Source organism: Lepus europaeus, chromosome 21 (genome assembly GCF_033115175.1).
Source record: "Lepus europaeus isolate LE1 chromosome 21, mLepTim1.pri, whole genome shotgun sequence".
Classification (NCBI taxonomy): Eukaryota; Metazoa; Chordata; class Mammalia; order Lagomorpha; family Leporidae; genus Lepus; species Lepus europaeus.
This window is the reverse complement of record NC_084847.1, coordinates 30,790,270-30,862,358: the sequence shown is the minus strand read 5'-3', so window position 1 is coordinate 30,862,358 and position 72,089 is coordinate 30,790,270.

The window sequence follows — 72,089 nt, the reverse complement described above, 5'->3', positions numbered from 1 at the left end:
ATATGACTGGATGAAACCGGAAATATCCGGTTTTGTTTTGGCTTACTCAATCCCATATTGCCACAGCCTCTGTGTTTGTGTTTTCTGGATATTATCAATGGTCATTATTGTTTGGAACGTTTTTTTTAATCAGGGAGCATTTAATTTTGTACTGGGAAACAATCACTGGTTCCACATGCAGAAACCAGTTCTTCTATTCGTATATTCTAGGGAGAAAACTAGAGGAACTGCGGCAAACGGACATGATATTTCTGTTTGTATACATGACATTTTATGCACTTGCCTAACGAAAGGACTTTGCTTTTCTCCAAAACCATTTTTACTATGATTTGCTTCGTCTATTGCATACGAATTCCACACCACTTTGTCCGGATATGACAGCATGAAACCGGAAATATCCGCTTTTGTTTTGGCTAACTCAATCCCATATTGCCACAGCCTCTGTGTTTGTGTTTTCTGGATATTATCAATGGTCATTATTGTTTGGAACGTTTTTTTTAATCAGGGAGCATTTAATTTTGTACTGGGAAACAATCACTGGTTCCACATGCAGAAACCAGTTCTTCTATTCGTATATTCTAGGGAGAAAACTAGAGGAACTGCGGCAAACGGACATGATATTTCTGTTTGTATACATGACATTTTATGCACTTGCCTAACGAAAGGACTTTGCTTTTCTCCAAAACCATGTTTACTATGATTTTCTCGGTCCATTGCATAGGAATTCCACACCACTTTGTCCGGATATGACTGCATGAAACCGGAAATATCCGGTTTTGTTTTGGCTAACTCAATCCCAGATATTGCCACAGCCCCTGTGTTTGTGTTTTCTGGATATTATCAAAGGACTTTATTGTTTTGAATGTTTTTTATCAGGGAACATTTAGTTTTGTACTGGGAAAACCTCAGTGGTTCCACATGGAGACACCAGCTCTAAACATTTGTAATTTATACGGAGAATGCAGGAGGAACTGCAGCAAACAATCATGATATTTCTGATTGTATACATGACATTTTATGCACCTGCCTAATGAAATGACTTTGCTTTTCTCCAAAACCATTTTTACTATGATTTGCTTGTTCTATTGCATACAAATTCCACACCACTTTGTCCGGATATGACTGGATGAAAGGGGAAATATCCACTTTTATTTTGGCTAACTCATTACAGATATTGCGACAGCCTCTGTGTTTGTGTTTTCTGGATATTATCAAAGGACTTTATTGTTTTGAATGAATCTTATCAGGGAACATTTAATTTTGTAATGGGAAACTCTAATTGGTTCCACATGGAGACACCAGCTCTACACATTCGTATTTTCTAGGAGAATGCTAGAGGAACTGCGGCAAACAAACATGATATTTTTGTTTGTATACATGACATTTTATGCACTTGTCTAACGAAAAAACTTTGCTTTACTCCAAAAGCATTTTTACTATGATTTGCTTGGTCTATTGCATACAAATTCCACACAACCTTGTCCGGATATGACTGCATGAAACCGGAAATATCCGGTTGTCTTTTGGCTAACTCAATCCCTGATATTGCCACAGCCCCTATGTTTGTGTTTTCTGGATATTATCAATGGTCATTATTGTTTTGAACGTTTTTTTTTTAATCATGGAGCATTTAATTTTGTACAGGGAAACAATCACTTGTTCCACATGCAGAAACCAGCTCTACACATTCGTATTTTCTAAGCGAGAAGCTAGAGGAAGTGCGGCAAACAAACATGATATTTCTGTTTGTATACATGACATTTTATGCACCTGCCTAATGAAATGACTTTGCTTTTCTCCAAAACCATTTTTACTATGATTTGCTTGGTCTATTGCATACAAATTCCACACCACTTTGTCCGGATATGACTGGATGAAAGGGGAAATATCCGGTTTTGTTTTGGCTAACTCAATCCCAGATATTGTCACAGATCCTGGGTCTTTGTTTAGTGGATATCATCGAAGGACTTTATTGTTTTGAAAATTTTTCTTATCAGGGAACATTTAAATTTTGTACTGGAAAACACTCAGTGGTTCCACATGGAGACACCAGCTCTACACATTCGTATTTTCTAGCGAGAAAGCTAGAGGAACTGCGGAAACCAAACATGATATTTCTGTTTGTATACATGACATTTTATGCACTTGCCTAACGAAAGGACTTTGCTTTTCTCCAAAACCATTTTTACTATGATTTGCTTGGTCTATTGCATACGAATTCCACACCACTTTGTCCGGATATGACTGCATGAAACTGGAAATATCCGGTTTTGTTTTGGCTAACTCAATCCCAGATTGCCACAGCCTCTGTGTTTGTGTTTTCTGGATATTATCAATGGGAATTATTGTTTTGAATGTTTTTTTTATCAGGGAACATTTAATTTTCTACTGGGAAACAATCACTTGTTCCACATGCAGAAACCAGCTCTACACATTCGTATTTTCTAAGCGAGAAGCTAGAGGAAGTGCGGCAAACAAACATGATATTTCTGTTTGTATACATGACATTTTATGCACCTGCCTAATGAAATGACTTTGCTTTTCTCCAAAACCATTTTTACTATGATTTGCTTGGTCTATTGCATACAAATTCCACACCACTTTGTCCGGATATGACTGGATGAAAGGGGAAATATCCGGTTTTGTTTTGGCTAACTCAATCCCAGATATTGCCACAGATCCTGGGTCTTTGTTTAGTGGATATCATCGAATGACTTTATTGTTTTGAAAATTTTTCTTATCAGGGAACATTTAATTTTGTACTGGAAAACACTCAGTGGTTCCACATGGAGACACCAGCTCTACACATTCGTATTTTCTAGCGAGAAAGCTAGAGGAACTGCGGCAAACAAACATGATATTTCTGTTTGTATACATGACATTTTATGCAATTATCCAACGAAAAGACTTTGCTTTTCTCCAAAACCATTTTTAATATGATTTTCTCGGTTCATTGCATAGGAATACTACAGCACGTTTTCCAGATATGACTGGATGAAACCGGAAATATCCGGTTTTCTTTTGGCTAATCAATCACAGATATTGCAACAGCCTCTGTGTTTGTGTTTTCTGGATATTATCAAAGGACTTTATTGTTTTGAATGTTTTTTATCAGGGAACATTTAATTTTGTACTGGGAAACTCTAATTGGTTCCACATGGAGACACCAGCTCTACACATTCATATTTTCTAGGAAAAAGCTAGAAGAACTGCGGCAAACAAACATGATATTTCTGTTTGTATAGATGGCATTTTATGCACTTGCCTAACGAAAAGACTTTGCTTTTCTCCAAAACCATTTTTACTATGATTTGCTTGGTCTATTGCATACAAATTTCACACCACTTTGTCCGGACATGACTGCATGAAACCGGAAATATCCGGTTTTGTTTTGGCTAACTCAATCCCAGATCTTGCCACAGCCCCTGTGTTTGTGTTTTCTGGATATTATCAAAGGACTTTATTGTTTTGAATGTTTTTTATCAGGGAACATTTAATTTTGTAATGGGAAACCCTCAGTGGTTCCACATGGAGAAACCAGCTCTAAACATTTGTAATTTATACGGAGAATGCTAGAGGAACTGCAGCAAACAAACATGATATTTCTGTTTGTATACATGACATTTTATGCAATTGTCCAACGAAAAGACTTTGCTTTTCTCCAAAACCATTTTTACTATGATTTTCTCGGTTCATTGCATAGGAATTCTACAGCACTTTTTCCGGATATGACTGCATGAAACCGGAAATATCCGCTTTTGTTTTGGCTAACTCAATCCCAGATATTGCCACAGCCCCTGTGTTTGTGTTTTCTGGATATTATCAAAGGACTTTATTGTTTTGAAACTTTTTTTTATCAGGGAACATTTAATTTAGTACTGGGAAACCCTCAGTGGTTCCACATGGAGACACCAGCTCTAAACATTTGTAATTTATACGGAGAATGCTAGAGGAATTGCAGCAAACAAACATGATATTTCTGTTTGTATACATGACATTTTATGCACCTGCCTAATGAAATGACTTTGCTTTTCTGCAAAACCATTTTTACTATGATTTTCTCAGTTCCTTGCATAGGAATTCCACAACACTTTTTCCGGATATGACTGGATGAAACCGGAAATATCCGGTTTTGTTTTGGCTAACTCAATCCCAGATATTGCCACAGCCCCTGTGTTTGTGTTTTCTGGATATTATCATTGGTGATTATTGTTTGGAATGTTTTTTTTTTAATCAGGGAGCATTTAATTTTGTACAGGGAAACAATAACTGGTTCCACGTGCAGAAACCAGTTCTCCCTATTCGTGTATTCTAGGGAGAAAACTAGAGGAACTGCGGCAAACAAACATGATATTTCTGTTTGTATACATGACATTTTATGCACTTGCCTAACGAAAGGACTTTGCTTTTCTCCAAAACCATTTTTACTATGATTTGCTTCGTCTATTGCATACGAATTCCACACCACTTTGTCCAGATATGACTGCATGAAACCGGAAATATCCGGTTTTGTTTTGGCTAACTCAATCCCATATTGCCACAGCCTCTGTGTTTGTGTTTTCTGGATATTATCAATGGTCATTATTGTTTGGAACGTTTTTTTTTTTAATCAGGGAGCATTTAATTTTGTACTGGGAAACAATCACTGGTTCCACATGCAGAAACCAGTTCTTCCTATTCGTGTATTCTAGGGAGAAAACTAGAGGAACTGCGGCAAACGGACATGATATTTCTGTTTGTATACATGACATTTTATGCACTTGCCTAACGAAAGGACTTTGCTTTTCTCCAAAACCATTTTTACTATGATTTTCTCGGTCCATTGCATAGGAATTCCACACCACTTTGTCCGGATATGACTGCATGAAACCGGAAATATCCGGTTTTGTTTTGGCTAACTCAATCCCGGATATTGCCACAGCCCCTGTGTTTGTGTTTTCTGGATATTATCAAAGGACTTTATTGTTTTGAATGTTTTTTATCAGGGAACATTTAATTTTGTACTGGGAAAACCTCAGTGGTTCCACATGGAGACACCAGCTCTAAACATTTGTAATTTATACGGAGAATGCTAGAGGAACTGCAGCAAACAAACGTGATATTTCTGATTGTATACATGACATTTTATGCACCTGCCTAATGAAATGACTTTGCTTTTCTCCAAAACCATTTTTACTATGATTTGCTTGGTCTATTGCATACAAATTCCACACCACTTTTTCCGGATATGACTGTATGAAACCGGAAATATCCGGTTTTGTTTTGGCTAACTCAATCCCAGATTGCCACAGCCTCTGTGTTTGTGTTTTCTGGATATTATCAATGGTCATTATTGTTTTGAACGTTTTTTTTTTTTTCATCAGGGAACTTTTAATTTTGTTCTGGGAAACACTCAGTGGTTCCACATGGAGACATCAGCCCTACACATTCGTATTTTCTAAGCGAGAAACTAGAGGAACTGCGGCAAACAAACATGGTATTTCTGTTTGTATACATGACATTTTATGCACTTGTCGAACGAAAAGACTTTGCTTTTCTCCAAAACCAATTTTACTATGATTTTCTCGGTCCATTGCATGCAAATTCCACACCACTTTGTCCGGATATGACTGCATGAAACCGGAAATATCCGGTTTTGTTTTGGCTAACTCAATCCCAGATATTGCCACAGCCCTTGTGTTTGTGTTTTCTGGATATTATCAAAGGACTTTATTGTTTTGAACTTTTTTTTTTAATCAGGGAACATTTAATTTTGTAGTGGGAAATACTCAGTGGTTCCACATGGAGAAACAGCTCTAAACATTTGTATTTTCTCCGGAGAATGCTAGAGGAACTGCAGCAAACAAACATGATATTTCTGTTTGTATACATGACATTTTATGCACCTGCCTAATGAAATGACTTTGCTTTTCTCCAAAATCATTTTTACTATGATTTGCTTGGTCTATTGCATACAAATTCCACACCACTTTGTCCGGATATGACTGTATGAAACCGGAAATATCCGGTTTTGTTTTGGCTAACTCAATCCCAGATTGCCACAGCCTCTGTGTTTGTGTTTTCGGATATTATCAATGGTCATTATTGTTTTGAACGTTTTTTTTTTTCATCAGGGAACTTTTAATTTTGTTCTGGGAAACACTCAGTGGTTCCACATGGAGACATCAGCCCTACACATTCGTATTTTCTAAGCGAGAAAGTAGAGGAACTGCGGCAAACAAACATGGTATTTCTGTTTGTATACATGACATTTTATGCACTTGTCGAACGAAAAGACTTTGCTTTTCTCCAAAACCACTTTTACTATGATTTGCTGGGTCTATTGCATGCAAATTCCACACCACTTTGTCCGGATATGACTGCATGAAACCGGAAATATCCGGTTTTGTTTTGGCTAACTCAATCCCAGATATTGCCACAGACCCTGTGTTTGTGTTTTCTGGATATTATCAATGGTCATTATTGTTTGGAACGTTTTTTTTTAATCAGGGAGCATTTAATTTTGTACTGGGAAACAATCACTGGTTCCACATGCAGAAACCAGTTCTTCCTATTCGTGTATTCTAGGGAGAAAACTAGAGGAACTGCGGCAAACATACATGATATTTCTGTTTGTATACATGATATTTTATGCACTTGTCTAACGAAAAGACTTTGCTTTTCTCCAAAACCATTTTTACTATGATTTGCTTGGTCTATTGCATACAAATTCCACACCACTTTGTCCGGATATGACTGCATGAAACCGGAAATATCCGGTTTTGTTTTGTCCAACTCAATCCCAGATATTGCCACAGCCCTGTGTTTGTGTTTTCTGGATATTATCAATGGACTTTATTGTTTTCAAAATTTTTTTTTATCAGGGAACATTTAATTTTGTACTGGGAAAGACTCAGTGGTTCCTCATGGAGACACCAGCTCTACACATTCGTATTTTCTAAGCGAGAAACAAGAGGAATTGTTTCAAACAAGCATGATATTTCTGTTTGTATACATGACATTTTATGCACTTTCCTAAAGAAAGGACTTTGCTTTTCTCCAAAACCATTTTTACTGTAATTCTCTCAGTCCATTGCATACAAATTCCACACCACTTTGTCCGGATATGACTGCATGAAACCGGAAATATCCGGTTTTTTTTGGCTAACTCAATCCCAGATATTGCCACAGCCCCTGTGTTTGTGTTTTCTGGATATTATCAATGATCTTTATTGTTTGGAACGTTTTTTTTAATGAGGGAGCATTTAATTTTGTACAGGGAAACAATCACTGGTTCCACATGCAGAAACCAGTTCTTCGTATTCGTGTATTTTAGGGAGAAAACTAGAGGAACTGCGGCAAACAAACATGATATTTCTGTTTGTATACATGACATTTTATGCACTTGCCTAAAGAAAAGACTTTGCTTTTCTCCAAAACCATTTTTACTATGATTTGCTTGGTCTATTACATACAAATTCCACACCACTTTGTCCGGATATGACTGCATGAACCCGGAAATATCCGGTTTTGTTTTGGCACACAGATCCTGTGTCTATGTTTTCTGGATATTATCGAAGGAATTTATTGTTTTCAAAATTTTTTTATCAGGTAACATTAAATTTGTACTGGGAACCTATAATTGGTTCCACATGGAGACACAAGCTCTACACATTCGTATTTTCTAGCGAGAAAGATAGAGGAAATGTGGCAAACACACATGATATTTCTGTTTGTATACATGACATTTTATGCACTTTTCTAATGAAAAGACTTTGCTTTTCTCCAAAACCACTTTCACTGTAATTTTCTCAGTCCATTGCATAGGAATTCCAAACCACTTTGTCCAGATATGACTGGATGCAACCCGAAATATCCGGTTGTTTTTGGCTAACTCAATCCCAGATACTGCCACAGAGCCTGTGTTTCTGTTTTCTGGATATTATCGAAGGACTTTATTGTTTTGAAAGTTTTTTTTTTATCAGGGAACATTTAACTTTGTACTGGGAAATACTCAGTGATTCCCCAAGGAGAAACCAGCTGTACGCATCATATTTTCTAGGGAGAAAACTAGAGGAACTGCGGCAAACAAACATGATATTTCTGTTTGTATACATGACATTTTATGCACTTGCCTAACGAAAAGATTTACTTTTCTCCAAAACTACTTTCACTGTAATTTTCTCAGTGTATGGCGTACGAATTCCACACCACTTTGTCCAGATATGACTGGATTAAACCAGAAATATCCGGGTTTTTTTTCGCTAACGCAATCCCAGATTGCCACAGCCCCTATGTTTGTGTTTTCTGGATATTATCAATTGTCATTATTTTTTGGAAAGTTTTTTTTATCAAGTAACATTTAATTTTGTACAGGGAAACACTGACTGGTTCCACATGGAGAAACCTGCTCTACACATTCATATTTTCTAGCGAGAAAGCTAGAGGAACTGCGGCAAACAAACATGATATTTCTTTTTGTGTACATGACATTATATGCACTTCCCTAAAGAAAAGACTTTGCTTTTCTCCAAAACCATTTTTACTGTGATATTCTCCATCCATTGCATACAAATTCCACACCACTTTGTCTGGATATGACTGGATGAACCAGAAATATCCCGTTTTGTTTTGGCTAACACAATCCCAGATATTGCCACAGCCACTTTGTTTGTATTTTCTGGATATTATCAAAGGACTTTATTGTTTTGAATTTTTTTTATCAGGGATCATTTAGTTTTGTACTGGGAAACTCTATCGGGTTCGACATGGACACACCACCTCTGCACATTCGTATTTTCTAGGGAGAAAGCTAAAGGAACTGCGGCAAACAAACATGATATTTCTGTTTGTATACATGACATTTTATGCACTTGCCTAACGAAAAGACTTTGCATTTCTCCAAAACCTTTTTTACTGTGATTATCTCGATCCATTGCATACGAATTCCACACCACGTTGTCCAGATATGACTGGATGAAACCGGAAATACCCGGTTTTGTTTTGGCTAACTCAATCCCAGATATTGCCACAGCCCTGTGTTTGTGTTTTCTGGATATTATCAAAGGACTTTATTGTTGTGAAACTTTTTTTTTATCAGGGAACATTTAATTTTGTACTGGGAAACACTCAGTGGTTCCACATGGAGAAACCAGCTCTAAACATTTGTATTTTCTCTGGAGAATGCTAGAGGAACTGCAGCAAGCAAACATGATATTTCTGTTTGTATACATGACATTTTATGCACTTGCCTAAAGAAAGGACTTTGCTTTTCTCCAAAACCATTTTTACTATGATTTGCTGGGTCTATTGCATACAAATTCCACACGACTTTGTCCGGATATGACTGCATGAAACCGGAAATATCCAATTGTGTTTTGGCTAACTCAATCCCAGATATTGTCACAGATCCTGGGTCTGTGTTTAGTGGATACCATCGAAGGACTTTATTGTTTTGATAATTTTTCTTATCAGGGAACATTTAATTTTGTACTGGGAAACTCTAATTGGTTCCACATGGATACACCAGCTTAACACATTCGTATTTTCTAGCGAGAATGCTAGAGGAACTGCGGCAAACAAACATGATATTTCTGTTTGTATACATGACATTTTATGCACTTGCCTAAAGAAAGGACTTTGCTTTTCTCCAAAACCATTGTTACTATGATTTGCTTGGTCTATTGCATACAAATTCCACACCACTTTGTCCGGATATGACTGCATGAAACCGGAAATATCCGGTTTTCTTTTGGCTAACTCAATCCCAGATATTGCCACAGCCCCTGTGTTTGTGTTTTCTGGATATTATCAATGGTCATTATTGTTTTGAACCTTTTTTTTGAATCAGGGAGCATTTAATTTTGTACAGGGAAACAATCACTGGTTCCACATGCAGAAACCAGTTCTTCCTATTCGTGTATTCTAGGGAGAAAACTAGAGGAACTGCGGCAAACAAACATGATATTTCTGTTTGTATACATGACATTTTATGCACCTACCTAACGATGGACTTTGCTTTTCTCCAAAACCATTTTCACTGCAAGTTTCTCAGTCCATTGCATATGAAATCCACACCACTTTGTCCGGATATGACTGAATGAAACCGGAAATATCCGGTTTTGTTTGGCTCACTCAATCCCAGATATTGCCACAGCCCCTGTGTTTGTGTTTTCTGGATATTATCGAAGGACTTTATTGTTTTGAAAGTTTTTTTTTTAATCAGGGAACATGTAATTTTGGACTGGGAAACTCTAATTGGTTCCACATGAAAACACCAGCTCTACACATTCGTATTTTCTAGGGAGAAAGCTAGAGGAACTGCTGCAAACAAACATGATATTTCTGTTTGTAAAGATGGCATTATATGCACTTGCCTAACGGAAAGACTTTGATTTTCTCAAAAACCATTTTTAGTGTGATTTTCTTCTGTTAGTATAGATGATATTTTATGCACTTGCCTAATGAAAGGACTTTGCTTTTCTCCAAAACCATTTTTACTGTGATTTTGTCTGTCCATTGCATACAAATCCCACACCACTTTGTCTGGATATGACTGGATGAAACTGGAAATATCCGCTTATGTTTTGGCTAACTCAATCCCAGATATTGCCACAGCCCCTGTGTTTGTGTTTTCTGCATATTACTGAAGGACATTATTGTTTTGAATCTTTTTTTTTATCAGGTTACATTTAATTTTGTACTGGGAAACTCTAATTTGTTCCACATGGAGACACTGGCTCTAAACATCCGCATTTTCTGGGAGAAAGCTACAGGAACTGCGACAAACGAACATGATATTTTTGTTTCTATACATGACAATTTATGCACCTGCCTAATGAAAAGACTTTGCTTTACTCCAAAACCACTTTCACTGTAATTCTCTCAGTCGATTGCATACGAATTGCAGACCACATTGTACGGATATGACTGGATGAAAGGGGAAATATCCGCTTATGTTTTGGCTAACTCAATCCCAGATATTGCGACAGCCTCTGTGGTTGCGTTTTCTGGAAATTATCGAAGGACTTTATTGTTTTGAATGTTTTTTATCAGGGAACATTTAATTTTGTACGGGGAAACTCTAATTGGTTCATCATGGAGACTCCAGCTCTACACATTCGTATTTTCTAGGAGAAAGCTAGAGGAACTGCGGAAAACAAACATGATATTTCTGTTTGTATAGATGGCATTTTATGCACTTGCCTAACGAAAAAACTTTGCTTTTCTCCAAAACCATTTTTACTGTGATTTTCTCGGTCTATTGCATACGAATTCCACACCACTTTGTCCGGATATGACTGGATGAAACTGGAAATATCCGGTTTTGTTTTGGCTAACTGAATCCCAGATTTTGGCAAAGATCCTGTGTCTATGTTTTCTGGATATTATCGAAGGAATTTATTGTTTTCAAAATTTTTTTATCAGGTAACATTAAATTTGTACTGGGAACCTATAATTGGTTCCACATGGAGACACCAGCTCTACACATTCGTATTTTCTAGCGAGAAAGATAGAGGAAATGTGGCAAACAAACATGATATTTCTGTTTGTATACATGACATTTTATGCACTTTTCTAATGAAAAGACTTTGCTTTTCTCCAAAACCACTTTCACTGTAATTTTCTCAGTCCATTGCATAGGAATTCCAAACCACTTTGTCCGGATATGACTGGATGCAACCCGAAATATCCGGTTGTTTTTGGCTAACTCAATCCCAGATACTGCCACAGAGCCTGTGTTTCTGTTTTCTGGATATTATCGAAGGAATTTATTGTTTTGAAAGTTTTTTTTTTTTTATCAGGGAACATTTAACTTTGTACTGGGAAATACTCAGTGATTCCCCAAGGAGAAACCAGCTGTACGCATCATATTTTCTAGGGAGAAAACTAGAGGAACTGCGGCAAACAAACATGATATTTCTGTTTGTATACATGACATTTTATGCACTTGCCTAACGAAAAGACTTAACTTTTCTCCAAAACCACTTTCACTGTAATTTTCTCAGTGTATGGCGTACGAATTCCACACCACTTTGTCCAGATATGACTGGATTAAACCAGAAATATCCGGGTTTTTTTTCGCTAATGCAATCCCAGATTGCCACAGCCGCTATGTTTGTGTTTTCTGGATATTATCAATTGTCATTATTTTTTGGAAAGTTTTTTTTATCAAGGAACATTTAATTTTGTACAGGGAAACACTGACTGGTTCCACATGGAGAAACCTGCTCTACACATTCATATTTTCTAGCGAGAAAGCTAGAGGAACTGCGGCAAACAAACATGATATTTCTTTTTGTGTACATGACATTATATGCACTTCCCTAAAGAAAAGACTTTGCTTTTCTCCAAAACCATTTTTACTGTGATATTCTCCATCCATTGCATACAAATTCCACACCACTTTGTCCGGATATGACTGGATGAACCAGAAATATCCCGTTTTGTTTTGGCTAACACAATCCCAGATATTGCCACAGCCACTTTGTTTGTATTTTCTGGATATTATCAAAGGACTTTATTGTTTTGAATTTTTTTTATCAGGGATCATTTAGTTTTGTACTGGGAAACTCTATCGGGTTCGACATGGACACACCACCTCTACACATTCGTATTTTCTAGGGAGAAAGCTAAAGGAACTGCGGCAAACAAACATGATATTTCTGTTTGTATACATGACATTTTATGCACTTGCCTAACGAAAAGACTTTGCATTTCTCCAAAACCTTTTTTACTGTGATTATCTCGATCCATTGCATACGAATTCCACACCACATTGTCCAGATATGACTGGATGAAACCGGAAATACCCGGTTTTGTTTTGGCTAACTATAACCCAGATTTTTGCCACACCCCTGTGTTTGTGTTTTCTGGATATTATCGAAGGACTTTATTGTTTTGAAAGTTTGTTTTTTTTTAATCAGGGTACATTCAATTTTGTACTGGGAAACTCTAATTGGTTCCACATGGAGACTCCAGCTCTACACATTCGTATTTTCTAGGAGAAATCTAGAGGAATTGCGGCAAACAAACATGATATTTCTTTTGTATATATGACATTTTATGCACTTGCCTAACAAAAAGTCTTTGCTTTTGTCCAAAATCACTTTCACTGTATTTTTCTCATTCCATGGCATATGAATTACACACCACTTTGTCTAGATAAGACAGGATGAAACCGGAAATATCCGGGTTTTTTTGGCTAACTCCATTCCAGATTGCCACAGCCCCTGTGTTTGTGTTTTCTGGATATTTTCGAAGGACTTTATTGTTTTGAAAGTTTTTTTTTTTTTATCAGTGAACATTAAATTTTGTACTGGGTATCTCTAATTGGTTCAACATGGAGACACCTGCTCTACACTTTCGTATTTTCTAGCGAGAAAGCTGGAGGAACTGTGGCAAACAAACATGATATTTCTGTTTGTATAGATGGCATTTTATGCACTTGCCTAACAAAAGACTTTGCTTTTCCCCAAAACAATTTTTACTGTGATTTTGTGTTTTCATTGCATACAAAGTCCACACCACTTTGTCCGGATATGACTGGAAGAAAGGGGAAATATCCACTTCTGTTTTAGCTAACTGAATCCCAGATATTGCGACAGCATCTGTGTTTGTGTTTTCTGTTTATTATCAATGCTCATTATTGTTTTTAAAGTTTTTTTTCTTTTTTTTATCAGGGAACATTTAATTTTGTACTGGGAATCACTCACTGATTCCACATGCAGACACCAGCTCTACACATTCATGTTTTCTAGCGAGAATGCTAGAGGAACTGCAGCAAACAAACATGATATTTCTGTTTGTATAGATGGCATTTTATGCACTTGAATAACGAAAAGACTTTACTTTTCTCCAAAACCATTTTCACTGCAATTTTCTCAGTCAATTGCATACGAATTCCACACCACTTTTTCCGGATATGACTGGATGAAACCGGAAATATCCGGTTTTCTTTTGGCTAACTCAATCCCAGATATTACCACAGCCCCTGTGTTTTGTTTTCTGTATTTTATCAATGGTCATTATTGTTTTGAAATTTTTTTTTTATCAGGGAACATTCAATTTTGTACTGGGAAACTCTAATTGCTTCCACATGGAGACACCACCTCTACACATTCGTATTTTCTGGGAGAAAGCTAGAGGAACTGCTCCAAACAAATATGATATTTCTGTTTGTATACATGACATTTTATGCACTTGCCTAACGAAAAGACTTTGCTTTTCTCCAAAACCATTTTTACTATGTTTTTCTCTGTCCATTGCATAGTAATACCACAGCTCTTTGTCCCGATATGACTTGATGAAACCGGAAATATCCGGTTTTGGTTTGGCTAACTCAATCCCAGATATTGCCACAGCCCCTGTGTTTGTGTTTTCTGTATATTATCGAAGGACTTTATTGTATTGAAACTTTTTTTTCAGGGAACATTTAATTTTGTACTGGGAAACTCTAATTGGTTCTACATGGAGACACCAGCGCTACACATTCGTATTTCTAGTGAGAAAGCTAGAGGAACTGCGGCAAACAAACATGATATTTCTGTTTGTATACATGACATTTTCTGCACCTGCCTAAAGAAAAGACTTTGCTTTTCTCCAAAACCACTTTCACTGTAATTCTCTCAGTCCATTGCATACGAATTCCACACCACTTTTTCCGGATATGAATGGATGAAAGGGCAAATATCCCTTTGTGTTTTGGCTAACTCAATCCTAGATATTGCGACAGCCTCTTTGTTTGTGTTTTCTGGATATTATCAAAGGCCTTTATTGTTTTGAATATTTTTTTTTATCAGGGAACATTTAGTCTTGTACTGGGAGACTCTAATTGTTTCCACATGGAGACACCAGCTCTACACATTCTATTTCCTAGGAGAAAGCTAGAGGAACTGCGGCAAACAAACATGATATTTCTATTTGTATACATGACATTTTATGCACTTGCCTAACGAAAGGACTTTGCTTTTCTCCAAAACCATTTTTACTGTGATTTACTCAGTCCATTGCATGCGAATTCCACACCACTTTGTTCAGATATGACTGGATGAAATCAGAAATATGCGGTTGTGTTTTGGCTAACTGAATCCCAGATATTGCGACAGCCTCTGTGGTTGTGTTTTCTGGATATTATCGAAGGACTTTATTGTTTTGAATGCTTTTTATCAGGGAATATTTAATTTTGTACTGGGAAACTCTAATTGGTTCCACATGGAGTCACCAGCTCTACACATTTGTATTTTCTATTAGAAAGCTAGAGGAACTGCGGCAAACAAACATGATATTCTGTTTGTATAGATGGCATTTTATGCACTTGCCTAACGAAAAGACTTTGCTTTTCTCCAAAACCATTTTTACTGTAATTCACTCAGTCCATTGCATACAAATTCCACACCACTTTGTCTGGCTATGAATGGATGAAAGGGGAAATATCCATTTTGTTTTGGCTAACTCAATCCTAGATATTGCGACAGCCTCTTTGTTTGTGTTTTCTGGATATTATCAAAGGACTTTATTGTTTTGAATGTTTTTTATCAGGGAACATTTAATTTTGTACTGGGAAACATTCAGAGGTTCCACATGGAGAAACCAGCTCTACACATTCGTATTTTCTAGGGAGAAAGCTAGAGGAACTGTGGCAAACAAACATAATATTTCTGTTTGTATACATGACATTTTATGCACTTGTCTAACGAAAAGACTTTGCTTTTCTCCAAAACCATTTTTACTATGATTTGCATGGTCTATTGCATACAAATTCCACACCACTTTGTCCAGATATGACTGCATGAAACCGGAAATATCTGGTTTTGTTTTGGCTAACTCAATCCCAGATATTGCCACAGCCCCTGTGTTTGTGTTTTCTGGATATTATCAATGGTCATTATTGTTTGGAACGTTTTTTTTTAATCAGGGAGCATTTAATTTTGTACTGGGAAACAATCATTGGTTCCACATGCAGAAACCAGTTCTTCCTATTCGTGTATTCTAGGGAGAAAACTAGAGGAACTGCGGCAAACAAACATGATTTTTCTGTTTGTATACATGACAGTTTATGCACTTGTCTAACGAAAAGACTTTACTTTTCTCCAAAACCATTTTTACTATGATTTTCTAGGTCTATTGCATACAAATTCCACACCACTTTGTGCGGATATGACTGGATGAAACCGGAAATATCCGGTTTTCTTTTGCCTGACTCAATCCCAGATATTGCCACAGCCCCTGTGTTTGTGTTTTCTGGATATTATCAAAGGACTTTATTGTTTTGAAACTTTTTTTTATCAGGGAACATTTAATTTTGTACTGGGAAACTCTAATTGGTTCCACATGGAGACACCAGCTCTACACATTCGTATTTTCTAGGAGAAATCTAGAAGAGCTGCGGCAAACAAACATATTTCTGTTTGTATAGATGGCATTTTATGCAGTTGCCTAATGAAAAGACTTTGCTTTTCTCCAAAACCATTTTTACTATGATTTGCTTGGTCTATTGCATACAAATTCCACACCACTTCATCCGGATATGACTGCATGAAACCGGAAATATCCGGTTTTGTTTTGGCTAACTCAATCCCAGATATTGCCACAGCCCCTGTGTTTGTGTTTTCTGGATACTTTCGAAGGACTTTATTGTTTTGATTTTTTTTTCTTATCAGGGAACATTTAATTTTATACTGGGAATCTCTAATTGGTTCCACATGGAGACACCAGCTCTACACATTCTTATTTTCCAGGAGAAAGCTAGAGGAACTGCGGCAAACAAACATGATATTTCTGTTTGTATAGATGGCATTTTATGCACTTGCCTAACGAAAAGACTTTGGTTTTCTCCATAACCATTTTCACTGTGATTTTCTTGGTCCATTGCATACGAATTCCACACCACTTTGTCCGGATATTATTGGATGCAACCCGAAATATCCGGTTGTGTTTTGGGTAACTCAATCCCAGATATTGCGACAGCCGCTGTGTTTGTGTCTTCAGGATAGTGTTTACAGACTTTATTGCTTTGAATGTTTTTTTATCAGGGAATATTTAATTTTTGCTTGGAAACACTGATTGGTTCCACCTGGAGACACCAGCTCTACACATTCGTATTTTCTATGGAGAAAGCTAGAGGAACTGCGGCAAACAAACATGATATTTCTGTTTGTACACATGAGATTTTATGCACTTGCCTTATGAAAATACTTTGCTTTACTCCAAAGCTATTTTTACTGTTATTATCTCTGTCCATTGTATACGAATTCCACACCACTTTGTCCGGATATGACTGAATGAAATCAGAAATATCCAGTAGTATTTTGGCTAACTCAATACCAGATATTGCGACAGCCTCTGTGTTTGTGTTTTCAGGAGAGTTTGATGGACTTTATTGTTGTGAATGTTTTTTATCAGGGAACATATAATTTTGTGCTTGGAAACACTAATTGGTTCCACATGGAGACACCAGCTCTACACATTCGTATTTTCTAGGGAGAAAGCTAGAGGAACTGTTGCAAACAAACATGATATATCTGTTTGTATACATGGCAATTTATGCACTTGCCTAATGAAAATACTTTGCTTTACTCCAAAACTATTTTTACTGTTATTATCTCTTTCCATTGTATACAAATTCCACACCACTTTGTCCGGATATGGCTGGATGAAACCGGAAATATCCAGTTGTGTTTTGGCTAACTCAATACCAGATATTGCGACAGCCTCTGTGTTTATGTTTTTTGGAGAGTTTGATGGACTTTATTGTTTTGAATATTTTTCATCAGGGAACATTTAACTTTGTGCTTGGAAACACTAATTGGTTCTACATGGAGACATTAGCTGTACACATTCCTATTTTCTAGGGAGAAACCTAGAGGAACAGCAGCAAACAAACATGATATTTTTGTTTGTATACATGAGATTTTATGCACTTGCCTAAGGAAAAGACTTTGCTTTTCTCCAAAACCATTTTTACTATGATTGTCCGTGTCCATTGTATACGAATCCACACCACTTTGTTCGGATATGACAGGATGAAACTAAAAATATCAGGATGGTTTTGGCTAACTCAATCCCAAATATTGCGACAGCCTCTGTGTTTGTGTTTTCTAGATATTATCGATGGACTTTATTATTTTGAATGTTTTTATCAGGGAACATTTAATTTTGTGCTTGGAAACACTAATGGGTTCCACATGGAGACACCAGCTCTACACATTCATATTTTCTAGGGAGAAAGCTAGAGGAACTGCGGCAAACAAACATGATATTTCTGTTTGTATACATGACATTTTATGCACTTGCCTAACGAAAAGACTTTGCTTTTCTCCAAAACCATTTTTACTGTGATTTTCTCGGTCCATTGTATACGAATTCCACACCACTTTGTCCGGATATGACTGGAGGAAACCAGAAATATACTCTTGTGTTTTGGCTAACTCAATCCCAGATATTGCTACAGTCTCTGTGTTTGTGTTTTCTGGAGAGTTTGATGGACTTTATTGTTGTGAATGTTTTTTATCAGGGAACATATAATTTTGTGCTTGGAAACACTAATTGGTTCCACATGGAGACACCAGCTCTACACATTTGTATTTTCTAGGTAGAAAACTAGAGGAACTGCAACAAACACATATGATATTTCTGTTTGTATACATGATATTATATGCACTTGCCTAACAAAAAGACTTTCCTTTTCTCCAAAACCATATTTACTGTGTTTGTCTGTGTCCATTTTATAAGAATTCCACACCACTTTGTCCAGATATGACTGGATGAAACCAGAAATATGCGCTGGTGTTTTTTCTAACTCAACCCAGATATTGCTGCAGGCTCTGTGTTTGTGTTTTCTGGGTGGTATCGACGGATTTTATTGTTTTGAATGTTTATTATCAGGGAACATATAATTTTGTGCTGGGAAACTCTAATTGGTTCCACATGGAGACACCAGCTCTTCTCATTGGTATATTCTAGGGAGAAAGCTAGAGGATCTGTGGCAAACAAACATGATATATCTGTTTGTATACATGGCAATTTATGCAATTTCGTAACGAAAAGACTTTGCTTTTCTCCAAAACCATTTTTACTGTAATTTCCTCCGTCCATTGCATATGAATTCCACACCACTTTTTCCGGATATGACTGGATGAAACCGGAAATATCCGGTTTTGTTTTGGCTAACTCAATCCCAGATATTGCCACAGCCCCTGTGGTTGTGTTTTCTGGATATTATCGAAGGACTTTATTGTTTTGAAAGTTTTGTTTTTTTTAATCAGGGAGAATTTAATTTTGTACTGGGAAACTCTAATTAGTTCCACATGGAGACATCAGCTCTACACATTCGTATTTTCTAGAGAGAAAGCTAGAGGAACTGCGGCAAACAAACATGATATTTCTGTTTGTATAGATGGCATTTTATGCACTTGCCTAACGAAAAGACTTTGCTTTTCTCCAAAACCATTTTTACTGTGATTTTCTCGGTCCATTGCATATGAATGCCACACCACTTTGTCCGGATATGAATGGATGAAACCAGAAATATCCGGTTGTGTTTTGGGTAACTCAATCCCAGATACTGCGACAACCTCTGTGTTTGTGTTTTCTGGATATTATGGATGGACTTTATGTATTGAAGGTTTTTTTTTATCAGGGAACATTTAATTTTTGCTTGGAAACACTAATTGGTTCCACATGGAGACACCAGCTCTACACATTCGTATTTTCTATGGAGAAAGCAAGAGGAACTGCAGCAAACAAACATGATATTTCTGTTTGTATAAATGACATTTTATGCACTTGCCTAACGAAAAGACATTGCTTTTATGCAAAACCATTTTTACTGTGATTTTTTTCAATCCATTGCATATGAATTCCACACCACTTTGTCCGGATATGACTGGATGAAACCAGAAATATCCGGTTGTGTTTTGCCTAACTCAATCCCAGATATTGCGACAGCATCTGTGTTTCTGTTTTCTGGATAGTATCCATGGACTTTATTGTATTGAATGTTTTTTTATCAGGGAACATTTAATTTTTGCTTGGAAACACTAATTGGTTCCACATGGAGACACCAGCTCTACACATTCATATTTTCTATGCAGAAAGCTAGAGGAACTGCGGCAAACAAACATGATATTTCTGTTTGTATACATGACATTTTATGCACTTGCCTAACGAAAAGACTTTGCTTTTCTCCAAAACCATTTTTACTGTGATTTTCTCGGTCCATTGCATATGAATGCCACACACTTTGTCCGGATATGACTGGATGAAACCAGAAATATCCGTTTGTGTTTTGGGTAACTCAATCCCAGATATTGCGACAACCTCTGTGTTTATGTTTTCTAGATATTATGGATGAACTTTATTGTATTCAATGTTTTTTATCAGGGAACATTTAATTTTTGCTTGGAAACACTAATTGGTTCCACATGAAGACACACGCGGTACACATTCGTATATTCTAGGGAGAAAGCAAGAGGAACTGCGGCAAACAAACATGATATTTCTGTTTGTATACATGACATTTTATGCAATTGCCTAAGGAAAAGACTATGCTTTCCTCCAAAACCATTTTCACTGTGATTTGCTCAGTCCATTGCATACAAATTCCACAACACTTTGTCCGGATATGACTGGATGAAATCAGAAATATCGGGTTGTGTTTTGGCTAACTGAATCAAAGATATTGGGACAGCCTCTGTGTTTGTGTCTTCAGGATAGTGTAAATGGACTTTATTGCTTTGAATGTTTTTTATCAGGGAATATTTATTTTTGCTTGGAAACACTAATTGGTTCCACATGGAGACACCAGCTCTACACATTCGTATTTTCTAGCCAGAAAGCTAGAGGAACTGCGGCAAGCAAACATGATATTTCTGTTTGTATACATGACATTTTATGCACTTGCCTAACGAAAAGACTTTGCTTTTCTCCAAAACCATTTTTACTGTGATTTTCTCGGTCCATTGCATATGAATGCAACACCACTTTGTATGGATATGAATGGATGAAACCAGAAATATGCGGTTGTGTTTTGGGTAACTCAATCCCAGATACTACGATAACCTCTGTGTTTGTGTTTTCTGGATATTATGGATGGACTGTATGTATTCAATGTTTTTTTATCAGGGAACATTTAATTTTTGCCTGGAAACACCAATTGGTTCCACATGGAGACACCAGCTCTACACATGCGTATTTTCTATGGAGAATGCTAGAGGAACTGCAGCAAACAAACATGATATTTCTGTTCGTATAAATGACATTTTATGCACTTGCCTAACGAAAAGACTATGATTTTCTCCAAAACCATTTTTACTGTGATTTTCTCGGTCCATTGCATACGAACTCCACACACTTTGTCCGGATATGACTGGATGAACCCAGAAATATCCGGTTGTGTTTTGGCTAACTAAATCCCAGATATTTCAACAGCCTCTGTGTTTGTGTTTTCCGGATATTATTGATGGACTTTATTGTTTTGAATGTTTTTTATAAGGGAATATTTTAATTTTGTGCTTGGAGACACTAATTGGTTCCACATGGAGACACCAGCTCTACACATTCGTATTTTCTAGGCAGAAAGCTCGAGGAACTGCGGCAAACAAACATGATATTTCTGTTTGTATACATGACATTTTATGCATTTGCCTAACGAAAAGACTTTGCTTTCCTCCAAAACCATGTTCAGTGTGATTTCTCGGTCCATTGCATACGAATTCCACACCACTTTGTCTGGATATGACTGGATGAAATCAGAAATATCTGCTTGTGATTTGGCTAACTCAATCCCAGATATTGCGACAGCCTCTGTGTTTGTGTCTTCAGGATAGTGTTTACAGACTTTATTGCTTTGAATGTTTTTTATCAGGGAATGTATATTTTTGCTTAGAAATAATAATTGGTTCCACATGGAGACACCAGCTCTACACATTCGTATTTTCTAGCCAGAAAGCTAGAGGAACTGTGGCAAACAAACATGATATTTCTGTTTGTATACATGACATTTTATGCACTTGCCTAACGAAAAGACTTTGCTTTTTTCTCCAAAACCATTTTTACTGTGATTTTCTCGGTCCATTGCATACGAATTCCACACCACTTTGTCCGGATATTATTGGATGCAACCCGAAATATCCGGTTGTGTTTTGGGTAACTCAATCCCAGATATTGCGACAGCCGCTGTGTTTGTGTCTTCAGGATAGTGTTTACAGACTTTATTGCTTTGAATGTTTTTTTATCAGGGAATATTTAATTTTTGCTTGGAAACACTGATTGGTTCCACCTGGAGACACCAGCTCTACACATTCGTATTTTCTATGGAGAAAGCTAGAGGAACTGCGGCAAACAAACATGATATTTCTGTTTGTACACATGAGATTTTATTCACTTGCCTTATGAAAATACTTTGCTTTACTCCAAAGCTATTTTTACTGTTATTATCTCTGTCCATTGTATACGAATTCCACACCACTTTGTCCGGATATGACTGAATGAAATCAGAAATATCCAGTAGTATTTTGGCTAACTCAATACCAGATATTGCGACAGCCTCTGTGTTTGTGTTTTCAGGAGAGTTTGATGGACTTTATTGTTGTGAATGTTTTTTATCAGGGAACATATAATTTTGTGCTTGGAAACACTAATTGGTTCCACATGGAGACACCAGCTCTACACATTCGTATTTTCTAGGGAGAAAGCTAGAGGAACTGTTGCAAACAAACATGATATATCTGTTTGTATACATGGCAATTTATGCACTTGCCTAATGAAAATACTTTGCTTTACTCCAAAACTATTTTTACTGTTATTATCTCTTTCCATTGTATACAAATTCCACACCACTTTGTCCGGATATGGCTGGATGAAACCGGAAATATCCAGTTGTGTTTTGGCTAACTCAATACCAGATATTGCGACAGCCTCTGTGTTTATGTTTTTTGGAGAGTTTGATGGACTTTATTGTTTTGAATATTTTTCATCAGGGAACATTTAACTTTGTGCTTGGAAACACTAATTGGTTCTACATGGAGACATTAGCTGTACACATTCCTATTTTCTAGGGAGAAACCTAGAGGAACAGCAGCAAACAAACATGATATTTTTGTTTGTATACATGAGATTTTATGCACTTGCCTAAGGAAAAGACTTTGCTTTTCTCCAAAACCATTTTTACTATGATTGTCCGTGTCCATTGTATACGAATCCACACCACTTTGTTCGGATATGACAGGATGAAACTAAAAATATCAGGATGGTTTTGGCTAACTCAATCCCAAATATTGCGACAGCCTCTGTGTTTGTGTTTTCTAGATATTATCGATGGACTTTATTATTTTGAATGTTTTTATCAGGGAACATTTAATTTTGTGCTTGGAAACACTAATGGGTTCCACATGGAGACACCAGCTCTACACATTCATATTTTCTAGGGAGAAAGCTAGAGGAACTGCGGCAAACAAACATGATATTTCTGTTTGTATACATGACATTTTATGCACTTGCCTAACGAAAAGACTTTGCTTTTCTCCAAAACCATTTTTACTGTGATTTTCTCGGTCCATTGTATACGAATTCCACACCACTTTGTCCGGATATGACTGGAGGAAACCAGAAATATACTGTTGTGTTTTGGCTAACTCAATCCCAGATATTGCTACAGTCTCTGTGTTTGTGTTTTCTGGAGAGTTTGATGGACTTTATTGTTGTGAATGTTTTTTATCAGGGAACATATAATTTTGTGCTTGGAAACACTAATTGGTTCCACATGGAGACACCAGCTCTACACATTTGTATTTTCTAGGTAGAAAACTAGAGGAACTGCAACAAACACATATGATATTTCTGTTTGTATACATGATATTATATGCACTTGCCTAACAAAAAGACTTTCCTTTTCTCCAAAACCATATTTACTGTGTTTGTCTGTGTCCATTTTATAAGAATTCCACACCACTTTGTCCAGATATGACTGGATGAAACCAGAAATATGCGCTGGTGTTTTTTCTAACTCAATCCCAGATATTGCTGCAGGCTCTGTGTTTGTGTTTTCTGGGTGGTATCGACGGATTTTATTGTTTTGAATGTTTATTATCATGGAACATATAATTTTGTGCTGGGAAACTCTAATTGGTTCCACATGGAGACACCAGCTCTTCTCATTGGTATATTCTAGGGAGAAAGCTAGAGGATCTGTGGCAAACAAACATGATATATCTGTTTGTATACATGGCAATTTATGCAATTGCCTAACGAAAAGACTTTGCTTTCCTCCTAAACCAATTTCACTGTGATTTTCTCAGTCCATTGCATATGAATGCCACACCACTTTGTCCGGATATGACTGGATGAAACCAGAAATTCCGGTTGTGTTTTGACTAACTCAATCCCAGATATTGCGACAGCCTCTGTGTTTCTGTTTTCAGGATAGTATTTACGGGCTTTATTGCTTTGAATGTTTTTCATCAGGGAATATTTAATTTTATGCTTGGAAACACTAATTGTTTCCACATGGAAACACCAGATCTACACATTCGTATTTTCTAGGGAGAAAGCTAGAGGAAATGCGGCAAACAAACATGATATTTCTGTTTGTGTACATGACTTTTTATGCACTTACCTAAGGAAAAACTTTACTTTTCTCCAAAATAATTTTTATTGTGATTTTCTCGGTCCGTTGCATACGAACTCCACACCACTTTGTCCAGATATGGTTGGATGAAACCAGAAATATCCAGTTGTGTTTTGGCTAACTCAATCCCAGATATTGATACAGCCTCTGCGTTTGTCTTTTCTGGATATTATCGATGGACCTAATTGTTTTGAATGTTTTTTATCAGGGAATTTTTTTTTGTACTGGGAAACTCTAACTCTATTTTCTAGGGAGAAAGCTAGAGGAACTGCGGCAAACAAACATGATATTTCTGTTTGTATAGATGGCATTTTATGCACTTGCCTAACGAAAAGACTTTGCTTTACTCCACATCCATTTTTACTGTGATTTTCTCGGTCCATTGCATACGAATTCCACACCACTTTGTTTGGATATGACTGGATGTAACCAGAAATACCCGGTTGTGTTTTGGCTAACTCAATCCCAGATATTGCGACAGCATCTGTGTTTGTGTTTTCTGGATATTATCGATGGACTTTATTGTTTTGAATGTTTTTATCGGGGAACGTTTAATTTTGTACTGGGAAACTCTAATTGGTTCCACCTGGAAACACCAGCTCTACACATTCCTATTTTCTAGGGAGAAAGCTCGAGGAACTGCCGTAAACAAACATGATATTTCTGTTTGTATACATGACATTTTATGCATTTGCCTAACAAAAAGACTTTGCTTTTTATCCAAAACCTTTTTTACGATAATTTTCTTGATCCATTGCATACAAATTCCACACCTCTTTGTCCGGATATGACTGATGAAATCAGAAATATCTGGTTGTGTTTTGGCTAACTCAATCCCAGGTATTGCTAGAGCCTCTGTGTTTGTGTTTTCTGGATATTATCGATGGACTTTATTATTTTGAATGTTTTGATCAGGGAACATTTAATTTTATACTGCATAAATCTAATTTGTACCACATGGAGATACCAGGTCTACACATTCTAAATTTATGGGGAGAAAGTTAGAGGAACTGCGGCAAACAAACATGATATTTCATTTTGTATACATGATATTTTATGCACTTGCCTAACGAAAAGACTTTGCTTTTCTCCAAAACCATTTTTCCTGTGATTTTCTCGGTCCATTGCATATGAATTCCACACCACTTTGGCCCGATATAACTGGATGAAACCAGAAATATCCTGTTGTTTTTGGCTAACTCAATCCCTGATATTGCGACAGCCTCTGTGTTTGTGTTTTCAGGATAGTATCGATGCACTTTATTGTTTTGAATGTTTTTTATCAGGGAACATTTAATTTTGTGCTGGAAACACTAATTGGTTCTACATGGAGACACCAGCTCTACACATTCGTATTTTCTAGCCAGAAAGCTAGAGGAACTGTGGCAAACAAACATGATATTTCTGTTTGTATACCTGACATTTTATGCACTTGCCTAAAGAAAACACTTTGCTTTTCTCCAAATACATTTTTACTGAGATTTTCTCGGACAATTGCATACAAATTCCACACCACTTTGTCCGGATATGACTGGATGAAACCGGAAATATCCGTTGTGTTTTGGCTAACTGAATCCCAGATATTGCGACAACCTCTGTGTTTGTGTTTTCTGGATATTATCGAAGGACTTTATTGTTTTGAAATTTTTTTTTATCAGGGAACATTTAATTTTGTACTGGAAACACTACTGGGATCTACATGGACACACCGGCTCTACACATTCGTATTTTCTATGGAGAATGCAAGAAGAACTGCAGCAAACAAAGATGATATTTCTGTTTGTATACATGACATTTTATGCACTTGCCTAACGAAAACACTTTGCGTTTCTCCAAAACCACCTTTACTGTGATTTTCTCGGTCCATTGCATACGAATTCCACACCACTTTGGCCCGATATAACTGGATGAAACCGGGAATATCCTGTTGTTTTTGGGTAACTCAATCCCAGATATTGCGACAGCCTCTGTGTTTGTGTTTTCAGGATAGTATCGATGCACTTTATTGTTTTCAATGTTTTTATCATTGAACATTTAATTTTGTGCTGGAAACACTATTTGGTTCTACATGGAGACACCAGCTCTACACATTCGTATTTTCTAGGGAGAAAGGTAGAGGAACTGCGGCAAACAAACATGATATTTCTGGTTGTATACATGACATTTTATGCACTTGCCTAACGAAAAGACTTTGATTTTCTCCAAAACCATTTTTACTGTGATTTTCACGGTCCATAGCATGAGAATTCCACACTACTTTGTTTTGATATGACTGGATGTAACCAGAGATTCCCGGTTATGTTTTGGCTAACTCAATCCCAGATATTGCGACAGCATCTGTGTTTGTGTTTTCTGGATATTATCGATGGACTTTATTGTTTTGAATGTTTTTTATCAGAGAACATTTAATTTTGTGCTGGGAAACTCTTATTGGTTCCACATAGAAACACCAGCTCTACACATTCGTATTTTCTAGGGAGAAAGTTAGAGGAACTGTGGCAAACAAACATGATATTTCTGTTTGTATACATGACATTTTATGCACGTACCTAACGAAAGGACTTTGCGTTTCTCCAAAACCATTTTTACTGTGATTTTCTCTGTTTAATGTATATAAATTCCACTTCACTTTGTCAAGATATGTCTGGATGTTACCGGAAATATGCAGTTGTGTTTTGGCTAATTCAATCCCAGATATTTTGACATCTCTTTGTTTGTGTTGTCTGGACAGTATCTATGCACTTTATTGTTTTGAATGTTTTTTAACAGTTAATATTTTATTTTGTACTGGGAAACTCTAACTGATTCCACATGTAGATACCAGCTCTACACATTCGTATTTTATAGTGAGAAAGGATGTGGAACTGCGGCAAACAAACATGATATTTCTGTTTGTTTACATGACATTTTATGTACTTTTCTATAGAAAAGACTTTGCTTTTCTCAAAAACCATTTTTACTGTGATTTTCTCGGTCCATTGCATATGAATTCCACTCCACTTTGTCCAGATATGACTGGATGTTACCGGAAATATCCAGTTGTGTTTTGGCTAGCTCAATCCCAGCTATTGTAACAGCCTCTTTGATTTTGTTTTCTGGATATTATTGATGCACTTTATTGTTTTGAATGTTTTTTATCAGGAAATATTTTATTTTGTACTGGGAAACTCTAATTGGTTCCACATGGAGACACCAGATCTACACATTCGTATTTTCTTATGAGAAAGGAAGAGGAACTGTGAGAAACAAACATGATATTTCTGTTTGTATACATGACATTTTATGCACTTCATTAACGAAAAGACTTTGCTTTTCTCCAAAACCATTTGTACTGTGATTTTCTCGGTCCATTGCATACGAATTCCACACCACTTTGTCCAGGTATGACTGGATGAAACCGGAAATATCCGGTTGTGTTTTGGCTAACTCAATCCCAGATATTGCGACAGCCTCTGTGTTTGTGTTTTCTGGGTATTATCGATGCACTTTATTGTTTTGAATGTTTTTTTATCAGGGAACATTTAATTTTGTACTGGGAAACTCTAACTGGTTCCACATGGAGACAACAGCTCTACACATTCGTATTTTCTAGGAGAAAGCTAGAAGAACTGCGGCAAACAACCATGATATATCTGTTTGTTTACATGACATTTTATGTACTTGCCTAACGAAAAGACTTTGCTTTTCTCCAAAACCATTTTACTGTGATTTTCTCTGTCCATTGCATACGAATTCCACACTACTTTGTCTGGATATGAGTGGATGAAACCGGAAATATCCGGTTGTGTTTTAGCTAACTCAATCCCAGATATTGGGACAGTCTCTGTGTTTGTCTTTTCTGGATAGTATCGATGGACTTTATTGTTTTGAATGTTATTTATCAGGGAATAAGTAATTTTTTTAATTTTTTTTTCCATTCACTTTTTAATTATCTCAGTAATTGAAAGTAGGTAAACACTTTTAAATCAGGAGAAGGGGACTCAGTCTGATACTCCCACCTTGGTTGCAAGAACCCAAGAATTTGAGCCATCATCTGCTGTATTCTGGAGTGCACAATAGCAGAAAGCAAGTTGGAAGTAGAAAAGCTGGGACTCAAACCAGGCACTCTGATATGGAATGTGGGCCTCCCAGGAACGGCCTTAACCATTGTGCCAAATGCTGACCTCAAATCTCTTTTCTTTATAAGTATCAGCCCCAGGTGTTTCGTTTTAGTAATGGATAATGGACAAATGCACTTGCCTTGGAACATATTCTAGCTAGGAAGTTCCTCATGGCCAAGCATAAATTATGGGACTGTGCTGATGAGTGTTGAAGCCAGAGAAGACAGGGTCAAATCATTTAAGGAGGCAAGAACTCACAGCGATGTGGAAGTACTTATGGAGTTTAGGCAGGAGTAACATGGCTGTAGAGCATGCTTTAGAAAAGTTCCCCTGTGTACTGCATGCAAAACATATTGAGGGACTGGTGCCATGGCTCAACAGGCTAATCCTCTGCCTAGCAGAGCCGGCACCCCGGGTTCTAGTCCTGGTTGCCCCTCTTCCAGGCCAGCTCTCTGCTATGGCCTGGGAGTGCAGTGGAGGATGGCCCAAGTGCTTGGACCCTGCACCTCATGGGAGACCAGGAGAAGCACCTGGCTACTGCCCTCGGATCAACGCGGTGTGCCGGCAGCAGCGCACCAGCCGCGGTGGCCATTAAAAGGTAATCCATAAGCTGTACACTGGAAATTCATATTCATTAAATAAAAGTTAAAAATAAATAAAAAAAGGTGAACCAACGGCAAAGGAAGACCTTTTTCTTTTTTTTTTCTTTTTTTTAATTAAACTTTTATCCAGTCTACTGTTGATGGGCATTTGGGTTGGTTCCAGGTCTTAGCTATTGTGAATTGAGCTGCAATAAACATTAATGTGCAGATGGCTTTTTTATTAGCCAAATTAATTTCCTTTGGGTAGATTCCAAGGAGTGGGATGGCTGGGTTGTATGGTAGGGTTATGTTCAGGTTTCTGAGGAATCTCCAGACTGACTTCCATAGTGGCTTAACCAGTTTGCATTCCCACCAACAGTGGGTTAGTGTCCCTTTTTTCCCCACATCCTCTCCAGCATCTACTGTTGGTAGATTTCTGGATGTGAGCCATTCTCACCGGGGTGAGGTGAAACCTCATTGTGGTTTTGATTTGCATTTCTCTGATGGCTAGTGATCTTGAACATTTTTTCATGTGTCTGTTGGCCATTTGGATTTCCTCTTTTGAAAAATGTCTATTGAGGTCCTTGGCCCATGTCTTCAGTGGGTTGTTTGTTCTATTGTTGTGGATTTTCTTGATTTCTTTGTAGATTCTGGTTATCAACCCTTTATCTGTAGTATAGTTTGCAAATATTTTTTCCCATTCTGTCGGTTGCCTCTTCACTTTCCTGACTGTTTCTTTTGAAGTACAGAAACTTCTCAATTTGATGCAATCCCAAATGTTAATTTTGGTTTTGACTGCCTGTGCTCCTGGGGTCTTTTCCAAGAAGTCTTTGCCTGTACCTATATCTTGCAGGGTTTCTCCAATGCTCTCTAATAATTTGATGGTTTCGGGTCGTAGATTTAAGTCTTTAATCCACGTTGAGTGAATTTTTGTGTAAGGTGAAAGGTATGCGTCTTGCTTCAAGCTTCTGCACATGGAAATCCAATTTTCCCAGCACCATTTATTGAATAGGCTGTCCTTATTCCAGGGATTAGTTTTGGATCTTTGATCAAATATAAGTTGGCTGTAGATGTTTGGATTGATTTCTGGTGTTTCTATTCTGTTCCATTGGTCTATCCATCTGTTTCTGTACCAGTACCATGCTGTTTTGATAACAACTGCCCTGTAGTATGCCCTGAAATCTGGTATTGTGATGCCTCCGGCTTTGTTTTTGTTGTACAAGATTGCTTTGGCTATTCGAGGTCTTCTGTGTCTCCATATGAATTTCAGCATTATTTTTTCCAGAGATTTCAGCATTATTTTTTCTGAGAAGAATGTCTTCGGTATCTTGATTGGTATTGCATTGAATGTATAAATTGCCTTTGGGAGAATAGACATTTTGATGATATTGATTCTTCCAATCCATGAGCATGGAAGATTTCTCCATTTTTTGGTATCCTCTTCTATTTCTTTCTGTAAGGTTTTGTAGTTTTCATCGTAGAGATCTTTAACGTCCTTGGTTAAGTTTATTCCAAGGTATTTGATTGTTTTTGTAGCTATTGTGAATGGGATTGATTTTAGAAGTTCTTCCTCAGCCGTGGCATTGCCTGTGTATACAAAGGCTGTTGATTTTTGTGCATTGATTTTATATCCTGCTACTTTGCCAAACTCTTCGATGAGTTCCAGTAGTCTCTTAGTAGAGTTCTTTGGGTCCCCTAAATAATCATATCATCTGCAAAGAGGGATAGTTTGAGTTCGTCCTTCCCGATTTGTATCCCTTTAATTTCTTTTTCTTGCCTAATAGCTCTGGCCAAAACTTCCAGAACTATATTGAATAGCAGTGGTGAGAGAGGGCATCCCTGTCTGGTACCAGATTTCAGTGGAAATGCTTCCAACTTTTCCCCATTCAATAGGATGTTGGCCGTGGGTTTTTCATATATTGCTTTGATTGTGTTAAGGAATGTTCCTTCCATACCCAGTTTGCTTAGAGTTTTCATCATGAAAGGGTGTTGTATTTTATCAAATGCTTTCTCTGCGTCTATTGAGAGAATCATATGGTTTTTCTTCTGCAGCCTGTTAATGTAATGTATTACGTTGATTGTTTTGCAGACGTTGAACCATCCTTGCATACCAGGGATAAATCCCACTTGGTCTGGGTGGATGATCTTTCTGATGTGTGGTTGCATTCTATTGGCCAGAATTTTATTGAGTATTTTTGCATCTATGTTCATCAGGGATATTGGTCTGTAATTCTCTTTCAATGCTGCATCTTTTTCCGGCTTAGGAATTAAGGTGATGCTGGCTTCATAGAAAGAATTTTGGAGGATTCCCTCTTTTTCGATTGTTCTGAATAGTTTGAGAAGAATTGGAGTTAGTTCTTCTCTAAATGTCTGGTAGAACTCAGCAGTGAATCCATCTGGTCCTGGGCTTTTCTTTGTTGGGAGGGCCTTTATTACTGTTTCAATTTCTGTGTCAGTTATGGGTCTGTTTAGGTTTCCTATGTCTTCCTGGCTCAATTTAGGTAGGTTGTATGTGTCCAAGAATCTGCCCATTTCTGATAGATTTCCCTGTTTGCTGGCATACAAGTCCTTGTAGTAATCTCTGATGATTCTTTTTATTTCTGTGGTGTCTGTTGTTATGTTTCCTTTTTCATCTCTGATCCTATTGATTTGGGTCTTTTCTCTTCTTTTTTTAGTTAGTTGGGCCAATGGGGTGTCAATTTTGTTTATTTTTTCAAAAAACCAGCTCCTCGTTTGGCTGATTTTTTGTAATGTTTTTTTTGGATTCAATCCTGTTGATTTCTTGTTTGATTTTAATTATTTCCCTTCTTCTACTGGGTTTGGGTTTGGTTTGCTGCAAATTTTCTAGATCCTTGAGATGACTTGAAAGCTCATCTATTTGGTGCCTCTCCAATTTCTTGATGTAGGCACCTATTGATATAAACTTTCCTCTTAACACTGCTTTTATTGTATCCCATAGGTTTTGGTATGTTGTGCTGTTATCCTCATTTACTTCCAGAAAATTTTTGATTTCTCTTTTAATTTCTTCTATGACCCATTGTTCATTCAGGAGCATGTTGTTCAATCTCCATGTGTTTGCACGTGCTCTGGGGATTTGCGAGTTGCCAATTTCCAATTTCATTCCTTTGTGGTCTGAGAAGCTGCATGGTATGAATCTAATTCTTTTGAATTTGCTGAGACTTGTTTTATGGCCTAGTATGTGGTCAATCCTAGAGAAGGTTCCATATATTGCTGAGAAGAATGTAAAGTCCTTAGATGTAGGGTGAAATGTTCTGTAGATATCTGTTAGATCCATTTGGGCTATAGTGTCATTTAAATCTGCTGTCTCCTTGTTGATCTTCTGTCCTGTTGATCTGTCTATCTCTGAGAGTGGAGTATTGAAGTCCCCCAGTACTATTGTATTGGGGTCTAAGTCTCCTTTTAAGTCCCTTAACAAGTCTTTTAAATAAGCTGGTGCCCTGTGATTAGGTGCATATACATTGATAATTGTTATATCTTCCTGTTGAATGGATCCCTTAATCATTAAATAGTGTCCCTCTTTGTCTCTCCTGACAGTTTTTGTGGTAAAGTTTATGTTGTCCGATATTAAGATGGCTACGCCCGCTCTTTTTTCATTTCTGTTGGCATGGTATATCTTTTTCCAGCCTTTCACTTTCAGTCTGTATGGATCATTGTTGGAAAGATGAGTTTCTTGTAAGCAGCAAAAAGATGGGTTTTGTTCCTTAACGCAATCAGCCAATCGGTGTATTTTAACTGGACAGTTGAAGCCATTAACATTCAATGTGACTATTGAGAAGGAGTAACTTTGCCCTGCCATTTGCCAAAGATATTTTCTAATATCTGGTTTGAGATTCTTGTGGTCTTTTGCTGTGAGGTTTCCTTGCTTTACCTTCTTTCATATTGGTTACCGTGTTTCTGTATTTCTGTATGTAACACATCTTTAAGCATCTTTTGCAGGGCTGGACGAGTGGCGATAAATTCTTTCAATTTCTGTTTGCTGTGAAAGGTCTTAATTTCACCTTCATTCACAAATGAGAGCTTTGCAGGATATAATATTCTGGGCTGGCAGTTTTTCTCTCTTAGTACCTGGGCTATATCTCGCCATTCTCTCCTGGCTTGTAGGGTTTCTGATGAGAAGTCAGCTGTAAGTCTAATTGGAGATCCTCTGAGTCTAATCTGGCGTTTCTCTCTTGCACATTTTAGGATCTTTTCTTTATGTTTCACTGTGGTGAGTTTGATTACGACGTGTCGTGGTGAGGATCTCTTTTGATCATGTTTATTAGGGGTTCTATGATCTTCTTGTACTAGGATGTCTCTGTCCTTCTCCAAACCTGGGAAATTTTTTACTAGTATCTCACTAAAAAGGCCTTCTAATCCTTTCTCCCTTTCCATGCCTTCAGGAACTCCTAGAACCCGAATGTTGGGTTTTTTAATAGTATCCTGTAGATTCCTGACATTATTTTTTAGATTTCTGATTTCTTCTTCTTTTCTTTGATTTGACTGTCTCCTTTCCTGTTCTCTGTCTTCTAATTCCGATATTCTCTCTTCTGCTTCACCCATTCTGTTTTTAAGGCTCTCTAATGTGTTTGCCATTTGATCTATTGAGTTCTTCATTTCATTGTGGTTTTTGGTCACTATCTCAGTTTCCTGTTCTACTAGTTGTTTCATTTCATTTTGATTCCTCCTTAATATTTCATTTTCACGAGAGAGATTTTCTATCTTGTCCATTAAGGATTTCTGTAGTTCAAGAATTTGTTTTTGAGAACTTCTGAATGTTCTTATCAATTTTTTGAGATCTGCTTCTTGCATTTCCTCTATCTCTTCATCTTCATAATCTTGCATTGGCGTGTCTTGTTCACTTGGGGGCGTCATAGTGTCTTCCTTGCTCTTGTTACCTCGGCTTCTATGTTTGTTGTTTGGCATGTTGGAGATAATTTATGGTGGTTTTTTTTTTTTTTTGCTGTGGTGTTTTTTTTCTCATTATACTATGCCTCTAAGTGACCTATCTGCTTTGTTGAATCCTTAAGGGCTGTGATGGGTGTGGCCAGAGAGCTATGCTTGATTCTTCAGGTTTAAGGCTGTGTAAAGAGTGACTCTCCCAGATTACTCACTCACTTGCTCCTTGCTGGCTAGCTCTCTCTCTCTCTTTTTTTTTTGACTCAGTTGGGAGAGGAGTTGAGGGTAGTTGAAATCTGGCCTCTGTGAGTATTCGTTTGATCTACCCCTGGGACCACACAAAGAGTTTATGCAGCCCTCAATGTGTTCTCGAGTTTCGCTAAAGTTACTGAGTTTGGCTGCGCTTTACATATGTAAAATCACGGTGCTCTTTGTTTTGAGGGTGAGTGAAGGGAGTGGCCTCTGTCCCCCCCAACCCCAATGTCTCGGGTTTCTGAGGTCTTTGTCTTACCAACCTCTGGTTCCCGCGCTGGCGAGATTCTGTGGCTCTGGCTCGTCTCCCGCCGCTCGGCTCGTCTAGGTTGGTTTTCCATGCGGTGGGCTCCCTGTAAGTCCTCTGTTTCACATCCACTAGATCCAGAAGCGTTTCCTCTGCAGTTTTTTTCTGGAGTCTTTTCCTGAGGCTAGAGTAACTCCACTTTTATGAAACTTTATTTTCCCAAACTAAGGCGCACGTCCTCATTATCCGCCATCTTGGCTCCACCCCCTCCACTCCCTCAGGGAATAGGTAATTTTGTACTGGGAAACTCTAATTGGTTCCACATTAAGACGCCGGCTCTACACATTCGCATTTTCTAGGGAGAAAGCAAGAGGAACTGGGGCAAACAAACATGATATTTTTGTTTGTTTACATGACATTTTCTTTTCTTTTTCATTTTCATTTTCTTTTCTCCAAAACCATTTTCACTGTAATTTTCTGTCCATTGCATACGAATTCCACACCACTTTTTCCGGATATGACTGGAGGAAACCGGAAAATCCAGTTTTGTTTTGGCTAACTCAATCCCAGATATTGCCACAGCCCCTGTGTTTGTGTTTTCTGGATATTATTGAAGGACTTGATTGTTTTGAAAATTTTTTTTTATCAGGGAACATTTAGTTTTGTACTGGTAAACTCTAATTGGTTCCACATGGAGAAACCAGTGCTACAAATTTGTAATTTCTAGGGAGAAAGCTAAAGGACCTGTGGCAAACAAACATGATATTTCTGTTTGTATAATTGATATTTTATGCACTTGTGTAAGGAAAAGACTTTGGGTTTCTCCAAAACCATTTTCAGTGCAATTTTCTCACTCCATTGCATATGAATTCCACACCACATTGTCCAGATATGACTGGATGAAACCGGAAATATCCGGTTTTGTTTTGGCTAACTCAATCCCAGATATTGCCACAGCCCCTCTGTTTGTGTTTTCTGGATATTATCGAAGGACTTTATTGTTTTGAAAAAAATTTTTTTATCAGGGAACATTTAGTTTTGTACTGGTAAACTCTAATTGGTTCCACATGGTGACAACAGCTCTACACATTCGTATTTTCTAGGAGAAAGATAGAGAAACTGCTGCAAACAAACATGATATTTCTGTTTGTATAGATGGCATATTATGTACTTGCCTAATGAAAAGACTTTGCTTTTCTCCAAAACCATTTTCACTGTAATTTTCTGTCCATTGCATACGAATTCCACACCACTTTTTCCGGATATGACTGGAGGAAACCGGAAAATCCGGTTTTGTTTTGGCTAACTCAATCACAGATTGCCACAGCCCCTGTGTTTGTGTTTTCTGGATATTATTGAAGGACTTGATTGTTTTGAAAATTTTTTTTTATCAGGGAACATTTAGTTTTGTACTGGTAAACTCTAATTGGTTCCACATGGAGAAACCAGCGCTACAAATTTGTAATTTCTAGGGAGAAAGCTAAAGGACCTGTGGCAAACAAACATGATATTTCTGTTTGTATAATTGATATTTTATGCACTTGTGTAAGGAAAAGACTTTGGGTTTCTCCAAAACCATTTTCAGTGCAATTTTCTCACTCCATTGCATATGAATTCCACACCACATTGTCCAGATATGACTGGATGAAACCGGAAATATCTGGTTTTGTTTTGGCTAACTCAATCCCAGATATTGCCACAGCCCCTGTGTTTCTGTTTTCTGGATATTATCGAAGGACTTAATTTTTTTGAAAGTTTTTTTTTTTTTTAATCAGGGAACATTTAATTTTGTACTGGGAAACTCTAATTGGTTCCACATGGAGACACCAGCTCTAAACATTCGTATTTACTAGGGAGAAAGCAAGAGGAACTGCAGCAAACACTCATGATATTTCTGTTTATATAGATGACATTTTATGCACTTGCCTGACGAAAGGATTTTTCTTTTCTACAAAACCATTTTTACTGTGATTTTCTCAGTCAATTGCATACGAATTCCACACCACTTTGTCCGGATATGACTGGATGAAAGGGGAAATATCTGCTTGTGTTTTGGCTAACTGAATCCCAGATATTGCGACAGCCTCTGTGGTTGTGTTTTCTGGATATTGTCGAAGGTCTTTATTGGTTTGAATGCTTTTTATCAGGGAACGTTTAATTTTCTACTGGAAAACTCTAATTGGTTCCACATGGAGACACGTGCTCTACACATTCGTATTTTCTAGGGAGAAAGCTAGAGGAACTGCGAAAACAAACATGATATTTCTGTTTGTATACATTACATTTTATGCACTTGCCTAACGAAAAGACTTTGCTTTTCTCCAAAACCATTTTACTGTAATTTTCTCAGTCCATTGCATAAGAATAGCACACCACTTTGTCCAGAAATGACGGGATGAAACTGGAAATATGTGGTATTTTTTTGGCTAACGCAATCCCAGATTGCCACAGCACCTGTGTTTGTGTTTTCTGTATATTATCAATGGTCATTATTGTTTTGAAAGTTTTTTTTATCAGGGAACATTTAATTTTTTACTGGGAAACTCTAATTGGTTCCACATGGAGACACCAGCTCTACACATTCGTATTTTCTAGGAGAAAGCTAGAGGAACTGTGGCAAACATACATGATATTTCTGTTTGTTTACATGACATTTTATGCACTTGCCTAACAAAAAGACTTTGCTTTTCTCCAAAACCATTTTCACTGTGATTTTCTCAGTCCATTGCATACTATTTCCACAAAACTTTGTCCGGACATGACTGGATGAAACCAGAAATATGCGGTTGTGTTTTGGCTAACTGAATCCCAGATATTGCGACAGCCTCTGTGTTAGAATTTTCTGGAAATTATCGAAGAACTTTACTGTTTTGAATTTTTTTTTTATCAGCGAACATTTTATTTTGTACTGGGAAACATTAATTGGTTCCACATGGAGACACTGGCTCTACACTTTTGTATTTTCTAGGGATAAAGCTAGAGGAACTGTGGCAAAGAAACATGATATTTCTGTTTGTATAGATGGCATTTTATGCAGTTGCCTAATGAAAGGACTTTACTTTTCTCCAAAGCCATTTTTACTGTAATTTTCTCAGTCCATTACATACGAATTCCACACCACTTTGTCCGGATATGACTAGATGAAACTGGAAATACCTGGTTTTGTTTTGGTTAACTGAATCCCAGATATTGCCACAACCCCTCTGTTTGTGTTTTCTGGATATTGTCGAAGGACTTTATTGTTTTGAAAGTTTTTTTTTTTTTTTTAACAGGGAACATTTAATTTTGTACTGGAAACTCTAACTGGTTCCACATGGAGAAACCAGCTCTACACATTCGTATTTTCTAGCGAGAAAGCTAGAGGAACTGCAGCAAACAAACCTGATATTTCTGTTTGTATAGATGGCATTTTATGCACTTGCCTAACGAAAAGATTTTGCTTTTCGCCGAAACCATTTTCACTGTAACTTTCTCTGTCCATTACATACGAATTGCACAAAACTTATTGCAGATATGAGTGGATGAAATGGGACATATCCGGTTTTGTTTTTGCTAAGTCAATCCCAGATATTGCCGCAGTCCCTGTGTTTGTGTTTTCTGGATATTATCGATGGACTTTACTGTTTTAAAAGTTTTTTTATCAGGGAACATTTAATTTTCTACTGGGAAACACTGGTTCCACATGTAGACACCAGCTCTGCACTTTCGTATTTTCTAGGAGAATCGTAGAGGAACTGCAGCAAACAAACATGATATTTCTATTTGTTTACATGACATTTTATGCACTTGCCTAACGAAAAGACTTTGGTTTTCTCCAAAACCATTTTCACTGTAACTTTCTCTGTCCATTGCATACGAATTGCACACCACTTTGTCCAGATATGACTGGATGAAAGGGGAAATATCCGGTTTTGTTTTCTCTAACTCAATACCAGATATTGCGACAAGCCCTGTGTTTGTGTTTTCTGGATATTATCAATGGACATTATTATTTTGAATGTTTTTTTATCAGGGAACTTTTAATTTTGTACTGGGATACTCTAACAGGTTCCACATGGAGACACCAGGTCTACACATTCATATTTTCTAGTAGAAAGATAGAGGAAGTGCGGTGAACATGATATTTTTATTTGTATACATTACATTTTATGCACTTGCCTAACAAAAAAACTTTGCTTTTATCCAAAACCGTTTTTACTGCGATTTTTTTCGGTGCATTGCATACGAATTCCACAGCACTTTGTCCGGATATGAGTGGATGAAAGGGGAACTATCCGCTTGTGTTTTGGCTAACTGGATCTCATTTATTTCGACAGACTCTGTGTTTGTGTTTTCTGGATATTATCTAAGGACTTTGTTGTTTTGAATGTTTTTTTATCAGGGAATATTTAATTTTGTACTGGGAAACTCTAATTGGTTCTACATGGAGAAACCAGCTCTACACATTCGGACATTCTGGGGAGAAATCTTAAGGAACTGCGGCAAACAATCATGATATTTCTGTTTGTATACATGACATTTTATGCACTTGCCTAACGAAAGGCTTTGCTTTTCTCCAAAACCATTTTTACTGTAATTTTCTTGGTCCATTGCATACGAATTCCACACCACTTTGTCCGGTTATGACTGGATGAAACCGGAAATATCCTGTTGTTTTTGGCTAATTCAAACCCAGATATTGTCACAGCCCCTGTGTTTGTGTTTTCTGGATACTATCAATGGACATTATTGTTTTTCAAGTTTTTTTTTTTAATCAGGAAACATTTAATTTTGTACTGGGAAACACTCACTGGTTCCACATGGAGAAACCTGCTCTACAGATTCATATTTTCTAGCGAGAAATCTAGAGGAACTGAGGCAAACAAACATGATATTTCTGTTTGTATACATGACATTTTATGCACTTGCCTAAAGAAAAGACTTTGCTTTTTTCCAAAACCATTTTTACTGTGATTTTGTCTGTCTATTGCATACGAATTGCACAAAACTTATTGCGGATATGAGTGGATGAAACAGGACATATCCGGTTTTGTTTTGGCTAAGTCAATCCCAGATATTGCCGCAGCCACTGTTTTTGTGTTTTCTGGATATTATCGATGGACTTTACTGTTTTAAAAGTTTTTTTATCAGGGAACATTTAATTTTCTACTGGGAAACACTGGTTCCACATGGAGACAGCAGCTCTGCATTTTCGTATCTTCTAGGAAATTCGTAGAGCAACTGCAGCAAACAAACATGATATTTCTGTTTGTTTACATGACATTTTATGCACTTGCCTAACGAAAAGACTTTGCTTTTCTCCAAAACCATTTTTACTGTGATTTTCTCGGTCCATTGCATACGAATTCCACAAAACTTATTGTGGATATGACTGGATGAAACGGGAAATATCCGGTTTTGTTTTGGCTAACTCAATCCCAGACATTGTCACAGCCCCTGTATTTGTGATTTCTGGATATTATTGAAGGACTTTATTGTTTTGAAAATTTTTTATCAGATAACATTTAAATTTGTACTGGGAAACACTCACTGGTTCCACATGGAGAAACCAGCTCTACACATTCGTATTGTCTATTAGAAATCTAGAGTAACTGCGGAAAACAAACCTGATATTTCTGTTTGTATACATGACATTTTATGCACTTGCCTAACGAAAAGATTTTGCTATTCTCCAAAACCATTTTAACTGTGATTTTGTCTGTCCATTGCATTTGAATTCCACACCAATTGGTCCGAATATTAGTGGATGAAACCAGAAAAATCCGATTTTGTTTTGGTTAACTCAATCCCTGATATTGCCACAGATCCCTTGTTCGTGTTTTCTGGATATTATCGAAGGACTTTATTGTTTTGAAAGATTTTTTTTATCAGGGAACATTGAATTTTGTGCTGGGAAACTCTAATTTCTTCCACATGGAGACACCAGCTCTACACATTCGTAATTTCTAGGGAGAAAGCTAGAGGAACTGTGGTAAACACACATGATATTTCTGTTTGTATACATTAAATTTTATGCACTTCCCTAACGAAAGGACTTTGCTTTTCTCCAAAACCATTTTTACTGTGATTTTATCTGTGCATTGCATACAAATTCTACACTACTTTTTCCAGATATGACTGGATTAAACCGGAAATATCTGTTTTTTCTTTGGCTAACTGAATCCCAGGTATTGCCACAACCCATCTGTTTGTGTTTTCTGGATATTATAGAAGTACTTTATTGTTTTGAAAGTTTTTTTTTTATCAGGGGACATTTAATTTTGTACTGGGAAACTCTAATTGTTCCACATGGAGACACCAGCTCTACACATTTGTGTTTTCTAGCGAGAAAGCCAGAGGAACAGCGGCAAACAAACGTAATATTTCTGTTTGTATAGATGGCATTTTATGCACTTGCCAAACGAAAAGATTTTGCTTTTCGCCAAAACCATTTTCACTGCAATTTTCTCAGTCCATTGCATACAAATTCCACACCACTTTGTCAGGATATGACTGGATAAACCGGAAATATACAGTTTTGTTTTGGCTAACTAAATCCCAGATTGCCACAGCCCCTGTGTTTGAGTTTTCTGGATAGTATCAATGGATTTTATTGTTTTGAAAGATTTTTTTTTATCAGGGAACATTGAATTTTGTGCTGGGAAACTCTAATTTCTTCCACATGGAGACACCAGCTCTACACATTCGTAATTTCTAGTGAGAAATCTAGAGGAACTGTGGCAAACAAACATGATATTTCTGTTTATGTAGATGGCATTTTATGCACTTGCATATCAAAAAGGATTTCCTTTTCTACAAAACCATTTTTACTGTGATTTTCTCAATCCATTGCATATGAATTCCACACCACTTGTCTGGATATGACTGGTTAAAACTGGAAATATCCTGTTTTGTTTTGGCTAACTCAATCCCAGATATTGCCACAGCCCCTGTTATTGTGTTTTCTGGATTTTATGAATGGACTTTATTGTTTTGAAAGTTTTTTTTATCAGGGAACATTTAATTTTGTGGTGGGAAACACTCAGTGGTTCCACTTGGAGACACCGGCTCTACACATTCGTATATTCTACGAGAAAGCTAGAGGAACTGCGGCAAACAAACATGATTTTTCTGTTTGTATAGATGGCATTTTATGCATTAGTCTAACGAAAAGACTTTGCTGTTCTCCAAAACCATTTTCACTGCAAGTTTCGCAGTCAATTGAATAGGAATTCCACACCACTTTGTCCGTATATGACTGGATGAAACCGGAAATATGCGGTTTCATTTTGGCTAACTCAATCCCAGATATTGCCACAGACCCTGTGTTTGTATTTTCTGGATATTATCAAAGTATTTTATTGTTTTTAATGTTTTTTGTCAGGGAACATTTAAATTTGTATGGGGAAACTCTAATTGGTTCCACATGGAGACACTAGCTCTACACATTCGTGTTTTCTAGGGAGAAAGCTAGAGAAACTGTGGCAAAGCAACATGATATTGCTGTTTGTATAGATGGCATTATATGCACTTGCCTAAGGAAAAGACTTGGCTTTTCTCTAAAACCAAACTCACTGCAATTTTCACAGTCCATTGCATACAAATTCCACACCACTTTTTCCGGATACGACTGGATGAAACCGGAAATATCCGGTTTTGTTTTGGCTAACTCAATCCAAGATATTGCCACAGCTCTTGTGTTTGTGTTTTCTGGATATTATCGAAGGACTTTATATTTGAATGTTTTTTTATCCGGGAACATTTAATTTCGTACTGGGAAACTAATTGGTTCCACATGGAGACACCAGCTCTACACATTCGTATTTTCTAGGAGAAATCTAGAGGAACTGCGGCAAACAAATATGATATTTCTGTTTGTATACATGACATTTTATGCACTTGCCTTACAAAAGGACTTTGCTTTTCACCAAAACCTTTTTCACTGCAAGTTTCTCAGTCCATTGCATACCGATTCCACACCCAGTTTGTCCGGATATGACTGGATGAAAGGAGAAATATCCGCTTGTGTTTTGGCTAACTGAATCCCAGATATTGCGACAGCCTCTCTGTTTGTGTTTTATGAATATTATCGAAGGACTTTATTGTTTTGAATGTTTTTTTTTTATCATGGAACATTTAATTTTGTGCTGGGAAACTCTAATTGCTTCCACATGGGGACACCAGTTCTACATATTCGTATTTTCTAGCGAGAAAGCTAGAGGAACTGTGGCAAGGAAACATGATATTTCTGTTTGTAGACATGACATTTTATGCACTTGCCTAACGAAAACATTTTGGTTTTCTCCAAAACCATTTTTACTGTGATTTTCTCGGTCCATTGCATACAAATTCCACACCACTTTTTCCGGATATGACTGGATGAAACTGGAAATATCCGGTTTTGTTATGGCTAACTCAATCCTAGATATTGCCACAGCCCCTGTGTTTGTGTTTTCTGAATATTAACAATGGACATTATTGTTTTGAAAATTTTTTTTAACTGGTAACATTTAGTTAGTACTGGGAAACTCTAATTGGTTCCACATGGAGAAACCAGCTCTACACAATCGTGTTTTCTAGGGAGAAAGCTAGAGGAACTGCGGCAAACAAACATCATATTTCTGTTTATATAGATGGCATTTTATGCACTTTCCTAACGACAAAAAAATTGCTTTTCTCCATAACCATTTTTACTGTGATTTTCTCGACCCATTGCATACAAATTTCACACCACTTTGTCCGGATATGACTGGATGAAACTGGAAATATCCGGTTTTGTTATGGCTAACTCAATCCCAGATATTGCGACAGGCCCTGTGTTTGTGTTTTCTGGATATTATCGAAGGACTTTATTGTTTTGAATGTTTTTTTTTTTTATCAAGGAACATTTAATTTTGTACTGGGAAACACTTAGTGGTTCCACATGGAGAAACAAGCTCTACAGATTCGTATTTTCTAGGGAGAAAGCTAGAGGAACTGCGGCATGCAAACATGATATTTCTGCTTGTATATATGACATTTTATGCACTTGCCTAACGAAAAGACTTTGCTTTCCTCCAAAATCATTTTTACTGTGATTTTCTCGGTCCACTGCATACGGATTCCACACCCAGTATTCCGGATATGACTGGATGAAACCAGAAGTATGCGGTTCAGTTTTTACTATCTAAATCCCAGATATTGCCACAGCCCCTGTATTTGTGTTTTCTGGATATTATCGAAAGAATTTATTGTTTTGAATGTTTTTTATCAGGGAATATCTAATTTTGTACTGGGAAACTCTAATTGGTTCCACATGGAGACACCAGCTGTACACATTCATATTTTCTAGGGAGAAAGCTAGAGGAACTGCGAAAAGCAAACATGATATTTCTGTTTGTATACATGACATTTTATGCACTTGCCTAACGAAAACACTTTGCTCTTCTCCTAAACCGTTTTTACTGGGATTTTCTCAGTCCATTGCATATGAATTCCACACCACTTTGTCCGGATATGAGTGGATGAAAACCGGAAATATCCGGTTTTGTTTTGGCTAACTCAATCCCAGATATTGCCACAGCCCCTGTGTTTGTGTTTTCTGAATATTAACAAAGGATTTTATTGTTTTGAAAGTTTTTTTTTTAATCAGTGAACATTTAATTTTGTACTGGGAAACACTCAGTGGTTCCACATGCAGAAACCAGCTCTACACATTCATATTTTCTAGGGAGAAAACTACAGGAAATACGGAAAACAAACATGATATTTCTGTTTGTTTACATGATATTTTAGGCACTTACCTAATGAAAAGACTTTGCCTTTCTCCAAAATCATTTTTACTGCGATTTTCTCAGTCCATTGCATATGAATTCCACACCACTTTGTCCGGATATGACTGGATGAAACTGGAAGTATCCGGTTTTGTTTTGGCTAACTGAATCCCAGTTATTTCAACAGCATCTGTGTTTGTGTTTTCTGGATATTTTCAATGGACATTATTGATTTGAAAGTTTTTTTTTTTTTTAAACTGGTAACATTTAGTTAGTTCTGGGAAACTCCTATTGGTTCCACATGGAGAAACCAGCTCTACACATTCGTGTTTTCTAGGGAGAAAGCTAGAGGAACTGCGGCAAACAAACATCATATTTCTGTTTATATAGATGACATTTTATGCACTTTCCTAACGAAAAAAAATTTGCTTTTCTCTAAAACCATTTTACTGTGATTTTCTCGGTCCATTGCATACGAATTCCACATCACTTTGTCTGGATATGACTGGATGAAACCAGAAATATGCGGTTCAGTTTTTACTATCTAAATCCCAGATATTGCCACAGCTCCTGTGTTTGTGTTTTCTGGATGCTGTAAAGGACTTTATTGTTTTGAAAGTTTTTTTTTTATCAGAGAACATTTAATTTTGTACTGGGAAACTCTAATTGGTTCCACATGGAGACACCAGCTCTACACATTCGTATTTTCTGGGGAGAAAGCTAGAGGAACTGCGGCAAACAAACATGATATTTCTGTTTCTACACATGACATTTTCTGCACTTGCCTAACAAAAAGACTTTGCTTTTCTCCACATCCATTTTTACTGTTATTTTCTCGGTCCATTGCATACGAATTCCACACCACTTTGTCCGGATATGACTGGATGAAACCGGAAATATCCGGTTTTGTTTTGGCTAACTCAATCACAGATATTGCTACAGATCCTCTGTTTGTTTTTTCTGAATATTATCGATGGACTTTATTGTTTTGAAATTTTTTTTATAAGGGAACATTTAATTTTGTACTGTGAAACTCTAATTGGTTCCAAATGGAGACACCAGCACTACACATTCCTATTTTCTAGCGAGAAAGCTAGAGGAACTGCGGTAAACAAACATGATATTTCTGCTTGTATAGATGACATATAATTCACTTGCCTAACGAAAAGACTTTGCTTGTCTCCAAAACATTTTTATTGTGATTATCAGGGTCCATTGCATACGAATTCTATACCACTTTGTCCGGATATGACTGGATGAAACCGAAAATATTGGTTGTGTTTTCGATAACTGATATCCAGATATTGCGACAGACTCTGTGTTTTCTGGATATTATCAATGGAATTTATTGTTTTTAAAGTTTTTTTTTTTTAATCAGGGAACATTTAATTTTGTACTGGGAAACACTCAGTGGTTCCACATGGAGAAACAAGCTGTATACATTCGTATTTTCTAGGGAGAAAGCTAGAGGAACTGCGGCAAGCAAACATGATATTTCTGTTTGTATAGATGGCATTTTATGGACAGGCCTAACGAAAAGACTTTGCTTTTTTCCAAAACCATTTTTACTGTGATTTTCTCGGTCCATTGCATACGAATTGCACACAATTTTGTCCGGATATGACTGGATGAAACTGAAAATATCTGGTTTTGTTTTGGCTAACTGAATCCCAGTTATTGCAACAGCCTCTGTGTTTGTGTTTTCTGGATATTATCGAAGGACTTTATTGTTTTGAAATTTTTTTTATCAGAGAACATTTAATTTTGATTTGGGAAACTCTAATTGGTTCCTCATGGAGACACCAGCTCTACTCATTCGTATGTTCTGGGGAGAAATCTAAAGGAACTGCGGGAAACAAACATGATATTTCTGTTTGTATAGATGGCATTTTATGGACTTGCCTAACGAAAAGACTTTGCTTTTCTCCAAAACCATTTTTACTGTGATTTTCTCGGTATAATTGCATATGAATTCCACACCACTTTGTCTGCATATGAGTGGATGAAACCGGAAATATCCGGTTTTGTTTTGGCTAACTCAATCCCAGATATTGCCACAGCTCTTGTGTTTGTGTTTTCTGGATATTATCGAAGGACTTTATATTTGAATGTTTTTTTATCCGGGAACATTTAATTTCGTACTGGGAAACTAATTGGTTCCACATGGAGACACCAGCTCTACACATTCGTATTTTCTAGGAGAAATCTAGAGGAACTGCGGCAAACAAATATGATATTTCTGTTTGTATACATGACATTTTATGCACTTGCCTTACAAAAGGACTTTGCTTTTCACCAAAACCTTTTTCACTGCAAGTTTCTCAGTCCATTGCATACCGATTCCACACCCAGTTTGTCCGGATATGACTGGATGAAAGGAGAAATATCCGCTTGTGTTTTGGCTAACTGAATCCCAGATATTGCGACAGCCTCTCTGTTTGTGTTTTATGAATATTATCGAAGGACTTTATTGTTTTGAATGTTTTTTTTTATCATGGAACATTTAATTTTGTGCTGGGAAACTCTAATTGCTTCCACATGGGGACACCAGTTCTACATATTCGTATTTTCTAGCGAGAAAGCTAGAGGAACTGTGGCAAGGAAACATGATATTTCTGTTTGTAGACATGACATTTTATGCACTTGCCTAACGAAAACATTTTGGTTTTCTCCAAAACCATTTTTACTGTGATTTTCTCGGTCCATTGCATACGAAATCCACACCACTTTGTCCGGATGTGACTGGATGAAACCGGAAATAAGCGGCTGTGTTTTGGCTAACTGAATCCCAGATATTGCCACAGATCGTGTGTTTGTGTTTCTGGATATTATAGATGGACTTTATTGTTTTTAAAGTTTTTTTTTTTTAATCAGTGAACATTTAGTTTCGTACTGAGAACCACTCACTCGTTCCATATGGAGCCACCAGCTCTGCAGATTTGTATTTTCTAGAGAGAAGGTGAGAGAAACTGCAGATAATAAACATGCTTTTCTGTTTGTGTAGATGGCATTTTATGCATTTTCCTAACCAAAAGACTCTGCTTTATTCGAAGACCATTTTACTGTGATTTCCTCAGTCCATTGCATACGAATTCCACACCACTTTGTCCTGATATGACTGGATGAAACCGGAAATATCCGGTTTTATTTTGGCTAACTCAATCCCAGATATTGCGACAGCCTATGTGTTTGTGTTTTCTGGATATTTTCGAAGGACTTTCTTGTTTTGAATGTTTTTTTTTATCAAGGAATATTTAATTCTGTACTGGGAAACTCTAATTGGTTCCACATGGAGACACCAGCTCTACACATTCGTATTTTCTGGGGTTATATCTAAAGGAACTGCGGCAAACAATCATGATATTTCTGTTTGTATAGATGGCATTTTATGCACTTGCCTAACGAAAAGACTTTGCTTTTCTCCAAAACCATTTTTACTGTGATTTTGTCTGTCCATTACATACGAATTCCACACCACTTTGTACGGATATGACTGAATGACTGGAAATATCCGGTTGTGTTTTGGCTAACTGAGTCACAGATATTGCCACATATCCTCTGTATTTTCTGGATATCATCAATGGACTTTATTGTTTTGAAAGATTTTTTTTCTATCAGGGAACATTTAGTTTTGTACTGGGAAACACTCACTGGGTCCACATGGAGAGAACAGCTCTAAAAACTCGTATTTTCTAGGGAGAAAGCTAGAGGAACTGCCGCAATCAAACATGATATCTGTGTTTGTATACATGACATTTTATGCACTTGCCTAATGAAAGGACTTTGCTTTTCTCCAAAGCCATTTTTACTGTGATTTTGTCTATCCATTGCATAGGAACTCCCCAACACTTTGTCCCGATATCAGTGGATGAAACCAGAAATATCAAGTTCTGTTTTGGCTAACTGAAACCCAGATATTGCCGCAGACCCTTTGTTTGTGTTTTCTGGATATTATCGATGGACTTTATTTTTTTGAAAGTTTTATTTTTTTTTCAGGGAACATGTAATTTTGTACTGGGAAACTCTGATTCGTTGATATGGAGACAACAGCTCTGCACATTCGTATTTTCTAGGAGAAAACTAGAGGAACTGCGGCAAACAAACATGATATTTCTGTTTGTATACATGACATTTTATGCACTTGCCTAACGAAAAGATTTTGCTTTTCTACAAAACCATTTTTACTGTGATTTTGTCTGTCCATTGCATACGAATTCCACACCACCTTATCCTGATATGAGTGAATGAAACCAGAAATATGAGGTTGTGTTTTGGCTAAGAATCCCAGATATTGCGACAGCCTCTGTGTTTGTGTTTTCTGGATATTATCGAAGGACTTTATGGTTTGAATGTTTTTTATCAGGGAACATTTAATTTTGTACTGCGAAACTCTGATTGGTTCCACATGGATTTACAAGCTCTACAGATTCGTATTTTCTAGGGAGAACGCTAGAGGAACTGCGGCAAACAAACATGATATTTCTGTTTGCATACATGACATTTTATGCACTTCCCTAACGAAAAGACTTTACTTTTCTCCAAAACCATTTTTACTGTGATTTTCTTGGTTCATTGCATAGGAATTCCACACCACTTTTTCCGGATATGATTGGATGAAACTGGAAATATCCGGTTTTGTTTTGGCTAACTGAATCCCAGATATTGCCACAGATCCTCTGTTTGTATTTTCTGGATATAATCAATGGACTTAATTGTTTTGTAAGATTTTTTTTTCTATCAGGGCACATTTAGTTTTGTACTGGGAAACTCTCACTGGGTCCACATGGAGAGAACAGCACTAAAAACTCATATTTTCTAGGGAGAAAGCTAGAGGAACTGTGGCAAACAAACATGATATCTGTGTTTGTATACATGATATTTTTGCACTTGTCTAACGAAAAGACTTTGCTTTTCTCCAAAATCATTTTTATTGTGATTTTTTCTGTCCATTGCATACGAATTCCACACCACCTTATCCTGATATGAGTGAATGAAACCGGAAATATCCGGTTTTGTTTTGGCCAACCAATCCCAGATATTGCCACAGACCCTGTGTTTGTGTTTTCTGGATATTATGAAAAGACTTTATTGTTTTGAATGTTTTTTTATCAGGGAACATTTAATTTTGTATTGGGAAACTCTAATTGGTTCCACATGGAGACACCATCTCTACACATTCGTATTTTCTAGGAGAAAGCTAGAGGAACTGCGGCAAACAAACATGATATTTCTGTTTGGATACATGACATTTTTATGCACTTGCCTAACGAAAAGACTTTGCTTTTCTCCAAATCCACTTTCACTGTAATTATCTCAGGCCATTGCATACGAATTCCACACCACTTTGTCCGGATATGACTGGATGAAAGGGGAAATATCCGGTTTTTTTGGCTAACTCAATCCCAGATATTGCGACAGCCTCTGTGTTTGTGTTTTCTGGATATTATCAATGGACATTATTATTTTGAATATTTTTTTTTCAGGGAACATTTTCTTTAGTACTGGGAAACACTCAGTGGTTCCACTTGGACAGATCCGCTCTACAAATTCGTATTTTCTAGGGAGAAAGCGAGAGGAAATACGGCAAACATGATATATCTGTTTGTATACATGACATTTTATGCACTTGCCTAACGAAAAGAATTTGCTTTTCTCCAAAATCATTTTTATTGTGATTTTCTCGGTCCATTGCATACGGATTCCACACCACTTTGTCCGGATATGACTGAGGGAACCGGAAATATCCAGTTATGTTTTGGCTAACTCAATCCCAGGTATTGCCACAGCCTCTGTGTATGTGTTTTCTTGTTATTACCGAAGGCCTTTATTGTTTTGAAAGTTTTTTTTTTCTTCCTCAGTGAACATTTAATTTTATACTTCGAAACTCTAATTGGTTCCACATGGAGACACCAGCTCTACACATTCGTATTTTCTAGTGAGAATGCTAGAGGAACTGCGGCAAACACACATGATATTTCTGTTTGTATACATGACATTTTATGCAGTTGCATAAAGAAAAGACTTTGCTTTTCTCCGAAACCATTTTTACTATGATATTCTCTGTACATTGCATACGAATTCCACACCACTTTTTCCGGATATGACTGGATGAAACCGGAAATATCCGGTTTTGTTTTGGCTAACTCAATCCCAGATATTGCCCGAGCCCCTGTGTTTGTGTTTTCTGGATATTTTCAATGGACATTATTGTTTTGAAAAAAAAAATTTTATCAGGGAACATTTAGTTTTGTACTGTGAAACACTCACTTGTTCCATATGGAGACACCAGCTCTACACATTCGTATTTTCTAGTGAGAATGCTAGAGGAACTGCGGCAAACAAACATGATATTTCTGTTTGCATACATGACATTTTATGGACGTTCCTAAAGAAAAGACTTTGCTTTTCTCCAAAACCTTTTTTACTGTGATTTTCTCGGTCCATTGCATAGAAATTCCACACCACTTTGTCCGGATATGACTAGTTCAAACCGAAATATCCTGTTGTTCTTGCCTAACTCAAGCCGAGATATTGCAACAGCCACTGTGTTTGTGTTTTCTGGATATTATCGAAGGACTTTACTGTTTTGAAAGTTTTTTATCAGGGAACATTTAATTTTGTACTGGGAAACTCTAATTGGTTCCACACGGAGACACCAGCACTACAGATTCGTATTTTCTAGGGAGAACGCTAGAGGAACTGCCGCAAACAAACATGATATGTCTGTTTGTATAATGACAAATCATGCACTTGCCTAACGAAAACACTTTGCTTTTCTCCAAAACCATTTTCACTGCAATTTTCTCAGTCCATTGAATACAAATTCCACACCACTTTTTTCTGGATATGACTGGATGAAACCGGAAATATCCGCTTCTGTTTTGGTTAACTCAATCCCAGATATTGCAACAGCCCCTGTGTTTGTGTTTTGTGGATATGATCAAAGGACTTTATTGTTTTGAAAGTTTTTATTTATTTTTTTATCAGGGAACATTTAATTTTGTATTGGGAAGCTAATTGGTTCCTCATGGAGACACCAGCTCTACATATTCGTATTTTCTAGGGAGAAAGAGAGAGGAACTGGGGCAAACAAACATGATATTTTTGTTTGTATACATGAAATTTTATACAGTTTCCTAACGAAAAGACTTTGCTTTTCTCCTAAACCGTTTTTACTGTGATTTTCTCGGTTCATTACATAGAAATTCCACACCACTTTGTCCGGATATGACTAGTTCAAACCGAAATATCCTGTATTTCTTGGCTAACTCAAGCCCAGATATTGCAACAGCCACTGTGTTTGTGTTTTCTGGATATTATCGAAGGACTTTATTGTTTTGAAAGTTTTTTTATCAGGGAACATTTAATTTTGTACTGGGAAACTCTAATTGGTTACACATGGAGACACCAGCTCTACACATTCGTATTTTCTAGCGAGAAAGCTAGAGGAACTGCAGCAAACAAACATGATATTTCTGTTTGTATACATGAAATTTTATGCAGTTGCATAAAAAAAGACTTTGCTTTTCTCCAAAACCATTTTTACTGTGATATTCTCAGTCCATTGCATACAAATTCCACACCACTTTTTCCAGATATGACTGGATTGAATCGGACATATCCGGTTCTGTTTTGGCTAACTCAATCCCAGATATTGCCACAGCCCCTGTGTTTGTGTTTTCTGGATATTATCAATGGACATTATTATTTTGAATGTTTTTTTTAATAAGGGAACATTTAATTTTGTACGTGGAAACAATCCCTGGTTGCACATGGAGACACCAGCTCTACACATTCGTATTTTCTGCGGAGAAATCCAAAGGAACTGCGGCAAACAGACATGCTATTTTTGTTTGTATAGATGGCATTTTATGCACTTGCCTAACGAAAGGACTTTGTTTTTCTCCTAAACCATTTTTACTGTGATTTTGCGTATCCATTGCATAAGAATTCCACAGCACTTTGTCCGGATAAGACTGGATGGAACCGGAAATATCCGGTTTTGTTCTGGCTAACTCAATCCCAGATATTGCCACAGCCCCTGTGTTTGTGTTTTCTAGGAATTATCAATGGATATTATTGTTTTGAAAGTTTTTTTTTTAATCAGGGAACATTTAATTTTGTACTGGGACACACTCACTGGTTCCACATAGAGACACCAGCTCTACACATTCGTATTTTCTAGGGAGAAAGCTAAAGTAACTGCGGCAAACAAACCTGATATTTCTGTTTGCATACATGACATTTTATGCACTTGCCTTTCAAAAAGACATTGCTTTTCTCCAAAAGCGTTTTCTCTGTAATTTTCTCAGTCCATTGCATAGAAATTCCACACCACTTTGTCCGGATATGACTAGTTCAATCCGAAATATCCTGTTGTTCTTGCCTAACTCAAGCCGAGATATTGCAACAGCCACTGTGTTTGTGTTTTCTGGATATTATCGAAGGACTTTATTGTTTTGAAAGTTTTTTATCAGGGAACATTTAATTTTGTACTGGGAAACTCTAATTGGTTCCACATGGAGACACCAGCTCTAAGGATTCATATTTTCTAGGGAGAAATCTAGAGGAACTGTGGCAAAGAAACATGATATGTCTGTTTGTATACATGACAAATCATGCACTTGCCTAACGAAAACACTTTGCTTTTCTCCAAAACCATTTTCACTGCAATTTTCTCAGTCCATTGCATACGAATTCCACACCACTTTTTTCCGGATATGACTGCATGGAACCGGAAATATCCGGTTTTGTTTTGGATAACTCAATCCCAGATTGCCAAAGCTCCTGTGTTTGTGTTTTCTGGAAATTATCAATGGACATTATTGATTTGAAAGTTTTTTTTTTAATCAGGGAACATTTAATTTTGTACTGGGACACACTCACTGGTTCCACATGGAGACACCAGCTCTACACATTCGTATTTTCTAGCGAGAAAGCTAGAGGAACTGCGGCAAGCAAACATGATATTTCTGTTTGTATACATGACAATTTATGCATTTGCCTAACCAAATCACTTTGCTTTTCTCCAAAACCATTTTTACTGTGATTTTGTCTGTCCATTGCATACGAATTGCACACCACTTTGTCAGGATATGACTGGATGAATCCAGAAATATCCGGTTTTGTTTTGGCTTACTCAATCCAAGATATTGCAACAGCCCCTGTGTTTGAGTTTTGTGGATATGATCAAAGGACTTTATTGTTTTGAAAGCTTTTTTTTTATTTTTTTATCAGGGTACAATTACTTTTGTATTGGGAAACTCTAATTGGTTCCTCATGGAGACACCAGCTCTACACATTCGTGTTTTCTAGCGAGAATGCTAGAGGAACTGCGGCAAACAAACATGATATTTCTGTTTGTATACATGACATTTTATGCACTTTCCTAACGAAAAGACTTTGCTTTTCTCCCAAACCGTTTTTACTGTGATTTTCTCGGTCCATTGCACAGAAATTCCACACCACTTTGTCCGGATATGACTAGTTCAAACCGAAATATCCTGTTGTTCTTGCCTAACTCAAGCCGAGATATTGCAACAGCCACTATGTTTGTGTTTTCTGGATATTATTGAAGGACTTTATTGTTTTGAAAGTTTTTTTATCAGGGAACATTTAATTTTGTACTGGGAAACTCTAATTGGTTCCACACGGAGACACCAGCACTACAGATTCGTATTTTCTAGGGAGAACGCTAGAGGAACTGCAGCAAACAAACATGATATGTCTGTTTGTATACATGACAAATCATGCACTTGCCAAACGAAAACACTTTGCTTTTCTCCAAAACCATTTTCACTGCAATTTTCTCAGTCCATTGCATACGAATTCCACACCACTTTTTTCCAGATATGACTGGATGAAACCGGAAATATCCGGTTTTGTTTTGGCTAACTCAATCCCAGATTGCCACAGCTCCTGTGTTTGTGTTTTCTGGAAATTATCAATGGACATTATTGTTTTGAAAGTTTTTTTTTAATCAGGGAACATTTAATTTTGTACTGGGACACACTCACTGGTTCTACATGAAGACACCAGCTCTACACATTCGTATTTTCTAGGGAGAAAGCTAGAGGAACTGCGGCAAACAAACATGATATTTCTGTTTGTATACATGACATATTATGCTCTTGCCTAACGAAAAGACTCTGCTTTTCTCAAAAACCATTTTTAATGTGATTTTCTCGGTCCATTGCATACGAATTCCACACCACTTTGTCTGGATATGACTGCATGAAACCGGAAATATCCGGTTTTGTTTTGGCTAACTCAATTCCAGATATTGCCACGGCCCCTGTGTTTGTGTTTTCTGGATATAATTGAAGGATTTTATTGGTTTGAAATTTTTTTTAATTTTTTTATCAGGGAACATTTAATTTTGTACTGGGAAACTCTAATCGGTTCCACATGGAGACAACAGCACTACAGATTCATATTTTCTAGGGAGAAATCTAGAGGAACTGGGGCAAAGAAACACGATATTTCTTTTTGTATACATGACATTTTAAGCACTTGCCTAACGAAAAGACTTTGCTTTCCTCCAAAACCTTTTTTACTGTGATTTTCTCGGTCCATTGCATACGAATTCCACACCACTTTTTCGGATACGACTGGATGAAACCGGAGATATCCGGTTTTGTTTTGGCTAACTCAATCCCTGATTGCCACAGCCCCTGTGTTTGTGTTTTCTGGAAATTATCAATGGACATTATTGTTTTGAAAGTTTTTTTTTAATCAGGGAACATTTAATTTTGTACTGGGACACACTCACTGGTTCCACATGGAGACACCAGCTCTACACATTCGTATTTTCTAGCGAGAAAGCTAGAGGAACTGCGGCAAGCAAACATGATATTTCTGTTTGTATACATGACAATTTATGCATTTGCCTAACGAAAACACTTTGCTTTTCTCCAAAACCATTTTTACTGTGATTTTGTCTGTCCATTGCATATGAATTGCACACCACTTTGTCACGATATGACTGGATGAATCCGGAAATATCCGGTTTGTTTTGGCTTACTCAATCCCAGATATTGCAACAGCCCCTGTGTTTGAGTTTTTTGGATATGATCAAAGGACTTTATTTTTTTGAAAGTTTTTTTTTTTATTTTTTTATCAGGGAACATTTCGTTTTGTATTGGGAAACTCTAATTGGTTCCTCATGGAGACACTTTGCTTTTCTCCAAAACCATTTTCACTGCAATTTTCTCAGTCATTGCATACGAATTCCACACCACTTTTTCCAGATATGACTGGATTGAATCGGAAATATCCGCTTCTGTTTTGGCTAACTCAATCCCAGATATTGCAACAGCCACTGTGTTTGCGTTTTCTGGATATTATCAATGGACATTATTATTTTGAATGTTTTTTTTAATAAGGGAACATTTAATTTTGTACGTGGAAACAATCCCTGGTTGCACATGGAGACACCAGCTCTACACATTCGTATTTTCTGCGGAGAAATCCAAAGGAACTGCGGCAAACAGTCATGCTATTTTTGTTTGTATAGATGGCATTTTATGCACTTACCTAACGAAAGGACTTTGCTTTTCTCCAAAACCATTTTTACTGTGATTTTGCGTATCCATTGCATAAGAATTCCACAGCACTTTTTGTGGATATGACTGGATGGAACCGGAAATGTCCATTTTTGTTTTGGCTAACTTAATCCCAGATATTGCCACAGACCCTGTGTTTGTGTTTTCTGGATATTATTGATGGACTTTCTTGTTTTGAATGTTTTTTATCAGGGAATATTTAATTTTGTACTGGGAAACTCTAATTCATTCCACATGGAGACACCAGCTCTACACATTCATATTTTCTAGGAGAAATCTAGAGGAACTGCGGCAAACAAACATGATATTTCTGTTTGTATACATGACATTTTATGCACTTGCCTAACGAAAAGACTTTGCTTGTCTCCTAAACCGTTTTTACTTTGATTTTCTCGGTCCATTGCATACGAATTCCACACCACTTTGTCAGGATATGTCTGCATGAAACCGGAAATATACGGTTTTGTTTTGGCTAACTCAATCCCAGATATTGCCACAGTCCCTGAGTTTGTTTTTTCTGGAAATTATCAATGGACATTATTGTTTTGAAAGTTTTTTTTAATCAGGGAACATTTAATTTTGTACTGGGAAACACTCAGTGGTTCCACATGGAGACACCAGCTCTACACATTCGTATTTTCTAGGGAGAAAGCTAAAGTAACTGCGGCAAACAAACCTGATATTTCTGTTTGTATACATGACATTTTATGCACTTGCCTTTCAAAAAGACATTGCTTTTCTCCAAAAGCGTTTTCTCTGTAATTTTCTCAGTCCATTGCATGCGAATTACACACCACTTTTTTCCGGATATTACTGGATGAAACTGGAAATATCCGGTTTTGTTTTGGCTAACAGAATCCCAGATATTGCCACAGCCCCTGTGTTTGTATTTTCTGGATATTATCAAAGTATTTTATTGTTTTGAATATTTTTTTCAGGGAACATTTAATTTTGTACTGGGAAACTATAATTGCTTCCACATGGAGACACCAGCTCTACACATTCGTATTTTCTGAGGAGAAATCTAGAGGAACTGCTGCAAACAAACATCATATTTCTTTTTGTATACATGACATTTTATGAACGTGCGTAACGAAAAAACTTTTCTCGAAAACCACTTTCACATGCCTAACGAAAGGACTTTGCTTTTCTCCAAAACCATTTTCAATTTAATTTTCCGGAGAGGACCTATGAAACTAGAAATATCTGGTTTTTTTTTTTTGGCTAACTCAATCACAGATATTTCCACAGCCCCTGTAATTGTGTTTTCTGGATATTATCAATGTACTTTATTGTTTTGAATTTTTTTTTATCAGGGAACATTTAATTTTGTGCTGGAAACACTCAGTGTTTCCACTTGGAGACACCGGCTCTACATATTCGTATTTTCTAGCGAGAAACCTAGAGGAACTGCGGCAAAAACACAGGATATTTCTGTTTGTATACATGACATTTTATGCACTTGCCTAACAAAAAGGCTTTCCATTTCTCCAAACCATTTTTATTGTGATTTTCTCAGTACATTGCATACGAATTGCACATCACTTTGTCCGGAGATGACTGGATGAAACCGGAAATATCCGGTTTTTTTTTGCTAACTCAATCCCAGATATTGCCACAGCCTCTGTGTTTGTGTTTTCTGGATATTATCGAGGCTTTTATGGTTTGGAAATTTTTTATTTATCAGGGAACGTTTGATTTTCTACTGGGTTACTCTAATTGGTTTCACATGGAGACACCAGCTCTATACATTCATAATTTCTGGGAGAAAGCTAGAGGAACTGCAGCCTACAAACATGATATTTCTGTTTGTATACATGACATTTTATGCACTTGCCTAACGATAAGACTTTGCTTTTCTCTAAAAACCATTTTTACTGTGATTTTCTTGGATCATTGCATACGAATTCCACATCACTTTCTCTGGATATGACTGGATGAAACCGGAAATATGCAATTGTGTTTTGGCTAACAGAATCCCAGATATTGCCACAGCCCCTGTGTTTGTATTTTCTGGATATTATCAAAGTATTATTGTTTTGAAAGTTTTTTTATCAGGGAACATTTAATTTTGTACTGGAAAACTCCAATTGGTTCCACATGGAGACACCAGCTCTACACATTCATGTTTTCTAGGGAGAAAGGTAGAAGAACTGTGGCAAAGAAAAAGGATATTGCTGTTTGTATAGATGGCATTATATGCACTTGCCTAACAAAAAGACTTTGCTTTTTCCAAAACCATTTTTACTGTGATTTTCACAGTCGATTGCATACAAATTCCACACCACTTTACCGGATACGACTGGATGAAAACGGAAATCTGTTTTTTTTTTGTTTTTTTTTTTTTGGCTATCTCAATCCCATACATTGCCACAGCCCCTGTGTTTCTGTTTTCTGGATATTATCAATGGATATTATTGTTTGAAAGTTTTTTTTTTTGTAATCAGGGAATATTTAATTTTATACTGGGAAACACTCAGTGGTTCCACATGGAGAAACACCTGTACACATTCGTATTCTAGCGATAAGCTACAGGAAGTGCAGCAAACAAACGCATAAATTTGTTTGTATACATGACATTTTATGCACTTTCCTAACGAAAAGACTTTGCTTTTCTCCTAAACCACTTTTCTGTGATTTTCACGGTCCATTGCATGTGAATTCCACATCACTTTTTCCGGATATGACTGGATGAAACCGGAAATCTCCGGTTTTGTTTTGGCTAACTGAATCCCAGATATTGGCACAGCCCCTGTGTTTGTGTTTTCTGGATATTATCAATGGTCATTATTGTTTTGAACGCTTTTTTTAAATTAAGGAACATTTAATTTTGTACTGGGAAACAATCACGGGTTCCACATGCAGAAACCAGTTCTACCTATTCGTATATTTTAGCGAGAAAACTTGAGGAACTGCGGCAAACAAACATGATATTTCTGTTTGTATAGATGGCATTTTATGTACTTCCCTAAAAAAAAGACTTTTCTTTTCTCCAAAACCATTTTCACTGCAATTTTCGCAGTCCATTACATAAGAATTCCACACCATTTTTCCGTATATGACTGCATGAAACCGGAAATACCCTGTTTTGTTTTGGCTAAGTAAATCCGAGATATTGCCACAGCCCATGTGTATGTGTTTTCTGGATATTATCAATGGTCATTATTGTTTTGAAAATATATTTTTAATCAGTGAACATTTAAATTTGTACTGGGAAACACTCACTGGTTCCACATGCAGAAACCAGCTCTGCACTTTCGTATATTCTAGCGAGAAAACTAGAGGAACTGCGGAAAACAAACATGATACTTCTGTTTGTATACATGATATTTTATGCATTTACCTAATGAAAAGAATTTGCTTTTCTCCAAGACTATTTTTACTGTGATTTTCTCGGGCTATTGCATTCGAATTGCACACCACTTTGTCCGGATATGACTGGATGAAACTGGAAATATGAGGATGTGTTTTGGCTGACTCAATCCCAGATTGCCACAGCCTCTGTGTTTGTGTTTTCTGGATATTATCAATGGTCATTATTGTTTTGAAAGTTGTTTTTTTTTTTTATCTCGGAACTTTTAATTTTGTACTGGGAAACACTCAGTGGTTCCACATGGAGAAACCAGCTCTAAAGGTTCATATTTTCTAGCGATAAATCTAGAGGAACTGCGGCAAACAAACATTATATTTCTGTTTGTATAGATGGCATTTTATGCACTTGCATAATGAAAAGACTTTGCTTTTCTCCAAAACCATTTTTACTGTGATTTTATCAGTCCATTGCATATGAATTACACTCCACTTTGTCCGGATTTGACTGGATGAAAACTGAAATATCCAGTTTTGGTTTGGCTAACTCAATCCCAGATATTGCCTCAGATCCTGTGTTTGTGTTTCCTGGATATTATCGAAGGACTTTATTGTTTGGAAATTTTTTTTTCAGGGAACATTTCATTTTGTACTGTGAAACTCTGATTGGTTCCATATGGAGACACCAGCTCTACACATTCGTATTTTCTAGGAGAAAGCTAGAGGAACTGCGGAAAACAAACATGATATTTCTGTTTGTATAGATGGCACTTTATGCACTTGCCTAACAAAAACAATTTACTTTTCTCCAAAACCATTTTTACCGTGATTTTCTCGGACCATTGCAAACGAATTCCACACCACTTTGTCCGGATATGAGTGGATGAAACCAGAAATATGCGGTTGTGCTTTGGCTAACTGAATCCCAGATATTGGGAAAGCCTCTGTGTTTGTGTTTTCTGGATTTTATCGAAGGACTTTATTATTTTGAATTTTTTTTATCAGGAACATTTAATTTTGTACTGGGCAACTCTAATTAGTTCCAAATGGAGACCCCAGCTCTACACATTCGTATTTTCTAGGGAGAAAGCTAGAGGAACTGCGGCAAACAAACATGATATTTCTGTTTGTATAGATGGCATTTTATGCACTTGCCTAACGAAAAGACTTTGTTTTTCTGCAAAACCATTTTTACAGTGATTTTCTCGGTCCATTGCATACGGATTCCACACCAGTTTGTCCAGATATGACTGGATGAAAGGGGAAATATCCGCTTGTGTTTTGGCTAACTGAATCCCAGATATTGTGACAGCCTCTGCGCTTCTGTTTCTGGATATTAAAGAAGAACTATATTGTTTTGAATGTTTTTTTATCAGGGAACATTAAATTTTGTGCTGGGAAACAATAATCCGTTCCTCATGGAGACACCAGCTGTACACATTCGTACTTTCTAGGGGAAAGCTAGAGGAACTGTAGCTAAGATACCTGATATTTCTGTTTATATACATGACATTTTATGAACTTGCCTAACGAAAAGAATTTGCTTTTCTCCAAAACCATTTTCATTGCAATTTTCTCAGTCCATTGCATAAGAATTCCACACCACTTTGTCCGGATATTACTGGATGAAACCGGAAATATCCAATTGTGTTCCACATGGAGACACCAGCTCTAAACATTCGTATTTTCTGGGGAGAAGTCTAAAGAAACTGCCGCAAACAATGATGATATTTCTGTTTGTATAGATGGCATTTTATGCACTTGCCTAAAGAAAGACTTTGCTTTTCAGCAAAACCATTTTTACTGTGAATTTTTCTGTCCATTGCATACGAATTCCACACCACTTTGTCCGGATATGACTGGATGCAACAGGAAATATCCGGTTTTGTTTTGGCTAACTCAATCCCATATTTTGCCACACCCCGGTGTTTGTGTTTTCTGGATATTATCCAAGGACTTTATTGTTTTGAAAGCTTTTCTTTTATCAGGGAACATTTAATTTTGTACTGGGAAACACTCACTTATTGCACATGGAGAAACCATCTCTACACATTCGTATTTCTAGGGAAAAAGCTAGAGGAACTGCGGCAAACAAACATGATATTTCTGTTTGTATACATGACATTTTATGCAGTTCCCTAACGAAAAGACTGTGTTTTTCTCCAAAACCATTTTCATTGCAATTTTCTGAGTCCATTGCGTCCGAATTCCACAACACTTTAGGCTTATATGACTGGATGAAACCGGAAATATCCGGTTTTGTTTTGGCTAACTCAATCCCAGATATTGCCACAGCCTCTGTGTTTGTGTTTCCTGGATAGTATCCAAGGACTTTATTATTTTGAAAGTTTTTTTTTCATTTTATCGGGGAGAATTTAATTTTGTACTGGGAAACTCTAATTGGTTCCAAATGGAGACCCCAGCTCTACACATTCGTATTTTCTAGGAGAAATCTAGAGCAACTGCGGACAACAAACATGATATTTCTGTTTGTATAGATGATATTTTATGCACTTGCTTAAGGAAAAGACTTTGCTTTTCTCCAAAACCATTTTTACAGTAATTTTCTTTGTCCATTGCATACGAATTCCACACCACTTTCTCCGGTTATGACTGGATGAAACCGGAAATATCCGGTTTTGTTTGACTAATGCAATCCCAGATTGTCACAGCCCCTATGTTTGTGTTTTCTGGAAATTATCAATGGACATTATTGTTTTGAAAGTTTTTTTTAATCAGGGAACATTTAATTTTGTACTGGGAAACACTCAGTGGTTCCACATGGAGACACCAGCTCTACACATTCGTATTTTCTAGGGAGAAAGCTAAAGTAACTGCGGCAAACAAACCTGATATTTCTGTTTGTATACATGACATTTTATGCACTTGCCTTTCAAAAAGACATTGCTTTTCTCCAAAAGCGTTTTCTCTGTAATTTTCTCAGTCCATTGCATGCGAATTACACACCACTTTTTTCCGGATATTACTGGATGAAACTGGAAATATCCGGTTTTGTTTTGGCTAACAGAATCCCAGATATTGCCACAGCCCCTGTGTTTGTATTTTCTGGATATTATCAAAGTATTTTATTGTTTTGAATATTTTTTTTCAGGGAACATTTAATTTTGTACTGGGAAACTATAATTGCTTCCACATGGAGACACCAGCTCTACACATTCGTATTTTCTGAGGAGAAATCTAGAGGAACTGCTGCAAACAAACATCATATTTCTTTTTGTATACATGACATTTTATGAACGTGCGTAACGAAAAAACTTTTCTCGAAAACCACTTTCACATGCCTAACGAAAGGACTTTGCTTTTCTCCAAAACCATTTTCAATTTAATTTTCCGGAGAGGACCTATGAAACTAGAAATATCTGGTTTTTTTTTTTTTGGCTAACTCAATCACAGATATTTCCACAGCCCCTGTAATTGTGTTTTCTGGATATTATCAATGTACTTTATTGTTTTGAATTTTTTTTTATCAGGGAACATTTAATTTTGTGCTGGAAACACTCAGTGTTTCCACTTGGAGACACCGGCTCTACATATTCGTATTTTCTAGCGAGAAACCTAGAGGAACTGCGGCAAAAACACAGGATATTTCTGTTTGTATACATGACATTTTATGCACTTGCCTAACAAAAAGGCTTTCCATTTCTCCAAACCATTTTTATTGTGATTTTCTCAGTACATTGCATACGAATTGCACATCACTTTGTCCGGAGATGACTGGATGAAACCGGAAATATCCGGTTTTTTTTTGCTAACTCAATCCCAGATATTGCCACAGCCTCTGTGTTTGTGTTTTCTGGATATTATCGAGGCTTTTATGGTTTGGAAATTTTTTATTTATCAGGGAACGTTTGATTTTGTACTGGGTTACTCTAATTGGTTTCACATGGAGACACCAGCTCTATACATTCATAATTTCTGGGAGAAAGCTAGAGGAACTGCAGCCTACAAACATGATATTTCTGTTTGTATACATGACATTTTATGCACTTGCCTAACGATAAGACTTTGCTTTTCTCTAAAAACCATTTTTACTGTGATTTTCTTGGATCATTGCATACGAATTCCACATCACTTTCTCTGGATATGACTGGATGAAACCGGAAATATGCAATTGTGTTTTGGCTAACAGAATCCCAGATATTGCCACAGCCCCTGTGTTTGTATTTTCTGGATATTATCAAAGTATTATTGTTTTGAAAGTTTTTTTATCAGGGAACATTTAATTTTGTACTGGAAAACTCCAATTGGTTCCACATGGAGACACCAGCTCTACACATTCATGTTTTCTAGGGAGAAAGGTAGAAGAACTGTGGCAAAGAAAAAGGATATTGCTGTTTGTATAGATGGCATTATATGCACTTGCCTAACAAAAAGACTTTGCTTTTTCCAAAACCATTTTTACTGTGATTTTCACAGTCGATTGCATACGAATTCCACACCACTTTACCGGATACGACTGGATGAAAACGGAAATCTGTTTTTTTTTTTTGTTTTTTTTTTTTTTTGGCTATCTCAATCCCATACATTGCCACAGCCCCTGTGTTTCTGTTTTCTGGATATTATCAATGGATATTATGTTTGAAAGTTTTTTTTTTGTAATCAGGGAATATTTAATTTTATACTGGGAAACACTCAGTGGTTCCACATGGAGAAACACCTGTACACATTCGTATTCTAGCGATAAGCTACAGGAAGTGCAGCAAACAAACGCATAAATTTGTTTGTATACATGACATTTTATGCACTTTCCTAACGAAAAGACTTTGCTTTTCTCCTAAACCACTTTTCTGTGATTTTCACGGTCCATTGCATGTGAATTCCACATCACTTTTTCCGGATATGACTGGATGAAACCGGAAATCTCCGGTTTTGTTTTGGCTAACTGAATCCCAGATATTGGCACAGCCCCTGTGTTTGTGTTTTCTGGATATTATCAATGGTCATTATTGTTTTGAACGCTTTTTTTAAATTAAGGAACATTTAATTTTGTACTGGGAAACAATCACGGGTTCCACATGCAGAAACCAGTTCTACCTATTCGTATATTTTAGCGAGAAAACTTGAGGAACTGCGGCAAACAAACATGATATTTCTGTTTGTATAGATGGCATTTTATGTACTTCCCTAAAAAAAAGACTTTGCTTTTCTCCAAAACCATTTTCACTGCAATTTTCGCAGTCCATTACATAAGAATTCCACACCATTTTTCCGTATATGACTGCATGAAACCGGAAATACCCTGTTTTGTTTTGGCTAAGTAAATCCGAGATATTGCCACAGCCCATGTGTATGTGTTTTCTGGATATTATCAATGGTCATTATTGTTTTGAAAATATATTTTTAATCAGTGAACATTTAAATTTGTACTGGGAAACACTCACTGGTTCCACATGCAGAAACCAGCTCTGCACTTTCGTATATTCTAGCGAGAAAACTAGAGGAACTGCGGAAAACAAACATGATACTTCTGTTTGTATACATGATATTTTATGCATTTACCTAATGAAAAGAATTTGCTTTTCTCCAAGACTATTTTTACTGTGATTTTCTCGGGCTATTGCATTCGAATTGCACACCACTTTGTCCGGATATGACTGGATGAAACTGGAAATATGAGGATGTGTTTTGGCTGACTCAATCCCAGATTGCCACAGCCTCTGTGTTTGTGTTTTCTGGATATTATCAATGGTCATTATTGTTTTGAAAGTTGTTTTTTTTTTTTTTATCTCGGAACTTTTAATTTTGTACTGGGAAACACTCAGTGGTTCCACATGGAGAAACCAGCTCTAAAGGTTCATATTTTCTAGCGATAAATCTAGAGGAACTGCGGCAAACAAACATTATATTTCTGTTTGTATAGATGGCATTTTATGCACTTGCATAATGAAAAGACTTTGCTTTTCTCCAAAACCATTTTTACTGTGATTTTATCAGTCCATTGCATATGAATTACACTCCACTTTGTCCGGATTTGACTGGATGAAAACTGAAATATCCAGTTTTGGTTTGGCTAACTCAATCCCAGATATTGCCTCAGATCCTGTGTTTGTGTTTCCTGGATATTATCGAAGGACTTTATTGTTTGGAAATTTTTTTTTTCAGGGAACATTTCATTTTGTACTGTGAAACTCTGATTGGTTCCATATGGAGACACCAGCTCTACACATTCGTATTTTCTAGGAGAAAGCTAGAGGAACTGCGGAAAACAAACATGATATTTCTGTTTGTATAGATGGCACTTTATGCACTTGCCTAACAAAAACAATTTACTTTTCTCCAAAACCATTTTTACCGTGATTTTCTCGGACCATTGCAAACGAATTCCACACCACTTTGTCCGGATATGAGTGGATGAAACCAGAAATATGCGGTTGTGCTTTGGCTAACTGAATCCCAGATATTGGGAAAGCCTCTGTGTTTGTGTTTTCTGGATTTTATCGAAGGACTTTATTATTTTGAATTTTTTTTTATCAGGAACATTTAATTTTGTACTGGGCAACTCTAATTAGTTCCAAATGGAGACCCCAGCTCTACACATTCGTATTTTCTAGGGAGAAAGCTAGAGGAACTGCGGCAAACAAACATGATATTTCTGTTTGTATAGATGGCATTTTATGCACTTGCCTAACGAAAAGACTTTGTTTTTCTGCAAAACCATTTTTACAGTGATTTTCTCGGTCCATTGCATACGGATTCCACACCAGTTTGTCCAGATATGACTGGATGAAAGGGGAAATATCCGCTTGTGTTTTGGCTAACTGAATCCCAGATATTGTGACAGCCTCTGCGCTTCTGTTTCTGGATATTAAAGAAGAACTATATTGTTTTGAATGTTTTTTTATCAGGGAACATTAAATTTTGTGCTGGGAAACAATAATCCGTTCCTCATGGAGACACCAGCTGTACACATTCGTACTTTCTAGGGGAAAGCTAGAGGAACTGTAGCTAAGATACCTGATATTTCTGTTTATATACATGACATTTTATGAACTTGCCTAACGAAAAGAATTTGCTTTTCTCCAAAACCATTTTCATTGCAATTTTCTCAGTCCATTGCATAAGAATTCCACACCACTTTGTCCAGATATTACTGGATGAAACCGGAAATATCCAATTGTGTTCCACATGGAGACACCAGCTCTAAACATTCGTATTTTCTGGGGAGAAGTCTAAAGAAACTGCCGCAAACAATGATGATATTTCTGTTTGTATAGATGGCATTTTATGCACTTGCCTAAAGAAAGACTTTGCTTTTCAGCAAAACCATTTTTACTGTGAATTTTTCTGTCCATTGCATACGAATTCCACACCACTTTGTCCGGATATGACTGGATGCAACAGGAAATATCCGGTTTTGTTTTGGCTAACTCAATCCCATATTTTGCCACACCCCGGTGTTTGTGTTTTCTGGATATTATCCAAGGACTTTATTGTTTTGAAAGCTTTTCTTTTATCAGGGAACATTTAATTTTGTACTGGGAAACACTCACTTATTGCACATGGAGAAACCATCTCTACACATTCGTATTTCTAGGGAAAAAGCTAGAGGAACTGCGGCAAACAAACATGATATTTCTGTTTGTATACATGACATTTTATGCAGTTCCCTAACGAAAAGACTGTGTTTTTCTCCAAAACCATTTTCATTGCAATTTTCTGAGTCCATTGCGTCCGAATTCCACAACACTTTAGGCTTATATGACTGGATGAAACCGGAAATATCCGGTTTTGTTTTGGCTAACTCAATCCCAGATATTGCCACAGCCTCTGTGTTTGTGTTTCCTGGATAGTATCCAAGGACTTTATTATTTTGAAAGTTTTTTTTTCATTTTATCGGGGAACATTTAATTTTGTACTGGGAAACTCTAATTGGTTCCAAATGGAGACCCCAGCTCTACACATTCGTATTTTCTAGGAGAAATCTAGAGCAACTGCGGACAACAAACATGATATTTCTGTTTGTATAGATGATATTTTATGCACTTGCTTAAGGAAAAGACTTTGCTTTTCTCCAAAACCATTTTTACAGTAATTTTCTTTGTCCATTGCATACGAATTCCACACCACTTTCTCCGGTTATGACTGGATGAAACCGGAAATATCCGGTTTTGTTTGACTAATGCAATCCCAGATTGTCACAGCCCCTATGTTTGTGTTTTCTGGATATTATCAATTGGCATTATTGTTTTGAAAGTTTTCTTTATCAGGGAACATTTAATTTTGTACTGGGAAACACTCAGTGGTTCCACATGGAGACACCAGCTCTACACATTCGTATTTTCGACTGAGAAAGCTAGAGGAACTGCTCCAAACAAACATGACATTTCTGTTTGTATAGATGGCATTTTATGCACTTGAAGAACGAAAAGACTTTCCTTTTCTCCAAAACCATTTTATGGTGATTTTCTCTGACCATTGCATACGAATTCCACACCGCGTTGTCCAGATATGACTAGATGAAACTGGAAATATCCGGTTTTGTTTTGGCTAACTCAATCCCTGATATTGCGACAGCCCCTGTGTTTGTGTTTTCTGGATATTATCAAAGGACTTTATAGTTTTGAATGTTTTCTTTTTTTTTTATCAGCGAACATTTAATCTTGTACTGGAAACTCTAAATGGTTCCACATGGAAACACCAGCTCTACACATTCGTATTTTCTAGCGAGAAAGCTAGAGGAACTGCGGCAAACAATCATGATATTTCTGTTTGTATAGATGGTATTTTATGCACTTGCCTAAAGAAAGCAGTTTGCTTATCTCCAAAACCATTTTTACTGTGATTTGCTTGGTCTATTGCATACAAATTCAACACCACTTTGTCCGGATATGACCGCATGAAACCGGAAATATCTGCTTTTGTTTTGGCTAACTCAAACACAGATATTGCCACAGCCTCTGTGTTTGTGTTTTCTGGATATTATTAAAGGACATTATTGTTTTGAATGTTTTTTATCAGGGGACATTTAATTTTGTACTGGGAAACTCTAATTGGTTCCACATGGAGACACCAGCTCTACACGTTCGTATTTTCTAGGAGAAAGCTAGAAGAACTGCGGCAAACAAACATGATATTTCTGTTTGTATACATGATATTTTCTGCGCTTGCCTATAAAAGGACTTTGCTTTTCTCCAAAACCATTTTTAGTGTGATTTTCTCAGTCCATTGCATACGAATTCCACACCACTTTTTCCGGATATGACTGGATGAAACCGGAAATATCCGGTTTTTTTTTTTTGGCTTACTCAATCCCAGATATTGCCACAGCCCCTGTGTTTGTGTTTTCTGGATATTATCAAAGGACTTTATTGTTTTGAAACTTTTCTTTTATCAGGGAACATTTAATTTTGTACTGGGAAACTCTAATTCGTTCCACATGGAGAAACCAGCTCTAAACATTTGTATTTTCTACGGAGAATGCTAGAGGAATTGCAGCAAACAAACGTGATATTTCTGTTTGTATACCTGACATTTTATGCACCTGCCTAATGAAAGGACTTTGCTTTTCTCCAAAACCATTTTTACTGTAATTCTCTCATTCCATTGCATACAAATTCCACACCACTTTGTCCTTATATGACTGGATGAAAGGGGAAATATCCGCTTTTGTTTTGGCTAACTCAATCCTAGATATTGCGACAGCCTCTGTGTTTGTATTTTCTGGATATTATCGTAGGACTTAAATGTTTTGAATGTTTTTTTTTATCAGGGAACATTTAATTTTGTGCTGGGAAACTCTAATTCGTTCCACATGCAGACACCAGCTGTACACATTCGTATTTTCTATGGAGAATGCTAGAGGAACTGCAGCAAACAAACGTGATATTTCTGTTTGTATACATGACATTTTATGCACCTGCCTAATGAAATGACTTTGCTTTTCTCCAAAACCATTTTTACTGTAATTCTCTCAAACCATTGCATACAAATTCCACACCACTTTGTCTGTATATGACTGGATGAAAGGGGAAATATTCGCTTTTTTTTGGCTAACACAATCCTAGATATTGCGACAGCCTCTGTGTTTGTGTTTTCTGGATATTATCAAAGGACTTTATTGTTTTGAATGTTTTTTATCAGGGAACATTTAATTTTGTACTGGGAAACTCTAATTGGTTCCACATGGAGACACCAGCTCTACACATTCGTATTTTCTAGCGAGAAAGCTAGAAGAACTGCGGCAAACAACATGATATTTCTGTTTGTATAGATGGCATTTTATGCACTTGCCTAACGAAAAGACTTTGCTTTTCTCCAAAACCATTTTTACTATGATTTGCTTGGTCTATTGCATAGGAATTCCACACAACTTTGTCCGGATATGACTGCATGAAACCGGAAATATCCGGTTTTCTTTTGGCTAACTCAATCCCAGATATTGCCACAGCCCCTGTGTTTGTGTTTTCTGGATATTATCAATGGTCATTATTTTTTGAACTTTTTTTTAATCAGGGAGCATTTAATTTTGTACTGGGAAACAATCACTGGTTCCACATGCAGACCAGTTCTTCCTATTCGTGTATTCTAGGGAGAAAACTAGAGGAACTGCGGCAAGCAAACATGATATTTCTGTTTGTATATATGACATTTTATGCACTACCCTAACGAAAGGACTTTGCTTTTCTCCAAAACCATTTTTACTGTGATTTTCTCAGTCCATTGCATACGAATTCCACACCACTTTGTCAGGATATGACTGTAGGAAACCAGAAATATCCGGTTTTGTTTTGGCTAACTCAATCCCAGATATTACAACAGCACCTGTGTTTGTGTTTTCTGGATCTTATCAATGGATTTAATTGTTTTGAAATTTTATTTATCAGGGAACATTTAATTTTGTACTGGGAAACACTCATTGGTTCCACATGCAGACACCAGCTGTACACATTCGTATTTTCTATGGAGAATGCTAGAGGAACTGCAGCAAACAAACATGATATTTCTGTTTGTATACATGAGATTTTATGCACTTGTCTAATGAAATGACTTTACTTTTCTCCAAAACCATTTTTACTGTAATTCTCTCAGTCCATTGCATACGAAATCCACACCACTTTGTCTGGATATAACTGGATGAATTTGGAAATATCCGGATTTTTTTTGGCTAACTCGGTGCCAGATATTGCCACAGCCCCTGTGTTTGTGTTTTCTGGATATTATCAATGGACATTATTGTTATGAAAGTTTTTTTTTCTTCAGGGAACATTTAATTTTGTACTCGGAAACACTCAGTGGTTCCACATGGAGAACCAGCTCTACACATTCGTATTTTCTAGCGAGAAAACTAGAGGTACTGTGGCAAACAAACATGATATTTCTGTTTGTATACATGACATTTTATGCACTTGTCTAATGAAAAGACTTTGCTTTTCTCCAAAACCATTTTTACTATGATTTGCTTGGTCGATTGCATACGAATTCTACACCACTTTGTCCCGATATGACTGCATGAAACCGAAAATATCCGGTTTTGTTTGGCTAACTCAATCACAGATATTGCCACAGCCCCAGTGTTTTTGTTTTCTGGATATTATCAATGGTCATTATTGTTTTGAACGTTTTTTTTTTTAATCAGGGAGCATTTCATTTTGTACTGTGAAACAATCACTGGTTCCACATGCAGAAAACAGTTCTTCCAATTCCTGTATTCTAGGGAGAAAATTAGAGGAACTGCGGCAAGCAAACATGATATTTCTGTTTGTATACATCACATTTTATGCACCTGCCTAAAGAAAGGACTTTGCTTTTCTCCAAAACCATTTTTACTATGATTTGCTTGGTCTATTGCATACAAATTCCACGCCACTCTCTCCCAGATAGCCACAGCCTCTGTGTTTGTGTTTTCTGGATGTTATCAATGGTCATTATTGTTTTGAACGTTTTTTTTTTAATCACGGAGCATTTAATTTTGTACTGGGAAATAATCACTGGTTCCACATGCAGAAACCAGTTCTTCCTATTCGTTTATTCTATCGAGCAAACTAGAGGAACTTCGGCAAACATACATGATATTTCTGTTTGTATACATGACATTTTATGCACTTCCTTAATGAAAGGACTTTGTTTTTCTCCAAAACCGTTTTCACTGCAAGTTTTTCAGTCCACTGCATATGAATTCCACACCACTTTTTCTGGATATGACTGAATGAAACCGGAAATATCCGGTTTTGTTTTGGCTAACTCAATCCCAGATATTGCCACAACCCTATGTTTGTATTTTCTGGATATTATCGAAGGACTTTATTGTTTTGAAAGTTTATTTTTTTTAATCTGGGAACATTGAATTTTGTACTGGGAAACTAATTCGTCTAAAGAGAGACACCTGCTCTACACATTCGTATATTCTAGGAAAAAGCTAGAGGAACTGCAGCAAACAATCATGATATTTCTCTTTGTATAGATGACATTTTATGCACTTGCCTAAAGAAAGGACTTTGATTTTCCCCAAAACCATTTTTACTTTGATTTTCTCGGTCCGTTGCATACGAATTCGAGACCTCTTTTTCCAGATATCACTGGAAGAATTCCAAAATATCCGCTTGTGTTTTGGCTAACTAAATCCCAGATATTGCGACTGCCCCTGTGTTTGTGTTTTCTAGATATTATCGAAGGACTTTTTTCTTTTGAATGTTTTTTTATCAGCGAATATTTAACTTTGTTCTGGGAAACTCTAATTACTTCCACATGGAGACACCAGCTCTAGATATTCGTATTTTCTAGGAGAAAGGTAGAGGAACTGCAGAAAACAAACATATTTGTTTGTATACATGACATTTTATGCACT